Source organism: Coffea arabica, chromosome 6e, assembly GCF_036785885.1.
Source record: "Coffea arabica cultivar ET-39 chromosome 6e, Coffea Arabica ET-39 HiFi, whole genome shotgun sequence".
Lineage (NCBI taxonomy): Eukaryota > Viridiplantae > Streptophyta > Magnoliopsida > Gentianales > Rubiaceae > Coffea > Coffea arabica.
This window is the reverse complement of record NC_092321.1, coordinates 17,675,649-17,729,593: the sequence shown is the minus strand read 5'-3', so window position 1 is coordinate 17,729,593 and position 53,945 is coordinate 17,675,649. Positions and strand designations below refer to the sequence as shown.

At 34.6% G+C, this 53,945-nt stretch overlaps 3 protein-coding genes across 3 annotated transcripts; 1 reads left to right on the top strand and 2 right to left on the bottom strand.

Annotated features, from left to right (window-relative positions):
* Positions 1-4,706: 4,706 nt before the first annotated feature.
* On the bottom strand, positions 4,707-9,672 carry LOC113696498 (gamma-tocopherol methyltransferase, chloroplastic-like). Its single transcript, XM_072055522.1, has 7 exons — positions 9,402-9,672; positions 8,861-9,107; positions 6,780-6,949; positions 5,673-5,777; positions 5,305-5,505; positions 5,087-5,192; positions 4,707-4,970 (listed from the first exon to the last, which is right to left on the bottom strand). The coding sequence occupies exons 2-7, from the start codon at positions 9,081-9,083 to the stop codon at positions 4,864-4,866; spliced, it is 912 nt and encodes a 303-aa protein (XP_071911623.1). The 5' UTR covers positions 9,084-9,107; positions 9,402-9,672; the 3' UTR covers positions 4,707-4,863.
* Positions 9,673-18,416: 8,744 nt separating this feature from the next.
* Positions 18,417-19,639, bottom strand: LOC113722478 (BURP domain protein USPL1-like). The gene is made up of 2 exons (XM_072055521.1): positions 19,491-19,639; positions 18,417-19,400 (listed from the first exon to the last, which is right to left on the bottom strand). The coding sequence occupies exons 1-2, from the start codon at positions 19,545-19,547 to the stop codon at positions 18,528-18,530; spliced, it is 930 nt and encodes a 309-aa protein (XP_071911622.1). The 5' UTR covers positions 19,548-19,639; the 3' UTR covers positions 18,417-18,527.
* A 6,676-nt stretch (positions 19,640-26,315) lies between these two features.
* LOC140009564 (uncharacterized) lies at positions 26,316-27,876 on the top strand. Its single transcript, XM_072055519.1, has 2 exons — positions 26,316-26,471; positions 27,099-27,876. The coding sequence occupies exons 1-2, from the start codon at positions 26,427-26,429 to the stop codon at positions 27,651-27,653; spliced, it is 600 nt and encodes a 199-aa protein (XP_071911620.1). The 5' UTR covers positions 26,316-26,426; the 3' UTR covers positions 27,654-27,876.
* The last annotated feature ends 26,069 nt before the right edge of the window (positions 27,877-53,945 follow it).

Here is a 53,945-nt window from a genome sequence, read left to right as displayed (position 1 = left end):
TTTAAAAATTACAATCTATACCAACTCTTAGTCTCACTAAATATATAGTTGAAATTGAGAACGTAGTGATTTCATGTGACCTGGCCAAATTAAGATCCCATAAATTAATAGATACTTGTTTGGATAGTAAATTTTTGCCAAATTTTATTTACTTGTATCATCAATATATTTTTTAATTATTTTTTTATCTCACATGCATCACATCGAAAAGTATTATAGTATTTTTTTTCAAAAAATATTCCAAATAATCTACTATCCAAACGCACTTTTTGGAGCCTTATTAATGATGTGAAGCCTCAACAAGGCAGTTGTACGTGTTTTTTTTTTTTTTTTTTGCATTAAAGTATACAGTTTTTTTTTTTTTGTTGAAAGCATACATCTACTAGGTAAATTTGAATGTTTTTATTTGAATTGGTAACTTGAGGAAGTAAAATTTTGTCCTCAGTTATGATTTAGGATCTGTTTGATAACATAAAAAAGTGTTGAATCTGAATTTTTGTAGACATTCATATGTTTTGAGAGTTTGATAAATGAAAATCCATTTGCTGAACTTGTTAAGTGATGCTGAACTTATGTGTAATTTTTTCAGCACAAAAATCCTAACTGAATGCTTAATTCTGATAAGAATCAATAGAAATACTTCAATTACCTTATCTTATCTACCAAATCTACCCTTATTTGTTAATTATGTTCAAAATTCTTATCTAATTAAACAATCTAATATTCTCTATCTAATGATTTTTTATTTCTTTTTTCTCCCTTTTGAATGATTTTCACATCTTCTCCATACTCCTCATATAATATATTTCATCTTTTATATTAATTTGATTTAAAAATAAATATTGTCATTTTCATACCAAACATTTTTAGCTAATTAAATCATAGGTTCTATTTCTTTTTTGGATGAAAAGACATAAGGGCAAATTTGTCAAATTTAATTTATTAAGCATTCAGTTATAAATGTTTATCAAACAGTATAAATAGTTTAACATTAAAATTCAGACATTCATATATTTCTTTTCAGTGCTTAAAATTCAGCAAATTAATTGTTTTAGTATTTAGATTTTAGAATTCAGACTTCAGAATTTAGATTCAGTTTTATCAAATGGAACCTTACTCTTAAAAATGTCATTATTGGTTCCGTTTATTCAGCACAATGGCATCAGAAAGACAGTTATTAATCTAAGAAACAATTATTAAATTGTAAAAATTGAAAGGCACAAGAAAGACATAATCTGAAATAATCAAAACTATTGCTAGAATCATGTGATCAAGAGGTGCAACTACCACGTAAGAAACACTGAATTCTTTATCAACTCATGAATCACCCAGTTGCATTATTGATTATCTGTCGGTACGAATTATGAAGTCAATTCGATGTATCCGTCACATAAGATGCAAATCAAAGCTCAGAAGAAATGTAAGAATCGATATCCAGAAACCAGTATTGTGCATAATAAATTGTCTTATACAGCAAGTTAACTTCTATCTAGTTCAAATCAGTTTGTATAATTTTTAATACATTTGGTGTAAATTTGTATGGTTTTGATATAAACATCAAATTAATTATAAAAAATGTGCCCCTTTAGTCCCAAAACTCACTTTCGATCAATTTTTAAGCCAAATAGTCCACCATCTCTCTAGTTCCCACAATTTCAACGGCAAAATTGAAACACAATTTGTTTCTCTTAAAAAAAAAATACATGACAATCACATAACCACTCCTCTAGGAAAGGAACCTTAATTATATCCACTAGATCCATAATCGAACAAGAAAGTGTAAAGGTCACCTGTAGTTTACTCTTTCTTCGATTATGAATTTGGTGGATAATAAGTTGGATTCCCTATTCAGGTGGTGGTCATCTGATTGTCATGTGCTTTTTTTGGAAGAAAATAAATTGTGTTCACATTTTGCTATTTAAATGGTGGGTACCTAAGAAAGGCACGCACTTTTTTGCTAGAAAACCGATCAAAAAATGAGCTCGCGGACTAAAAGGATGCTTTTCTTTTTTATATTTGATGGACTAAAAAAAGTTTTACCAAAAATTTAAGAAACCAATTTGGCAACTTTCTTTTATTATAATATAATCCGCATGTGTAATATTAATAGGATCAGGGGCTGATGGGGTCTCACAAGTTTGCCTTTTAGGGTCCGTTTGGTTGGACTGAGGAAAATATTTTCGATAGAAGTCATTTTCCTGGAAAATCACTTCCTTCCCCATATTTTTCCAGTGTTTGGTTATTTAGTGAAAATATTTTCCAAATTCCCTTTTTTCATTATTTTCCGGTGTTTGGTTTGTCAGTAAAATATTTTCTGATGTGTTTGTTGATATGTTGCAAATGTTTTCTATTTTCAAAACATTCAATTTATTACAAGTTATTTTTTAGTTTCTATCCATTATAATCATATTATCATTTTTATAAAATATTTATTCATATTACACCATGAATTCTTAAATGGAATTATTAATGATACTAATTAATTGACTTTTTATCTTCCTTTTAAAAAAATCATTAAGGGGAGAAGAGTCTCTTTTATGAAAATTTGAAAGTTTAATTGATGATCACTACCGAGATCCATCAATGAAAATTTAATATAATTATTAATTGACTGCATGCATATAATCGTTAATTAAGTGAACTGTGGCAACTAAAGGTAGTAAATTAAAGGTACATGATACCAGAAGTCGCTGCCACTATGTAGTTAGTACCTCATGAAAACTAATCAAAGTTGACCGAACTCAAAGTAACACTACTCTGTTTTCTTGATATATGGAAACCAGAGTTCTTAACTCTTCAAAATATTATTCAAGTTTGGAATTGCTAGGGGCCAAGAAAAGATAATTATAAGTGTTTTGATATCCCAGAGAGAGAGAGAGAGAGGGGGGGAAGCTGGGTGGTGGAGTGGGTCTTCAATTGTCTCAATGGGAGGTGGAGTGAGGCCGCGATTTTCCATCTTTCGGTGAAAGCTGTGTGAAAGGAAAATAACTTCAGAATGATAGACAAGGAAGTTATTTTCCTTCTCTAGGTGTAAGTTCTTTTCCATTGGAAATCATTTTCCCAAATTAATTAACAACCAAACATTGGACAATGTGGAAAATGTTTTCCAGAAAACATTTTCGCCCAAACAAACAGACCCTTAATGTAATTGAGTTGGAAAATAGTGTGACAAAAGTTGAAATATGATGTGGTTGAATTAAAAAATGATGTAATAACATATGAAATTATAAATACCCAAAATCAAGAAGAAATACAACTTGTCAGGTCTCAAATCCAGATCATGGGGCCTCTCTAGAACTAAATATGTAAATCCAATCTAAGAAACAATGGTGTAATAAAATATGAAATTATTAAATACCCAAAACCGAGTAGAAATACAACTTGTCAGGCCTTGAGTCTAGATCAGGGGCCTCTCCAGAACTAAACATGTAAATCCAATCTCAAAAATAATTATTAAATTGCAAAGATTGAAAGACACAAGAAAGACACAATCTAAAATAATCAAAATCCAATTTAAGAAACAATTATTAAATTGCAAAGATTGAAGTGCACAAGAAAGACATAATCTGAAAGAATAAAAAATATTTAAATAAGATTGGAATCCAAATCAAAGAGATCGATAATCAGAATCATGTGATCAAGAGGTGCCGCCACTGCATAAGAAAAACTCTATCCTTCATCAATTAGGAAACACTCAATACGATTATATTTTTCTATAAAACTTCCCAAAAATTACAATCTAAACCGGACGAATTTCAGTATGTCTATTATACGTGGTATTGATTATTCCAAGTATTGAATAATCAATACTTTCTTTTCTAATTTACATTTTTAATAAAATTTAGAGGTGACATCCCTCCCCCATGTATGGGGTTTGCCATTATTCAAAAAAAAAAAAAAAGAGACTATTCCAAGTATTGAAAAAGAAAGACATCTTTCACTTAGATATCAAATTGTTAGAATTAAACTTTTTATTGGATGTCTCTTTTGGAAACTGCAGTGTACCATCCGTGGCCGTGGGTACGCCTCTTTTCATTTATCTTGGCATCTTAATTTTTCTACATTTTTCTTTGGTTTTCTCATCTCCAGCCGTTGGAGAGTTCAACTTAGACTAATTTGCTTTTCTTAAAAGAAAAGTAAAAAAACTTGGATTAATATGCAACTAAAAGTTCCACCTCAGCTTTGACAACTCGACTGGAACTTTTTCTTTTTATTTCAATTTTAGGTGGACCAAGTCTGCTAGTTCTCGGTATAACATGTATTACAAGTTGAGTCAAAGCGCTCAGTTGTGGTCCCAGCCCCCAAAAAAAAAAAAAAAAAAAAAGAAGAAATAGTAAATTTTTATGCTTTTGACTGCAACCAAGTATTCACCGGAAGGTCTAAGGACAGGTATACAGCGAATGGGTTTAATCAAGCATTTTTTAACATACTAGAGACTAGACCAACTATTAGTTTTTCTTTTCTTTTTTTTCATTTTAAACTTTTTGACCAATGACCAGTTTTTTATTTTTTTTTAGTTCTTTCTTTTGTCCTTAAAGTGGATGGAAAATAGGGCTCCTCTTACTCTCCTATTACCTGAGAACTTAAAAACTACTTACAAATTATGGGTGAAATGACATCAGTTTTGATATTCGAAACTCCAATGTCAAATATCAAGATCTTGTGCAACGCATTTGCACAATATAGTAGATCTTCCAAAGAAAAAAAAAAAGGAAAATTCTAATGGTAAATCTCAAAATCAGAAAGATTCTCAAGTTTTGAGGAACAATACAAGTACAAATTAGCTTTTGAGAAAGAAAAACAAGGAATTATCGACTGTGGAGTGATATTTATGCATGGACATTAAGCATCACTGGAACTGAACTACTGAGGCTTCTGGCACGTAAGAATGCAATACTTAAGCAGACCATTTTTGAATGTGTCGAACACTGACGGCATCATCAGAAACTTGATGCTCATTTGCCTCCATCCTATTAATTGAAATTGAGAAAAGATGGAGAAATGGTTAAGAATTATAGCATACAATTACAAGGTAGATAATGGTAATGAATTGGCTATATATGCCAGTGAAATACACAATGCGTACCAACATGTCTAACATACGACATGATTCCCTTCCATGACAACGTTATCTTCCTCATTTCTGCATAATGTGGAGCAACGTGTGGAGACCAGTCTGCATACTTGATCTCCTAATTAACAACAGGAGGCTTAGATAATCGGGAAAAGGAAAACTTTGTGATGAAGAAAAATAATGATTCTGGTCGAATAAATGAGCCGCAAAAAGTAAACGCAATTGAATACCTGAAAAGAGCATGACTTGAATAAATTCATATAATCAGCAGCAGAAATCCACTTAACACGACTTCCGCTCACCACTTGGGTCAGTAACTTTTTCTCATCCGGATGCAAATCTTGTTCAAGGGGCGAAAGATCCCTATGACACCAAGTAACTAAAATGATAGTAGCACCAGGGGCAGCCACCCGATTCAACTCATGAACAAACTTCATCAAGAAGAAAATAACATCAGCAGAATTTTACATTATTGACATTTATGTGATACCTACGTTCAACAAGTAGGGTAGATAATCATTTTTAAAGAATGATAAAAACAAAAAAACAAAAAAAGAGAAATAGTAATTGTAAAGGAAGCTGCGACAAGAAATATAACCTTTGTTTTGTCGCTTATGTGATCTGCACATTCAATGCACCAAATTAAATCGAATGAACCATCTTCAAATGGCTGATTCAATGCATCTTCCACTTCAAAGGAAACCTGCTATGTACGTTTTAGCAGCTGTTAGGAAAAGAAAGCAGCACTACTATATATCTGCATAATGATTTTGCATCTTTTTCTTTCTTACTTCTCTTTCTAGCATTGTGGTGGCTTTTACTTGGAATTTGGAGTAAAGTTCCGAGTCATTCTACAAAGTTTATTTGAAATGTGACTTGATCTGAATTTAAAACTTGGCATAATCAATAATATATTGTTAATCTTCTCTATACTGACATGCATAATAATTAATCTTAATTTGAATTTCATCTAAATCTAATAGTGTATAAATTATTAGTTATTGCATAGAAGATTAATTCTACATACATACATCTATATACATACACACATATATGTGTATATATATATATATATATATATATATATATATATATATATATATATATATATATATATATATATATATATATATATATATATGCATGTATATGTGCATGTGTGTGCATGTTGTGTGTGTGTATGTATGTATATGTATATGTACATATATATATATATATATATGTATGTATATATACACATACACATACACACACGCACATATATATGTATGTATATGTATATGTACACACATACGTATGTATCCAAATTCAAGAGTTAACATCATTACCTAAGCTTATTGATAATACATATTTGAATTCAATTCTATTATGAGATAATTTTATCCCCTAAAATTCAGGATTCAAAAATTTTGCATTTTTAGTGTATAAAAAGTAAAGGTGAGGATGGATAATCAAAACAAAACTATCACAAATTAGGATTCTTGAAACTTTTGAGTATCTGGTTTGCTTTCATGAACACAATTTATTACTTTTTTCAAAACCATAGTAGTAGTATGCACTCTGTCATCATTCCTTAAGAAATGGAGGAATGAAAATTTTTACTTATTGTGCACTTGCATAAAAAGAGTGAGCGGCAAGGGTGATTTAACAATTGATAACTTCTTGCAAATCGTTCAAAATTGTAAGACGGAGAGTTCATACAAACCTGGCTTTCTAATCCTTGGGCAGCAGTTAGAACACGAGCTCTTTCAGCCTCAACAGGGCTAAGGGTGATGCCTTTACATTGAGAACCATATTTACTTGCTAGGTACCTGGTGCTGCCACCAATACCGCATCCAACATCAAGTATGTTTCTTGGTTTCTTCGATGGATCCTCTGCATATTATTTCATGATAAATAATGCCCGTTGGTTGACTACTAAACAAAAAAATGAAACAAAAAACGACCAAGTTGGAGAGGAGAAAAAACTAGAAATTATGAGGAGGATGTTTCACTAGGAAAGAAAATAGACACATTGAAAAGCAATCAAACCATTTCTTTTTTCAATGTGTGCATGACCTAAACCCAGAGTATCAATTACAGAAATTGCATATGATTGCCCCAAAAAACAAATTCTATGCTTAATTTATATTCACATTGCATCAGGCTTGTCCAAATTATAGAACTAATCCTGTACTTTGACCAATTTGTAATCTAACCTTTTGAATAGCCAAATACCTAAATCCATTGCAAATGTAGTCAAAGAAAAACTAAAACCACTAAAATGAGGAAAGACCAACAGAAAAAAGAAAAACAAAATGTTGCTTCTGTTTTTATCCTTCCCCAATTGATTATCCCCATTTACATGTGCATGTACTATTGGGTGTAGAATTTGGTACTTCAATTCAAACTAAGGGATTTAAAATTCCTCTTTAGATTGTACGTCGGAAGTTTAAACCCTACATCCAGAACTTATAGTTAAAAAAATTTCAAAAAGTGTGTCAGAGCACCTCTTTGGTTTAGATGAACTTGCTTGCTCTCTAGCCCTTTATACAACGCAGTTGGATTTCTCCCCTATAGGGTAAGATAGTATAGATATTACTGATTGATAAAAAAAAGTTGAAATGGTGTTGTTTGGTCATGAACTAAAAGTTTTATTTTCTTTCTTATGTGTGAAGAAGTATTTGACTTGAAAGGAAATAATAGAATTAAAGTGAGGGCTGCGTTTAATTGCCAATATTGTATTTAAAGTGAGGGCCAGGTATTTGACAAATGTTTTGCTACTGGGGGATTCGACTGTAATCTGATCAAATCACAAGGCATACTTTTTAATTAGGTCAAATCTCAGGAAATATGATTGAAATTGACCCAATTTTGAGTGATACCAATAAAATTATGTGTTGATTTTTCGAAGGTAAGCAATATTTTGTGTTGTTAAGAACAAGATGCATGACTAGCGCAATTGGCCGAGAAATGCTATTCCATCTTAGATAATTCTTTAATATTAGGTGGCTGTTTAAGATTAGAATAAATTTTATATACATTGTAAGTATATATACTGTCAAATTCAAATTTTGCACATGTATTATATATTTAATGGTAATAGTATATACACTGACAGTATTTATAAAATTAATCCTTAAGATTACGACGAAGTATTTCATGTAGTAGAGATTCTGACAAGAGCACTTATTTAGTGTTCAATTTTATCATTTGGGTGCAAGGTTACATAAGTGCCTTTTCTATTAGAAATGTTTTATCAATTTATTTAGTTCAAAGTTCATGATAGGGAGGTTATGTATAACTTTTGAAATCATAGGGGGGTTATGTAAAAAAATGCTAAACTACAGGAGGGTAAAGTGGAATTTATCCTAAATAATTTTCAACTTTACATAAGGGTATTTTTGACATTTTAGGTGACTCCGTTGCGAATGATCATTCCCATCACTTTGACACTTTAATCCAAATCATGAGGGGGTTATATATAGTTTTTGAAACTATAAGGGGGGTCATGTAAAAAATACTAAATCCCGGGGGTAAAGTGGAATTTGCCCTTTATTAAACTATCTATACTAATTAGATTCACGTCCAAAACGGGTCGGAGACTATACAAATTGATAGCCGGGGTAGATAGATGACTCAACGAAGTCACAATCGAAATTAATGGGAATTAATCTGCACCCAAGTAAAAAGCTTAGCTCTGCAGCAAAATACAGTTTTGTTTCATAACTACAGCATTTGTACTTAGAGAAGAAAACTCGAGATAAACTGCCAATCCATAACTTAAGAGTGGTGCGTTGAATATACCTGATACAGAGGCAAAACGGAGGGCCGCCTCGATCATGCGAGTCTGAGCAGAATGGACATCAGAACCAGGGACAACGGAGCTAGAGTCATAGAAGCCAACATGAAAGTGATCGCCAACTAGATCCTCTACTATTTTAGATTGGACATCATATGCCATCGCAATTGCCTTGTTCATCTTCTCTGTCTCCACCTTTCCCTCTGTATCCATCTTCTCCCCCTCCATTATTGTTGGTTGTACCGCACAATCCTGTTAACCTTACTCAAGTTTTAGTGCCAAACTAATGAAGGACAGAAAGAAAGATGGTTTTTTTTTTTTCAGGGTCACATAATATGCAGGTACTAATTCTTTCCTGCTAGACAGCAAGTGTTCCAGATCTAAGCAAAAGAGAAATCCCATATATTAGCATGCAAACAGCTGCTGGATTTTTCCAATAACGAAGAAAAACAAACGTCTGAAATTGATACCCTAAAATTTTTACAAAAAAAAAATCAATTAATGAAGTGGACCACAGAAATTGAGAGCCAGGTATATAATAATTACCTAGCTAGCAAAGAACAAAAGCTTCAACGTGTCCTGAGAAGCAAAGCAGCACGCTAGACAACTTGTGAGAAGAACGAGAGAGAGGGAGAGGGAACAATGTGGCACTGAGTGTATTAGCTTTCATTGACTATAAAGGTACTAGCATGATAAAATCTGCTTGTAAATGTGTTCCAATGTATGGGGATATTTATGTAAAACACCTTTGAGGTTTATAACAATTTCATGTTGCTCCATTCAAGTTTTTGAAAGGTTACAATGATCTCCTTTATTTGGACGTCTAGATAATATGTGTCGTTCATATTAAATAAAATTTAATGTCAAGGTATAAGAAGGAATTTACCAAAAGGAGCTCTGTGACCAAAAGGATGCATTTTTTTTTTTATATTTAAGGGACTATTTTAGCTAATTCTAATTGCGAGGGGCTAAAAAATTATCAAAAATGGAAGGAACCAATTTGACAAATTTTCCTTTATTGTAATATTATTTGCATGTGTAATATTAATGGGAAAAAATTTAAACAATCTAAAAAGTTGACCTTACAAAATTGTCCTGTTTTGGGTATGTGAAATGAACATAGAACTCATTCCTTTAGCATTAACAGAAATATTTGACGGAATGACTGCTAGTATACTGATTTAAGAATTTAGTGATTATATTTGAATGGTCAAAAGAGTACGAGGGGAATAGTTTAGTGGTTGTTGGACTTTTTAGATTTGTATTGAGAAATTTAGTGGATATGATTACCCTTAAATTTTGACACTTGATTTGTGTTTGGTTTATTTGTAAACTAAGAGCAAAATGCCATGAAATAACCAAGGGTATATTGATTAATTAGTTGAGTGGTTAAATTGAGACGAGAAATAGTTTGGTAGCTACAAGTAGATGCCAGAAATAGTTTAGTGGTCGCCATTTTTTTTTTTTTTGCCCAATAATAAAAGAGCAAAATTTGTTATGCAACGTGCATGGTGGTTCACACATGCAAGTCCTCCGTTAGCTCCCTTGATTTTCCTTGCAGATCCCAGAAAAAATATTCCTTATGGAAACGAGCTAAACAGTGTAAATTGAGTAAAACTATAACAATAAAGGATCAAAATAGTAATACTTCCAAATGGATAATGTCCAAACTCCTAGAAAAAGTGGTCAATCTTTATTATACGGAAGTTTGTCAAAATAGTCCCTCATATTTTTAATAAACACAGTTTCAGTCACTCACATTCAAAATCAATCAAAATAGTCTCTTAGATATTAAATAAAAATGCGCCCATTTGGTCTCAGAACTCACTTTTGATTAGTTTTCATGTCAAAAAGCGCACTGTGTCTTAGGTTCCCACAATTTCAATGGCAAAATGGGAACATTCATTTCACTTGAAAAAAAGAAAAAAAAAACTGATGACAATAGCATGATCACTTCTCTAGGAATCCTAATTCTTATCCACCAAACCCATAGTCGAACAAGAAAGCATAAAGGTCACTTGCAGGTTACTCTTTCATGTTTGATTATGAGGTTGGTGGATAAAAATTAGGATTCTCTATTCAAGAGGTGGTCATATGATTGTCTTGTGCTTTGTTTTTTTTTTTTTTTTGGAAGAAAATAAATTGTGTTCCCATTTTGCCATCAAAATTGTGGGCACCTAAGAGGCGTGCACTTTTTGGCCAAAAAACTAATAAAAAATCAGCTCCGTGACCAAAAGGATGTATTTTTTATATATATTTAAGGGACTATTTTAGCTAATTCTAATTGTGAGGAACTAAAAAAGTTATTGAAAATGGAAGGGATCAATTTGACAATTTTTCCTTTATTATAATAGTATCTGCATGTGTAATATTAATGGGATCAGGGGCTTTATAAGTTTTATTTTCCACAAGTTTGCTCTTCGATGTAACTGGGTTGGAAAATGGTATAACAAAAGTTTAAATATATTGTAATTGATTTGAAATATAGTGCAATAAAATGTGAAATTACTAACTTATCCCGAAATCGAGTAAAGTACAACCCCAAATCTATGTTTTCAGAACCGGACCGGATAGCGACTCGGCCGATGTCAGGGGTCAGGGGTCAATGGGTTCGACCGGGGGTCGATAGGGGTCGAACCGGATAACGTCATAAATAAAAATTATTTAAAAATTAAAATATTATATATATAATATCTAATAATATATTGATATTAATAAAGGTATATTCATATATATTTGATGTTTCAAATATATTTAACAAGAAAATACAAAGAAATTAGAACAATCAAGTAGCAATTTATATTATTTAATAAATATTAACAAGTTTAGAATTAAAATTATGAATTTAATTGAAAAATAACATCAAATTTTAGGACAATATTTATAAAGTATCAAATATTTGAGGTATATCAATAAGTTTTAACAATTTAGGGGGTCAAAACATAATATTAAAAAGTTTAATTTTTTTTAAAAAAAATTTACTGTTAAACCGAAAAAACCGATTTTTACCCGATCAAACCCGGTTTTTGACCGGCTTTGACCTGGTTTTAAATTTTCGATTTTTTAATATGACTCGGACCGGCTACCTGGCCGGTTCCCGATTCGACCGACCGGTCCGGTCCGAGTTTCAAAACAGAGCCCCAAATCCAAATCAGGGGCCTCTCTAGAACTAAACATGTAAATCTCATTTTAAAAAAATTATTAAATTGCAAAGATTGAAATGCACAAGAAAGACGTAATCTCAAAGAATCAAAAGTATTTGAATAAGATCATAATCCAAATCAAAGTGATCAACAACCAGAATCATGTGATCAAGAGTGCCGCTATTACTTAAGAAACACTTGATTCTTTATTACTTAGAAAACCACTCAAATCTTTATCCACACGTGAATCACCAGTTATACCTTTGATTATTTTCTGCAGGTATGAACTATGAGGTCAATTGGGTGTATCCACCATGTAAGAGGCAAATCAAAACTCAGAAGAAATGTAAGAATCTATATCCAGAAACCATTATTGCGCATGACAAATTGTTTTATACGGAAACAGTACCCACCACATGCGAGCCAAGTTAGAGCTCAGAAGAAAAATGTGGCTGCTGCGGAGTCAATCTCAAGAAAACAACGTTGCACCTAAGACATTATTTTATTTTTAGCAGAAAACCTTAATTATAAAAGTAAGTAGACGGACAATCATAGAGGTCCAGTGTCGACGCATCCAACGCTAGCTCACCAAATCTTTGGATTGCATTTTTTGCCAAAAACTTTTGTGAATTTTCGTGAGAATTCTTTTATTATATATTCTAATTACATTTTTACTTTACATACATCACATTTTAAGAACAGTATTATAATATATTTTTTATATAAAAACTCTCAAATTTTGTCCTCAATTATGATTTACCCTTAAGTCTGTCATTATTGGTACCTATTTTCAGCACAATGGCATAAAAAAGACAGTTATTAATCTAAGAAACAATTATTAAATTGTAAAAATTGAAAGGCACAAGAAAGACATAATCTGAAATAGTCAAAACTATTGGAAAAATATTGGAGTCCAAATCGAAGAGATCGACAACTAGAATCATGTGATCAAGAGGTGCAACTACCACTTAAGAGCACTGAATTCTTTATCAACCCAGTTGCATTATTGATTATCTGTCGGTACGAATTATGAAGTCAATTCGATGTATCCGTCACATAAGATGCAAATCAAAGCTCAGAAGAAGTCTAAGAATCGATATCTAGAAACCATTATTATGCATACTAAATTGTCTTATACAGCAAGTTAAATTCTATCTAGTTCAAATCAGTTTGTATAATTTTTAATACATTCGGTGTAAATTTGTATGGTTTTGATATAAGCATCAAAATAATTATAAAAAATATGCTCCTTTAGTCCCAAAACTCACTTTCAATCAATTTTTAAGCCTAAAATGCACCTTCACTCTGGTTCCCACAATTTCAACGGCAAAATTGAAACGCAATTTGTTTCTCTTAAATAAAAAATACATCACAATCACATAACCACACCTCTAGCAAAGGAACCTTAATTCATATCCACCAGATCCATAATCAAACAAGAAAGTGTAAAGGTCACCTGTAGTTTACTCTTTCTTCGATTATGAATTTGATGGATAATAATTACGATTCCCTATTCAGGAGGTGATCATATGATTGTCATGTGCTTTTTTTGGAAGAAAATAAATTGTTTTCCCATTTTGCTATTTAAATTGTGGGTACCTAAGAAAGGCACACACTTTTTGGCTAGAAGACCGATCAAAAAATGAGCTCGCGGACTAAAAGGATACTTTTCTTTTGTTATATTTGATGGACTATTTTGACTAATTCTAATTTTGATGGACTAAAAAAAGCTTTTTTTCCGAAACTTTAAGGGACCAATTTGGCAATTTTCCTTTTAAAATATAATCTACATGTGTAATATTAATAGGAGCGGGGGTTGATGGGGTCTCACAAGTTTGCCTTTTAATGTAACTGAGTTGGAAAATAGTGTGACAAAAGTTAAAATATGATTTGATTGAGTTGAAAAATGGTGTAATAAAATATGAAATTACTAAATACCCGAAATCAAGTAGAAATACAACTTGTCAGACCTCGAATCGAGATCAGGGGGGCCTCTTCAGAACTAAACATGTAAATCCAATCTAAGAAACAATTATTAAATTGCAAAGATTGAAATGCACAAGAAAGACATAATCTAAAAGAATCAAAATCCAATCTAAGAAACAATGATGTAATAAAATATGAAATTACTACATACCCGAAATCGAGTACAAATGCAACTTGTCAGGCCTCGAATCGAGATCAGGGGGCCTCTCCAGAACTAAACATGTAAATCCAATCTAAGAAACAATTATTAAATTCCAAAGATTGAAATGCAAAAGAAAGACATAATCTAAAAGAATCAAAATCCAATCTTAGAAACAATGGTGTAATAAAATATGAAATTACTAAATATCCGTAATTGAGTAGAAATACAACTGGCCAGGTCTCGAATCCAGATCAGGGGGCCTCTCCAGAACTAAACATGTAAATCCAATCTAAGAAACAATTATTAAATTGCAAAGATTGAAATGCACAAGAAAGACATAGTCTAACAGAATCAAAATCCAATCTAAGAAACAATTGTTAAATTACAAAGATTGAAATGCACAAGAAAGACATAATCTGAAAGAATAAAAAATGTTTGAATAAGATTGGAATCCAAATCGAAGAGATCGATAATCACCAGAATCATGTGATCAAGAGGTGCAGCCACTACATAAGAAAAACTCTATCCTTCATCAATTAGGTAACACTCAATTCTTTTATCCACTCGTTAACAACCAAACGATTATATTTTTTCTATAAAACTTCCCAATAATTACAATCTAAACCCGCTCATAGTCTCACAAAATATGTAGTTAAAAACTCAATTTTCTTTATTCAAACCCAATTTTTGAGCAGGTCTGATCAATGTCTGTTCAACTCAATTGATTAACTCGGACCGAATACCCACCAAATCCTCGGTTCAATGTTTAGAATCGGTCGGTCCGTAAACTTTAAAAACACTCTATTATATGGTGATAGATAATTGGCAGGCATGGTGGATAGGAAAACTCGTGAAACCAATGCGTTCGGATTTTCAGCTGCATATCTTCATGGGACAAGATTCAGAGAGCCAGCGTATTTCACAGCTGCCATACATTTCTGGACCAGTCTTTCATGGGAACAGTAAGGACAGTCCCATATATAGAATAAAAGATCCAATAATGAAGGATGGCTTGACAAATATGACAGCGCTGTAACTTGGTTAATCAATGGGATGGCACTATGGCAGGTGGACCCTAATGTCAGAGCCTTACCTGGTATTCGAAAATGATGGATTTGGGGCAGGGACGGTCATCAGTATGACCGTCCCTGCACGGTTAAGGGCCAAGATTGGCCCTCAAAATTTTGTGCGGCTGAGATTACACCTGCAACCGTCCGTGCCCCGAGTCCGAAAATGATAGACACTGGCGACCGCCTGGACGAAAGGAACAGCTGAACAAGTGGTGGTGGAATGTCCAATGAGCAGACAGGGGTCTGTGGAGGTATCAAAATAGGTTATTTAAACGAATTTAAATGCTTATAATTTAATTTTTTATTTTTTTACATATTGTCTGATAAAAAATAATAATATTTTATTATTATTAGATTGATAATAAATTCAAATTTATTTGTTTAATACTTGAGTTTAAATATATAATTATTTTAAATGGGTATAAATAAGTGATTCGAGTTAATCCACTGCCTACTAATTAAATGAGTTTAATTTGATGCCCATTTAGACCTATTTAAAATTAGTGGGTGGGTTTGAACGAGTTATTGAAGCGTGAGTTTGGGTGAATCAACATAATTAAGTTTGTGATTGACACTCTAAATTAGAGGTGGCAAAATGGGCGGGATGGGCAGGATTTGCTTGGGTTCGAAATGGAACCGAATCATATGGGTTTGGACCTAACCTTACCCATATGTGTTTTGGAACTAACTTGGGCGGGATCACATTGAGATAGGTTTAGATTGATCCCGCCCAATACCCAAATCTATTTTCTATATTTTTTTCCCTTTAATTCTTTTTTATTTTTTATATAACTTTAATATTTTTATTTATTAAATTTCTTTTGATCTTATTGTGAATTTATATTTTCCTGAATTCATTTACACTCTAAAACGATCAACAGTTACTTTTAAAAGACATAACATTTTGGTAAGAATGAACATATCTTCTCCCTGGATTAAACCAAAAATTGGATTAACAAATAAAGAAAAAGATAGATATACAGACATATTCCAACCTTACCCATAATGTTGTCTGACACAAGGACTAGAAACAAGATTTTTTAACACCAAATTCATTCTTACTGACATTCTTAAAATTTCCAAATTTTGATACAAAAGAAATTCACATTAAATGCTGAATAAAGCTAGCACAGAAACGAAGAAATTGATTAAAAATTGATAACGGGGTTGCATATAGAAATCTATATAGATAACTCAACAATTAGCATAAAATCAACATAAAGGATGCTAACAGTTGTTAGTAAAGCATTAATTCTTGTAGACACCAAAATTTTACCAATTCATTTTATTTTTATTGTTATCTTTATTTTTTCAAAGTTGTTTAAATGAAATCATTTTTACTTAACTGGTTTTCTTTTGTAGGAAAGTGAAGAAAGGAAAAGAAAGAAAATGGAAGTGAAAAAAAATCAGATTTTTGCCAAAAAAAAAAAATCAAAGATGAATTTTTGGATAAATGAAATTTTTTGGGAAGATATTTAGGCCCAATGGGTACCCAAGTATTTCCCAACATTTTCCATCAAATAATGGTATAATTGGGATGCATCCCATTTTAAACCCAATATCAAATTACAATACCCATCCCGCCCAAAGTTCTTTTGGGCATGGGTAGCTCATTGGGATTTGGGACAAATTTCCACCTCTAACTCTAATTATAGGATACCCCTCCAAAAGTATTTGAATAAGATCGGAATCCAAATCAAAGAGATGGACAGCCACAATTATGCGATCAAGAAGTTCAGCTACTACATAAGAAAAACTTTTGGAATTAGCTGTTTTTTGGGGTGTTTTTAAAAAGTTTTGCTGTAACAGAGTTTTTAGATTATATTTTGGGATATTTAAGAGTAGAAGAATTTCTAAAATATATTTTTAGATATTTTTAAAATTTTAAAAAAAATTTAAACTAATTTTTAGATTACCTTTTAGAGTACTTTTTAAAAATTTTTATTGTATTTGAAAAACTAATTTTTGAAAAACACTCCCATCCAAACAGAGCTTTACTCTATTATCTGTTTGTCTTTCTTCGTACCTCTTTTTCAACAAAATGGTGTTAGAAAGACGATTATTAATCTAAGAAACAATTATTAAATTGTAAAGATTGAAAGGCACAAGAAAGACACAATCTGAACCAAACGAAGCTATTGGAAGAAGATTGGATTCTGATCAGCAACCAGAATCATGTGATGAAGAGGTGCAACTATCATTTAGAAACACTCTATCAACTCGTGAATCACCCAGTTATATCTTTGATTATCTGTGGGTACGAAATATGAAGTCAATTAAATGTGCATAAGGATTCATTATAACCGGTGATTCTAAGGATTCATTGCTCACATAGCCACACATGTGAAAGGGCATGATAATAAGGATTCATACTCACATCACTCACTTTAACCTCTTGACTCCTAACCTAAATTCGACTGAGTCGATGTCTCAACTTGAATTTCAAAACTCTGCTATGTATTAGTCCCAAAAATTGTCTACATATCGATCAATGTACACGCGGATGTTTGCCATTTTACCATAGTGAGAATAAAAAGTTTACTTTTAATAGGATACATTATTGGTGGAATCAATATATATTTAACTCAAAATAAGAGCTATGCCGATCGCAAAATTAAATTTTTACTTCTTTCGCTCTACTAAAAGTGTCATTCATTTTTGTATCCTTCACAATGTTCGTCATTTCAAAAAGGTTCACATGCTTGTTATTTTTAGTATTTGTCTATTCTTAATCGTTGTCTTTTTGTGGAGGACATGTAGTAACCATTCAGATGTTGAATTTGCAAGATAAGTTGAGAAGACAAGAATTAATATACTATTTTTAACAAGCGAGATTTTCATTAGAAAATTTTTTTTTGTGACTGATAGATTATAATGAAGAATTATCAATTGTTTCAACATCCTCCCAGGACTTGCTTAAAGTGACTAATTAGGAAGAGACAAGCACTTGTTCACCAATTAAAAGTAGCATTCTAATCCAGGCTCCTGAAAATTTGTCTTCTAAGTAAATTGTTTGAATTGATACTCTCCTAACAAACCTCCGCTCCAAGAAAAAAAAATTTCTACATTGGGGGATATATTAGCAGAAAATAGGGGGGGAAAATTGTAGGCTGCAATCTAGTAACATACGTGTTCGAGATGCTCTAAGAAATTGAAGTATATAAAACTTTGATTGTCAAAAGTAGCGCTACTACTCCACGGAGTTTTATTCGAATACAGATAATCAAACATGAGGCACACGAATTTATTGATTTCTAGTATTACACATTCAGACAAGGCGACTTAAGCTAAACAACTAAAATGCTGAAAGCACTTGAGCTCTTGGATATTACTAGATTGAAGAAGTAGATGGAACCAATACAAAGTCCTCTGCCGGGAAGAAATGGCAAACAGGGGCAGTGCCCGGTTCAATACCAAGCACTCGGAAGGAAACGTGATCATGGCTCCATTGGGAGGTATCCATGTGACATCTTGCAGTAGCTTCAACCCTATCACCATTCTCTCCAGATAGAACAGTCCTGTATAAATGATTATCACCCGGCTGATAGTGGCAACCGAAAACTATGAAAGGATATGGCATGCTGTGACAGCCAACCATCTTTAGAGTTGAAATTCGTTTAGGAGCTTCTGTGATTGTATAGTTCTGTAATCTAGCAGCATTAGATTTTACGAGGCGATGCGTTGATAAAACTTCAATATCGGTATTCAATCCCAAGATCTTTCGTGCAAAATCTACCAATGACTCGTAGGATGTGGCACAAGCCTTGGATTCTCCCTTCATAGGCTTAGTCTCGCAAGCTCGGAGTGTATGTTCCATCACTTGGGCTTTGCGAGATCCTTGAGGGAATGAAAAGTGTTGAAGAATCTGTGGGAGTTTTGCCAATGAAAAGGGGATAGCATCGGCTTGTTCTCTAGGCCAGAGATAAGGAGAGGACAAAGGACTAGGATCTCCGTCAGGGAAAAGGATACTCAATGTTTTGCCTAACTTGAGATCATCTAAAACGAAAAACACGGTTGCTCTTGGATCCATCTGATGCATCATGTGGGATGAGGAAAGAGAAGGATCGTGCATTGACTTCTTTTCATGGACGTGAGCAACATGATGTGTCTTATCATTTCGATGAGGATTATTAGCATCCATGCCCTGGAGCCTGATTGCATTAGTACCACTATCCTTGGCCTTGGGTATGATATCACAGGCTCCCTGTACAGGTTGTATAGTGTTGTAAGACAGCGAGAATTAAGTCCACAGCATATAAATCACAAAAAACAATTTACTGTCAAAGTAACTTACCAGGACAATCAACAGATGAAGGAGGAGAACACAAGAAACAAGTGCTTTGGAATCCATCAGTTGGTAGGTATTATTTCCCTTGCAAGTCCTCTTTTGAAGGTTTTCACAAGACAAGAAGCAAATAATACATATATATGGATACAATGAAGCGTGCTCGAGGAACTGATTCTTCTTTAACATATTATAATTACAATTTTACCCCTTGAAAATTACATCTTTGTTTTCTAATGTAATGTCTCATCTTGGCCTATGTTTTTAAAATGAGTTTTTTTGGAAAACTAGTTTTTATATTTGGAATCTATAGTAACAAGCTCCAAAAATAGTCTCAAAATCACTACAAATACACACGATCTCAAATACACCTAACAAAAAATATATATATATAAAAGAAGAAACTACCAGCCATTTCTTCTTCCATTCACTGCCTATCACCATCCGCTGCCTGTTGGGGAAATCGGGTAATTTCCCACTCAAAAATACAACTAGTGATTAAACCGATTCAGTAATTCCCAGGAAAGATCGTCGAAACAATTTCCTTAGACAGAATTACCATTCCAAGTAAATTCCCAGGAAAGGCTGGAGGGGTCACAAGCGGTCCCACTTAAAACCCAGTCTCCTAGACAGAACTTACGTGCACGGTGTATTATCACAATATACCCGTGTATACATAAATAATACGTACACACGAATAAGAAAAATACACCCAAATGAACCGTATAATATACTACAAATATACCCGACAAATATAGACAAATATATTGAATACTATACTACAATAGAAAAGAAACTAATAAATAAATGCGGAACAAATAAAAGAGATAAGGAAAGAACGCACCCGAAAATTGATAACGGAGTTCGGCCAATTTGCCTACTCTCCGAGCACCACTCAAGCGACCCGCTTTTATAAATTTTGGGAGAGAAGAAAGAATACAAAGAATTACAAAATCCTTTTTGGTGTAATTCTTTTGTTTTCTTTTCCTTTTGGTACAATTTAATTGGAAGGACTTGAGAGCTATTTATAGCTCTCAAGCTAAGGTTCTTCCAATAATCCCACCGATGTGGGATAGACATTAGGCCACCAAATTCAACAATTGTTGGCCTTAGAAAGGTCAACAATTAAGGCTTGAAGAATTCAAGACTTTGAATTCAACAAATCTCCACCTTGGCATAATTTCTAATCCCACCCAAAAAATACAAATCTTCTCCCTCAAACAAAAAATCAAACGGTCCTTGTGGGGCTTCCAAATTTGCGCCGTCAGGCGCCAACTCAAATGTGCAAGATATTGACCAAGTTTAAACAATGTTCAAACTTGGACCTTGTTACCACCTTGGTCAGCATATCTGCAGGATTCTCCGTAGTCCGAATCTTCTGGAGAATAATCTCCTCTTCTTCGAGAATTTCCCGCACATAGTGATAGCGAACATCAATGTGCTTCGTTCTTGCGTGCAAGACCTGGTTCTTTGCTAAGTGAATAGCACTCTGACTGTCACAAAACACGTCAATGTGTTTTTGACCAACTCCCAAGTCTTCAAGCAATCCTTGAAGCCAAATTGCCTCCTTCACAGCTTCTGTAATCGCCATGTACTCTGCCTCCGTTGTTGACAAAGCCACCGTTGACTGTAAAGTAGACTTCCAACTAACTGGCGCCTTGGCAAATGTGAACAAGTAGCCAGTCGTAGAACGTCGCTTATCCAAATCACCTGCATAGTCAGAATCACAATATCCAACTACACATTGACCAAGTGATTTATCCTGCTCAAATACTAATCCAACATCTACGGTATTTTGGATATACCGTAGAATCCATTTCACAGCTTGCCAATGACCCTTGCCTGGATCATGCATAAACCTGCTTACCACACTAACTGCCTGTGAAATGTCGGGTCTCGTACACACCATTGCATACATCAAGCTACCAACTGCATTAGCATACGGGACTTTCGCCATATATGCTCGCTCTTCATCCGTCTTTGGAGATAATAGGCTATTAAGTTTCAAATGAGGAGCAAGCGGAGTACTTACAGGTTTTGAATTTTCATTCATGCCAAAACGTTGTAGTACTTTCTTCAAATACTGCTTTTGTGTCAGACAAAGCTTGTCTCTCGTTCTATCCCTACTTATCTCCATGCCGAGAATCTTCTTGGCTTCTCCCAAATCCTTCATCTCGAACTCTTTACTCAACTGAGCCTTCAATTTATCAATTTCAACTTGGCTCTTTGATGCTATCAGCATATCATCAACGTACAAGAGTAAGTAGATGTAGGAATCATCTCGTAGCTTGCTCAAATACACACAGTGATCGTATTTGCTTCTTGTGTACTTCTGACCCATCATGAACTGGTCAAATCGTTTGTACCATTGTCTCGGTGATTGTTTCAATCCGTACAACGATTTGCTCAGCTTACAAACCCAATTTTCTTTACCAGCAACTTTGAATCCATCTGGCTGAGTCATATAGATTTCCTCCTTCAAGTCACCGTGAAGGAACGCGGTCTTCACATCAAGTTGAGCTAGCTCCAAATTCAACTGCGCTACCAAGGCCAACAAAATTCTAATAGAGGAATGTTTAACAACTGGAGAAAATACCTCATTATAATCAACTCCCTCCTTCTGAGCGTAGCCCTTAGCCACCAATCTTGCCTTGTAGCGAACATCAATCTTGTCAGGAAATCCTTCTTTCTTTGCAAATATCCATTTACATCCAATTGCCTTCTTGCCCTTCGGTAGTTGTGTCAACTTCCACGTATTGTTCTTCTGAAGAGATTGCATCTCTTCTTCCATAGCATCTTTCCATCTACCATCTTCTGTACTTCGAACTGCTTCAGAAAATGTGGATGGAACATCATCAACAACTGGAAGTGCATAGGCCACCATGTCAACAAAACGAGCAGGTTTATGAATTTCTCGTCTTGCCCTATTGACGGCAATTGACTCTTGCTGCTGTTGAGGTTCTTGGGTTGAAACCTCTTCCTCATCTGACTCTTCTTCTGTCATGGGAGAGTCACTGAAGGTGCTGTTTGTTGGGCTCACCATTATCTGCTCAAACTCCACCTGCTTCGGCGTACACTCCACCTGTTGCGGAGTACCACTGGTTCCATCTTGTGTTACCTTATTCAACATGGCAGTTTCATCAAAGGTAACATCCCTGCTGATAATGGTCTTCTTTGCTTCTAGACACCACAAACGGTATCCCTTAACTCCAGCATTAAAGCCCATAAAGAGAGCTTTCTTTGCACGTGGATCCAACTTTGATTCGTTTACATGATAATATGCAGTAGAACCAAAAATACACAAAGAATCATAATCTGTTGCAGGTTTTCCAGACCATACCTCTAATGGAGTCTTGCCACCGATTGCAGATGATGGCAAGCGATTGACGAGATGTTGAGCGTATGTCACAGCCTCAGCCCAAAACTTTCTGCCTAACCCAGCATTAGACAGCATGCAACGTACTTTCTCCACTAGTGTCTTGTTCATACGTTCTGACACCCCATTCTGCTGCGGTGTTTTTCTAACTGTGAAGTGTCGAACTATGCCACATTCTTGGCATATCTTCTGGAAGGGATCACTCTTATATTCTCCACCGTTGTCTGTTCGGAGAATCTTGATCTTTCTTCCCGTCTGGTTTTCAACCTGAACTTTCCATTTAAGGAAAATCTCTAGCACCTCATCCTTACTCTTCATAGTAAACACCCAAACTCTTCTGGAAAAATCATCAATAAAAGTGACAAAATAATACCTGCCACCAAGGGATGGAGTCTTGGCAGGTCCCCACACATCTGAGTGCACATAATCCAAAATACCCTTGGTATTATGGATACCAGTGCCAAATTTCACTTTTCTTTGTTTTCCCAGAACGCAATGCTCACAAAATTCTAATTTGCAAACTTTCGTACCTTTCAATAATCCTTGTTTGGCAAGATTTTGCAAGGATTTTTCACCAGCATGTCCCAATCGCATGTGCCACAACTTTGTTGCTTCCGCATCCTTCTTGCTACTGGAAGATGTTGTTGCTGCTGCTGTCCCAACAACTGTACTACCTTGGTAGTAATACAGATTATTCTTCCTCACACCTTTCAACATCACAAGTGCTCCCGAAGTTACTTTAAGAATTCCATCTCGCATCTTCACTTCCAGGCCTTTTGACTCCAAGAGTCCCAAGGAGATGAGATTCCTCTTCAAATTCGGCACGTACCGAACATCCTTCAGGATTCTGGTGGATCCATCATGATTACGCAGCTTGATTGAACCTATCCCAACTGTTTTACATGGATTGTCATTTCCCATGTACACAACTCCACCTTCAAATTCTTCAAATTCAAAGAACCACTCCCGCATGGGAGTCATATGGTAGGTACAAGCTGAATCCAAAATCCATTCATCTGGATGGGATGTTAAAGGTGATACAGCCAAAGAGAAATCTGATTCCGCATCACTTTTGCATTCTGCAATATTTACGTCTTGCGGAGCTTTCCCTTTTTTCTTCAACTTTGGACAGTCTTTCTTCCAGTGCCCTTTCTCACGACAGAAAGCACACTCATCTTTGGCAACTCTGCTTTTCGATTTGGACCTTCCTCTTCTCCCCTTTGATTGGCTTTGTTGACGACCTCTTGCCACTAACGCTTCATCTGCTGCAGCTACTTTCTTTTTCATTTTATCCTGCTTTCTCAATTCACGACTATACAAAGCAGAACATACAGCATCTAAAGACACATTTTCCTTCCCATGAAGTAACGTAGTTTCCAAATGTTCAAATTCATCAGGAAGGGATGATAACAACATCAAAGCCAAATCTTCATCTTCAAAATTTACATCTAAATTAAACAGGTCTGCTACTAATTGATTAAACATAGTGATGTGTTCATTCATAGTAGTACCTGGTTGGTAATCGAAACGGAACAATCTTTTCTTCATTAGGAGTTTATTCTGACCACTCTTCTTCAGAAATTTCCCCTCCAATGCCCTCCACAATTTCCATGCAGAAGTCTCGTTCTTGAAAGTATATTTTTGCTCTTTGGACAAACACGATCGAATAGTTCCGCATGCCAACCGATTTATGGTACTCCACTCCTTCTCTTCTATGTCATCTGGTTTCTTTTCTTCAATGGCAATGTCAAGACCCTGTTGGAAAAGGGAGTCCATGACTTCGCCTTGCCATATGCCGAAATGGCCAGTACCGTCAAATGTCTCCACTGCCACCTTTAAACTTGACATTGGAATTCTCGACCATGTGGACGAGGAAGCCGATGCCCCAGATACAATTCTTGACGTGGAATTGTCAGATGCCATTACAGACTCAAATGATAGTATTCAATATAACAAACTACAGACAAGCCAAAGGACGAACCTTCGGCTCTGATACCACTTGTTGGGGAAATCGGGTAATTTCCCACTCAAAAATACAACTAGTGATTAAACCGATTCAGTAATTCCCAGGAAAGATCGTCGAAACAATTTCCTTAGACAGAATTACCATTCCAAGTAAATTCCCAGGAAAGGCTGGAGGGGTCACAAGCGGTCCCACTTAAAACCCAGTCTCCTAGACAGAACTTACGTGCACGGTGTATTATCACAATATACCCGTGTATACATAAATAATACGTACACACGAATAAGAAAAATACACCCAAATGAACCGTATAATATACTACAAATATACCCGACAAATATAGACAAATATATTGAATACTATACTACAATAGAAAAGAAACTAATAAATAAATGCGGAACAAATAAAAGAGATAAGGAAAGAACGCACCCGAAAATTGATAACGGAGTTCGGCCAATTTGCCTACTCTCCGAGCACCACTCAAGCGACCCGCTTTTATAAATTTTGGGAGAGAAGAAAGAATACAAAGAATTACAAAATCCTTTTTGGTGTAATTCTTTTGTTTTCTTTTCCTTTTGGTACAATTTAATTGGAAGGACTTGAGAGCTATTTATAGCTCTCAAGCTAAGGTTCTTCCAATAATCCCACCGATGTGGGATAGACATTAGGCCACCAAATTCAACAATTGTTGGCCTTAGAAAGGTCAACAATTAAGGCTTGAAGAATTCAAGACTTTGAATTCAACACTGCCACCAGCACTTCCCTTTCTTCACTGCCACCACCATTCCTCCCCCTTCCCTCCTGACTCCCCTTCTCCCTCCCTCCTTTCCTCCCCTTCCCTCGCTCCACAAGAAAGCAAGTGGTACACCTATGAGTCATTGCATCAATTCCACGGCCTCCGTATGGATCCGCATTCAATATGGATCAATCTTTTTTTTTTTTTTAATTTTTATAGATAATATGGTGGATCAATCTGGAATTTATTCTTTTTGAGTAAAATGCACAAAACTTTCCTATGATTTGCACGTTATTGAACCCCCTTCTCATTCAAAAATATCCAAAAGACTTTATTGGTTTAAACTGATAGGTAAGGTGGATGAAAACCGTCTATATTGATATAAAGAAAAGTTTGAAATTCCCATACTACCTTTACTTTTAGGTAATAAAGGTTAATTAAGGGGCTTAATTATAAAACCATCTCTATTAGGGTTCTTTACCACCACTTCTTCTGTTAATGTGATTGAATAAAATCGGGCTATGCATTTATACCAAAATAATGACTTGTAAATTTTCAAAATAGTGACACTTTTTATTCATCATTAATTACAATGTGAATATCTCTATGAACTAAGTTGAGTCTTGAAAACACTGGCAATGTACTGTTATTTGAAATCGACGGATGATTTTAGGAAAATGCAAAATTTTTGGTAATTTGTGGATTGGTGTACGAAGGCAGCAACTTCTCAAATCGAACCAACCAGCCACGTGATCCATGCCATAGTCTTGCCAGCTTCACTTGGCTATCCTCTTGTATAAATAGCCGTAGCCCCAAGAGTTCTTACACCGTCAAAGTTTCATTTTGAGCTGTTCAAACTTCAAAGACAGGATGCGTTCATCTGTTGCTCTCGTTGCGTTCTTTTCAATTGCCCTGGTAAGATTTCTCAAACATCAGTACTCTATTTGAGTTCATAAGAGATAATTCTTTGATTGTTAGACACACTTAAATCCGTTAATTGCTCAGCATTATTATGATCCTCTCAATTAAAGCTATGTACTTGGAAAAATTCCTCCTTCTTCGCTTTCACACACTATCCTCAACTCTAACCACCCCCACTCCCGGCGCCGGAGGGATTGGAAACTCTTCTGATTAAGGAGAGCAAAGCTGACTTGGTGGCTTTCTAGTTCTATGGTCATAAAGCTTCCCTTTCAAACATTCCAATGTGGGCTGTACGAAACTTAAATGTCACTGTAACTTGACTTTTGACACTTGACTTTTGTTAGTTAGAGGAATTCATCTCCAATATTTCCATTATACAGGTAGAGGTAGGCTGAGAAGGTCTTGGTATAATGGGTAAGGTTCAGAAGCAAGAAATTAAAGGTCCTAAATTTATGTAAAAATCTTTTAAGTTATTCAAGGTTCACCTGTATAGAATGACACTTGAGCAAGACCCACAAGGCTCATAATTTGGTGTGCAGCCTACCTTCCCCGCTATATTTACTTACCTAATATATATTGATGCTGGTTTCTTCAATTTTGTCATTTGCCCCGAATGTGCAGCTTGCATGCTTCACGGAGGCAAGAAAGGACCCCAGGGGCATTTTGCGACCTGCTGCCGGTCCTGGTGCTTTTACTGAACAAAATGAGCACCTTGGGTCTAATACATTGAAAGAATTTGAGTCAAAGCCTGGATCCATTCTCCACGCAGATGAGCCTAGATCCATTCTCCCTTACCATGGTCGTGATGCTAATTCAAAGGAGGAGAAACCGCAAATGAAAGATTTTGAGTCAAAGCCTGAATCCTTTTTAATCCTTTACCGTGGTGACAAAGCTAACTTGCAGGAGGGAAAACCGCATATGAAAGATTTCGAGTCAAAGCCTGAATCCCTTTTATTCTTTTACGGTGGTGACAAAGCTAACTTGCAGGAGGGAAAACCGTATATGAAAGATTTCGAGTCAAAGCCTGAATCCCTTTTATTCTTTTACGGTGGTGACAAAGCTAACTTGCAGGAGGGAAAACCGTATATGAAAGATTTCGAGTCAAAGCCTGAATCCTTTTTGATCCTTTACAATGGTGACAAAGCTAATTCGCAGGAGGGAAAGCTACATATCTAAGATTTCGAATCAAAGCTTGGATGAATGCTCCTTTACCATAAGGGAACCCGCGATGATGCTAAGCAAAATTAGGATAAATCAAACATGAAAGAATCAAAAGTGAAGTGAAGGTCTGTATCGCTGCTTTTGTAGCATAGTCTTGATGTTGCTTCCAAACAAGAGAAATTCAATTCGCTTGAGACTGGATTTCTGCTCTGTCAAGAATAAGTGTAGTTGGTCTTAATTTCTTAGTGTTGGAGTGAAAATGTCTCGCTTGTAATGCAATTCCTCTATTAAATAAATGCTGTGTTGATTTACTATGGTGAAACTTTTAGTTGTGTTTAGTGCATCTTTGTTTCTCTCTTTTTTTCCTGTTTCTTTTTTTTTTTTCCCCAAAAAATCTGGAATAGTCTTGGTCAGTTGGGCTTCGCCATTATATTTTGTGATCAGTATCCCACTGGAAAACAAAAATACTTTTGACTTCTTAAGCTTTCGATCTATTCGGTATATGGGAGAGGCATAGCAGAAAATTACTCGATGAATTTCTCATATGCAGCATCTATGGGAAGGAAAAGCAGACAAGATCTGGAAGGGATATTCTGAAATTCCACTGCATCTTTTGAATAATGTTAAAGAACTGTGACTATAAAGGATATTGTTCTCGGTACTAGGTAGTAGGCCCATGGTTCAAACACTAGGGAGAGTCGGAGACTGACGACTCGACTGTTCCACCTAACATTGGAGATCAAAGAATCGCCGAGAACTCGGAGAAAAACTCGATCGACTCAGACCTAGTTGTCTCTAAGACGAAGTGAAACGGGCGATTCGACCAAGTCATCCCCAATTTTTTGCCAGCTTTTGTTTCTTTTTGCCCTTTCCTATTTTGCTGCTTTTTTGTAAGAATTTCAGTGTGTGTGTGTGTTGTGTGTTTGTGCATGGGGGAGAGAGGGAAAATTCCAGCCGGTCTAACGCTGGCCAGAGTTGATGATTTCCAGCTTCCGGCAACTTCGTTAGTGAAGAAGGAACCAGTGCTGCAGCGGGCAGGAGTTTCCCGTGGGGAAGATGACTCAGTTTTTGAAATTCCAGCAATAGCCCCCTTAGTTTCTTTTACTTTTAATTTCTGCCCCCGATTTTTTGTACTTTCTAATTCGACCCCAAGACTTTACCTTAATGTTTTCAATTAGGTCCTTAGCAGTTAACTAGTTGGCTGTTAGTTTAATTAGTTTGTCATTTGTCAAGTTAAGCTGTAATTAATTTTATTTTTCCTTTTTGGAAATGATGTCACCCGTATAGGGCATAGGTGCATTTAATTATTGTATTTTTATTTTTATATTTTCTTTCATTTTTTTTCTTTTAATTACTTTTGATTGTTATCGAATGTGATATAATGGGACGCCAAAGCATTGGTTGGTGGCTTTTCCAGTAGAAGCTTTGGAACTAATTATCTCATTCTTATTGGTTTTTTCTATTTATCATGCTATGTTTAGATGTTTTATTCTACTTTAATTAATTAAAATGCACGTTATGTGTTTAGCTTAAATTAATTTTTTTGCCTTAAAATTAGAAGAATAAAGTTAAACTTGCAATCGGTTTTTATCGGGTGTAGAGGAGTATTTGAGGATACAATCTTGACCTTACCCTCACAAATGTAGCTCATGAACTCATTTTTTTAACTTGTTTTTTTGTTATTTTTGTTTAGCATAGTTTTTTTTTTCCTATTTTTAATATTTTTTTTCACAATTTTTAGAATACTAGATGCTTCAAAATTTACTTTTCATCGATACTACGACCAATGAGTGTCAAACTATCCTACACAATTTAACTTGATGCTTCAAAATTTTTAACTTGACAAACTATCCCACACAAATGAGTGTCAGATCATAGGCCAAAGCATCTCAGACAAATCAAATTTTAGAGGCAGGCTCTTTAGAAAATCAAAATGTAGAGTTTGCTAAGATTGTGACCAAGTCTTCTATTGTTCAGTCTCTTCCTAGATTTTCTTTATTCAATGTAAATTCAAATAGTATACAAACTGGTATGGATGCGTCATTTGAGTTTACGAATAGCCAAAGCGTAACTTTGATACATCATCAGAAAGAGAAAGCTCTTACATTGAAAGTTCAAAGATCTTAGAAAAAACATTCAATTCAGCAAGAATGTATGAGATCACAGATTATAGGGCCTCTTCCAAATGTTTCTAAATCTATTCAGCCTATTAAACCGGATTTTGTTAGCACATTTTCACTGCCAAATGCAAATTTGAATAGCCTACACTCATGTATGTCTACTCCATCGGAGTTTTCAGTAGGTGAATCTTCCACCTATAGAAATCGGCAGAAAGAGAAAGCGCTTAAGATGACAGTGAAAAAAGCTAAACAAAATTAGTTGGTTCAAGCACAGAATATAGGATATAAGAGTTTGCAACCTCTCACAAGTACAATTGAACAGCATAATCCTGAGGTTGTTGAGATTTTAAATCAGTCTAATCAGGTTGTTTGCCAATTACAATCAAACGAGTCCCAGTTTTCCGGTATTTAATATAGCACTGCTTATTAATATAGTCCTTCCCATCAAGTGAATCATTTCATCAAATTTCAAAACTCATTTTACCTTCTTAGAACAATCTAACCAGTTTCTTCCTTTTCTTTAAAATAGAATTTTTTTTTCATTTTTTAAATATAACATTTACTTTTCCTACTATAAATTATTTGTTCTAAATGCATTGAATTTAGACCCATTTCATCAATCATATAATGCCGTTAATTTTTCTATTTTTAAAATGCATAGACCTTTCACATTAACATGAAAGGTATTGTTTCTAAAATTTGTTTAGTAATTGTTGTCAAACAATGACTATTACCACCTACTTCTCTGACAACAAACATTTCAGCTTTAAATTGAATACTCAAAAGCATTTTTTTTCATTTACTCAATTAAATGTGTTTAGTTTTATTTCTACTTTATAGTTTATCTAATTCAAGAGGTTGATATTGAACTCTACTTTACAGGAATATTTGAACAAAATCATGGGAAAACTAAGAGAAACGTGCAGGTCTTTTAACATTTACATTTTTAAATGACTTGAGTATTTTACATTCCCTTACTGTTTATTAAACAAGCAAAGTCATTTAGAATCTATCTTTTATTGATGATAGGAAGAGTTCAAAAAAAAGGTCGAGACCTGTTAGATTGCATTCCAGGTGTGGCAAGCATTCTTCCAAAACAGCCAGATTACCCACATTGTGGTGCAAAAATTTTTTTCCATGAAACAACCAACTTTTGCTGTTCTAATGGAGACATAGTGTTAGCTACCAACCCAATTCCAGCTCCTTTAAAAGAGCTATTAACTTCATCTTTAGAAGAGGCAAAATTATTTAGAATATGTATAAGAACAATTAACAACATTTTTGCTTTCACTTCTTTTGGAGTTAAATTTGACAAGAATCTAGCAAAGAGAAGTAAAGGAGTCTATACATTTAGGATTCAGAGGCAAATTTATCACTTCATCAGTGATCTAGAGGCCTCAAAAAATTTGCAGCTGTATTTTCATGATACTGAAATTGAGTTGACAAATCATTTAAATGCGTGCCCAAGGCTAATAGAAAGTATCATCCAAAAGGTTATGAATATCCTTGAATACAATCCATAAGCTCGATTTTTCCGTGGTTTAAGAGAGGTTCATAACCTTGATACTTATCATATTGTCTTGATAACACTGCCTGGTGTAGACCAAAGGGTATTTAACAAACCTACGGTCTCCCAAGTTGCTGCATTGTGGGTTGAAGGAGAAGAAAATGGGGCAACAAGCCAGAGGAATACTCAAGTCCATACTCATGGTGGTCATTGTCACAGTATAGAATATTACTATAGCTGTTATGACCCCTTGCAGTGCCCTCTTCTTTTTTCTTTCGGTGAACTTGGCTGGCATCAAGGAATCCAAAAAAAAAAAAGGAAAAAAGATCCACAAGAAAAAGACACGAAATAAGAATTCTGAAAGTTTGATTTCTCTAATGCTTGCTGCAATTGCTGAAGAACTATTATAGATGGAACAAGATGGTAAGTACAGACAATCTTATTCATCTATTTGTAGTTCAATTCAGCATAGTAACTTAACTAATTATTCTGTAATTTGTCTACCAACAATGGCGAGGATTGATAATGATCCAAATTTTGTTTCTGTTAGTGAGTATTATGCTTATAAGTTACAGATAAGGGATAATGATGAGTCTTTTTTGCTTCACTTGGGTAGATTAACTTAGCAATATATAGTGGATATGTTTGTTAAGGTTGAATCTCAAAGACTAGATTTTTTTAGATCACAATAAGAGGAAATAAGGAAAGAGTTTTTGTAAGAAATACAAGACTCTGTGGCTGCTGGTGAAACACATGCAGCAAATATTGGTCACAAAATTTTTTTACTAGTAAGCTTTATTGGAGGGCCAAGAAATATGAGAAGGAAATATATAGAAGCAATGACCTTAGTTCAAAATTTTGACAAATCAGATATCTTCTTGACCATGACTTGCAATCCTAATTGGCCAGAAATAAAAGAACACCTAATTGAAAAAGAAGAAGCACAAAATCGGCCTGATTTAATTGTAAGAGTCTTTCATGCTAAACTTGAAGAATTAAAAAATGAAATCCTCAAGAAAAATATTTTTGAAGAAGTGGCAGCGTATACATATGTTATAGAGTTTTAGAAAAGAGGCTTGCCACATGCACACTTTCTCTAATTTTGAAATCTCAGCATAAAATGTTTAGACCTGAAGAGTATGATAAAATTGTGAACGCTGATATTCCAAACAAAGTGAAATACCCATACTTATATAGAATGGCTAAAAAACACATGATGTATGGTCCATGCGGTGTTTTAAATCCATCAAGTGTGTGTATGACTAAGAATGGCAGGTGTAGGCATTCCTATCCAAAGGATTTTGTGAGGAAACAACCCAGACTATTAATTCTTATCCAGTATATAGGCGAAATAATAATGGTGTTAAAGTCAAAGTTAGACAACATCACTTTGATAATAAATGGGTTGTTCCCTATAATGCCTATTTACTTGCTAAATTTGATTGTCACATTAATGTTGAGATTTGTTCAACAATTCAGGCTGTTAAATACATCTACAAATAGATTTGTAAAAGGCATGATAGAATCAGTTTTCATATTAATTCTGATAATCCAAACAGCCATATTGATGAAATCTAGCAGTATCGGGCAGCTTGCTGGGTCTCATCACCTGAGGCTACGTCGAGACTTTTTCATTTTGCTATGGGTGAAATAAAACCTGTAGTAATTCATCTGCAGCTTCATCTAGAAAATTATCAGCCTGTAAGTTTCAAAAAGCATCAAAATCTCACCAATGTTGTGAGCAATCCAAGAAACACAAAGACAATACTTGCTAAATTCTTTTATATGAATAGAATAGATTAGAAGTTCAGACACTAAATTGTACATTTCTGAATTTCTAAACCATTTTGTTTGGCTTCCTGATGAGAGACGTTGGAAAATGAGAGATCAAAGGGACTTTGTAGGTAGAACAAATTCAATCCATTCGACTGAAGGAAAGAGGTACTACCTTAGGCTTCTTTTAACAAAAGTTTGTGCTCCTAAGTCCTTCAAAGACCTAAAGACTTATAACGGAGCACAAGTTAGAACCTTTCGTGAAGCAGCACTTTTAAGAGGGTTGCTTCACGATGATAATAGCCAAGAATTGTCTTGAAGAGTCTTCTCTCTTTCATATGCCTTATGAATTGAGAAGACTTTGGTATATTCATGTCGTAACAATCCCAGACAATTATGGTTAAACTTTGAGGCTGTAATGTCGAAGGATTGTCTAAGGTGTTCAGATTTGACTCTTAGAGAGGTCAGGAAAAAGGTACTGCAACAAATAAGTGGTTTTCTTGAATCAATGGGAAAAGGCATAGGTTTATTTGGATTGGTTCCGAATGATAGAACCAAACAAGAGAACTGTTGGCAGAAAGAAGTATAACCAATCATGAAGAAGATCTGAATGCAATTACTTTGCTTAATGAAAAACAAAGGCACGCATTTGAGGTCATATGTCGCAGCATATATGAGAACATAAGTGGTGCCTTTTTTGTAGACGACCCTGGAGGCACTGGAAAATCGTTTCTCTATAGGGCGTTGCTAGCTGATGTTAGGTCTAAAGGGTTTTAACACTTGAGATAGCCACTTCAGGAATTGCTGCTTCTATACTACCAGGAGGACTGCCCATTCGTGATTTGAAATGCCAATTGATCCTTTAGAAGGTAGAACATGTAATGTTAGCAAACAAAGTAGCCTGGCAACAATGATTAGAGAATCCAAACTGATTATCTGGGATAAGGCTCCTATGTCAAAAAGATCTGCAATTGAAGCATTGAATGATCTAATGCAAGATCTTATGAACTCACCAGAAATATTTGGTGGAACAGTTGTTGTCTTTGGCTGCGACTTTAGGCAAATATTGCCAGTTGTTCACAGAGGAAATCAATCCGAGACTATTAATGCTTGCATAATAAATTCTCCTCTATGGCCTTCTCTCAAAAAATTGCAATTAACAGAGAATATGAGGGATTGATTAGACCCCTCATTTATTGATTATTTATTGAGAGTTGGTAATGGAACTAAGAAAACCCAAGATGATAGCTACATAAAGATTCCTTATTCAATTTTGCTTGAAAATAGAGGGGATGATTCTGCACTAGATAATTTGATAAATTTAGTGTACCCCAATATCATGACTGGATTACCAGATGCTAACACTCCAGCCAATTGAGTAATTCTATCCACAAAAAATAATTTTGTTGATGAGGTCAACGACATTCTCGTTAGCATATTTCCAGGTGAAGCAATAGAATATCTTAGCTTTGATGAAACTTTAAATCCAAATCATTGGGGACAGTATGAGGATTTTTTGAATTCTCTTTCCCCAAGTGGACTTCCACTACATAGGCTCATCTTGAAGGTTAATGCACCAATAATCTTTGCTTAGAAATTTAGACCCCATTGAAGGCCTTTGTAATGGGACAAGATTAGTTTGTAGGAATTTGAGCTAAAATGTTATTCATGCTTAGATGGTTGTAGGTGATTTTGCCAGAAAAGATCTTTTCATGCATAGAATTCCATTAGAACCTCCCACTGATGAGCAAGACTGTGTCCCATACAAGAAAACTCAGTTTCCAATCCGTTTGTGCTTTGCAATGACAATTAACAAATCTCAAGAACACACGTTAGATTTTGTGGGTATTTATTTGAGAGAATCCGTGTTCTCTCATGGATAGCTTTATGTGGCATGATCGTGTGCAAGAACAGTTTCACAAGTCAAGTTACTCATTAAGCCTCCATTTTTTCACAAATCTAGAATAAATCAGACCAAAAATATTATATATAGAGAAGTTCTTGAAACTTCTCAATTAGCTGTCAAGTAAATGAACATTCTTCTACTATTTCTTCAACCTTTAATTGATCCCATCACAATTGTAGTTTATATTTAGAATTAAATTTATCTATTTCTACCATTTACAGATAAGCATAGTGAGATGCTACCTTCCAGTGAATGAGGTCATTGAAGGAGTAAAAGGATGGACAGTATTGGTTTAGGTTGTTGAGAGAGAACATGTTCAGTTGAGTTGAGGAGCAAGTCCTATGAACTACCACCGCTTCCTTCTTACAGATTCTGAGGTAACAAAAAATAAAGATATTCCTTCCATTTTTGCGTATATCTTTGACTATTTTATAGATTTTTAGCTATTCTTCTTTAGGATGCAATAGGGAACAAAGGTTTCAGCTGTCATCTATGGCAATGATATCTATTTTTTTTATGCCATTCAGGAGATACTATATCTCCAATGTAGCTCTTCGCAAAGCAGAATCAAGGTATAAGGTTAGTGACTACCCATATTCTTGGATAATCCATAACAGAACATTGGTTGAGGAGTATGTGGAGCAGGTTCCACCAGTTATTCCGTGTCACTTTGACCTTACAGAGTTTGAAAACATATTCAAATTTGTTGACACAGAAAATTGGCAAAGTAAGTTCATTTTTTATCTTAGATAATTCAAATGTATTCCTTATGTTATCTTCAGCTTATCTTTAAATTGAAATATTCTTTTGAATAATAAATATCCAGGCTATTGTCATGCATGCTTTTCCTTCAAGGAAACAAGGTCTTAATTCAACGACTAGAGACTTGGTTGTTATTAATCAAGAGTAAGCCAACTGGAACATAAGAATATATTTTCCATTCGTTAAATAAACCTATTACATTCTTTGATTTGTATCATATTTATTGCTTTTGCAAAAAAAAAAGCCAATGCTCCTTCCTCTATGGAATGAATTTGAAGCAAATGAAGGAGCACAGCTTGCAAACACTATTGCAAACAACAACGTCATCATAGTTATGAGAGTCAAAGTAACTACTTTTAACTGTAAGTCACAACTCCCATTGGTCAAAAAATTATTATTGCTTTGCCTACAACACTTCAATTTCAATGAGCTAATTATATACTACTTTCTTAGATCTGTCTCTGACAACAAGGCTTGAAAGTTGTCTCTTGGTGAATCCACCAACTCCTCAAACCATTGCATTAAGACAATGGTAAGCATATCATGTTTCATAAGTATAGATAAAGACTGGAAAATATAACATGTCTATTTATGTTCACAGGAATGATCAGAATCAAACAGGAAATTGCACAACTGATTGAAGAAGCCAGTTACAAAGACTCAACCAAATTGTTGCCTCTACCTAAAAATAATGATATCATTAGTGTTGAGAATGCTATGAGGATTCTGAAAAGTGTAAATACGATCATTTCAGTAACTCACTTATACTATTTTCTTACCTTTTACATTAGTGAAAGTGAATTACTTAACTTTGCATCTAATACAACATAAATTATAGGTCAAGACTACTTGGACATGAGGAAATACTTCTTTGGCACCTGAGCAGCGATCCTTTTGGTATGCTGCGTGTAGTAATTGTCTAAAGGCTGTATATGCTAATATGGAATGGATCATTAGATGCCCATCTTGCAGAGAAGAAAGTGTTGTTGAGGCCAGGTAAACAAGACATGCAAATTTACAATAGTATGCTCAATAATAAATCTTTTTTACTGCATTATTTAACTATTATTCACTGCCATCATATACAAGATGCCGTATTGGAATTATCATTGACAATGGAACAAGCTCAACGTATGCAGTAGTGTTTGGTATAGATGCTAAAAAACTCATACAGTTCACAGCAGTACAACTAAGTGAAGCCGATGAACACGTAAGTTTTCCTATTCTTTTCTCTCAATTCTCTCTATTTTTGGTACTTCTTTGAATTTATTTGACTTATTTTGCATATCCTATCATTGATACGTATATTTTTCAATCCAAACAGTTTAGTCTTCTTTGATCAAGATGAAAGACCTAAATTGGTCAAAAAATTGTCTAGCTAACGTGGAAGAAAATTTTTGCATCATTAGATGATCTATTAAATAGATAAGTGCCTAATTCAACCAAAATCTCATTAGATAGATAAGATTGATCCTTAGTGTCAGAGGCAAAAGAACAGTTTGGAAAATTTAGTATCAGAGGCAAAAGGACAATTTGGAAAATTCTTTACTAAATTTAACATGCTATATCACTATCTTCTTCTATCTATGGTTGCATTGATTGGCCTGCAAATTTGGTAATGCCCTTCTAGTCCTCATCTTATTTTGCTGTTCTTTCCAAGGACAAGACTCAGTCGTAGACAAGAAAAAAAAAATCCTAACTGGAACTAACTAAAAGTTTGCCAGCATTAAGATGGCTCCATGTCACTTTCAATCTATGTTACTATTAAACATCTGGCCCTGAAAACATCTGTACCTAATTATCAAATAACATATCACTCTCTTTCTATAAGAATTCTGGTGTTAGAGGATTGAATGTTCAACTACTAACCTTTGTTCACTCATCATGTGTAATGAGCTTTTTGAGCTTTCTTTTGAAATTGCATCATGTTCACATTTTCTGGTACTCCATAAAATTTTTGAAAATACAGGGTATTGAGCTCTTTTTTGTTTATTTGCAAAATACAGGGTATTCAGCTTTTTTTGAAATTGCATCTGCAATTGATAACCATCAAATCGTATGCTTTGTCTGTCATTTTGACTTGGATTATCAAGGACAAAAAGATGATAAGTATAGCATCGTCAAAGTATACACTACTGAAGAATTGGTTGAAATCATCCCAGCAATCGCTTACGAAGCTGCCTTCGATGCTATAGGAGAGCCTGTTCCAACTGCTCCAACCATAACTGAGAAGCTAGCCAGCACCATTGACCAGGTTGACTTAATGCTCAGTCCACTTCCACTGACCAACCTACCACTAAAGGGCAATTCTTCAGCCCAACAAAAAAAATGGTCCTAGATTCAATTGGCCGCAAATCTGATATTGCAGACAAGCCAACCTCTTCAAACGTTGCTGCAAAAAGAAGCTTAACTGTTGAAGCTACAATTCCCAGAACTAATGCACTTTCTATTGAGAAGACAACCATTGAAGCTGTTCCCTTGGTTGCTGCAAAAAACAGCATTAAAGACAACAAACTAGACTCTCCAAAATCTGCTCATATGAGCCTCCTCAAGAAACCACGTGAATCTGCAATGTGAAGCAGGCCATACAGCTTCATATCCTCTTTTGTTCATCCTTTTGTTCATCATATGTATTCTTGAAGTTCTCGCATGCTATCTTTTGCCATCATATTAGAATCCATTAACATTCCCTCTATGACTAGAAGTTAATGGATCCTAATATATGATAATACGTAGCTAAAATGAACTTTGAAAAATACTATTAGCGTGCCAATGTATCTCTACTTGGGACCTAATTGTACTGGAAGGTGTGTAATTGCTACTGAAATACTTGACAGCTATATATGAATGGTAATTATGATATTATTACGTTATCTTTATAGCCATTATGTACCTATTTTCCAACTAGAATTATTATATGTGTTTTTCCAATGACCAATATTTTTGGTAGGGCCAAGGTTGTGCCTTGCACAACCTAGTTCCTCTAGTTTATCACCATATAACAGTTTAAACCAAACGGGACCAATCGATTCCAACTATTGAACTGGGAATCCGATGGATATTCTGTCCGAGTTAATCAATTGAGTTGGACAAATATTGATTAAATCTGGTCAAAATTTGGATTTGGACCAAAAAAAAGTGAGTTTTTTTGTTGTTTTAGGTACTATATTACTTTTTTGCACATTTTAAAATTTATATGTGATTGGTATGCTATTTTGAGTTTCGTCATCATCATAAATTCATGACATCATTGAATTTTTTGATATTTTAGCATTTCATCTTTTTTTTGTCGACACAATAGATTCTACATCTACTTCTACTTTACACTAAAGGAAAGGGGTGGACCCAAGAGAGTCAATAAGGAACTCAAAATGGATTGAATCGCCACTAGACCACATGGGTATCTTTGCACCCGTTGGTAAATTTTTTCAGGAAATTCTGGAGAAGAATGCAGACCAAGAGATTTGATTCTTTGACCTACATTAAAGGAAAGCCTTAAGCCTCTCCCTGGTAGCCAACTACTCTAGAGGTAGTTGGTTTTTAGCATTTGATCAAGTCCATTGAACATGTCACCATGGCCCTCAACTTGATTGAATCGATGACTCATTTCAAATTTCAAAACTCTATTATATATTAGCCCAAAACATCGATACATATCAATTAAGGTATACACGGATATTTGCCATTCTATTATAGTGAAAAGAAAAGGTTTACTTTTAAGAGGATATATAATTGGATGAATCAATACATATTTTACTCAAAATAACGCCAATCCACACCGTAAAATTAATTCTAAACGGTTTGAAAGAAAAGGACCAAAATGTAGACCAACCTACAAATTGATTTTGTACCAAATGAACATGCATAGAATTTTCATTGCATACAAATTATGAAACGTGGATTTAAAATTCATGTGACAACATCTCGATTTAAAAAAAAAATGAACTTTTTAGTTTGCATTATTTTACACATATTTGATTTTTTTAAAAATAACATAGTTGCGTATGATTGAATAGGCAAGCATACATTATTGATGTATAAGTTAATGTGGACGCCTATCAATGTTTATGTTGTTGCACAACTTGAATTTGTTCTGGAAATTTATAATATTTAAAAATTTTAATAATTTCAACCTACTTCAAAACTTTTTTTATTAGTAATAAATCATTTCAAGGTGTAGTTGAATTCAATATTCTATTAGTAAAATGGCTAAACTGTGTGTTTGTCTATTTGTTTGAGTTTGCATATGGTCTGAGTCTAAATATTCTGTATAGTACGATTATATAAAGCTAGATGGTATCTAAATCTATGATTTTCTTACATGGTCTATGTTTTGATAAGGTTTGAATTTCAAAAATTATATTCGTACCCATGAAAAACTCTGTGAGACTATGTTAATTAGTTAAGATAAAATTCGACTTATTTGCATTCCCACTCTTAACATGGATCAATTAGCCGCCATGTTTTAGAATTGTGCTCTTTTTTTTTTTTTTTTGAGGGGGATGGGGGGTGGCGGAGGTTAATTTTGAAGTTAAGTCTCCAATTTAAATTGGCTTGTGAAATTCATCCTTTAAATGGAATTAATTCTTACCTCTCACTGGAGCCATGGTCACATTTCCTTCCGAGTGCTAGGAATCGAACCCGACACAGCACCAGTTTGCCATTTTTTCCCTGTAGAACACTTTGTATTGGTTCCATCTACTTCTTCAATCTAGCACTTGTTCAGCCTTGTTCACGTATGGAAGAGCTCAAGTATTTTCTGTTTTTCAATGGTTCAGCTTAAGCCACCAAATCTAAATGTGTAAAATTGGAAATCCTGTGAACTCTCGAATAAAACTCCAAGGAGCATTAATGCTACTTTTAAATATCAAAGTTTTATATGCACTGATTTCTTTGTGCATCTCGAACATTTATGTCATATTGCACCCAAAAGTTCTTTCCCGGATTTTCTAAACGTATTTCTGGTTTGTTAGGAGAGTGTCAATTCAAATAACTTATTTGGAGGATTGACTTTTAGGATCGCCATTCAATATTTCTGCTTAATTGTTGAGTGAGATTATCTCTTCTTGATGAGTTATGTTAGGTAGGTAAGTCTTCGTAGGTTTTTGAAATGATTGGTAACTCTTTGTTAGGAAACAATACCGAGTTAACCAGCCTCTATCCTGTCACAAATTTTTCGTATGATATCACATTATTCTTCTAAAGTTTTAAAATATCTATATAGCCCCCTATAATATTGTGTAAAGCGGAGAGTGTCAAAAATCCTCCAATGACGGATGCATTTGGCAAGTTTAAATAATTTTTTTTTACTAATCAAAGACCGATGTATTTGGTAAATGCGTTGGTATAATTTGCTGCATTCCCAACATGCCTAATGAAAGGTTGAACCAGAAACTAGTATTAGTACCATTGCCCACAACATCACGTCTAATGGTTGAACCAGCTCTCTGCTCTTCATTATTTTCCTCCAAACCCAAGAAGCATCAATTGGGATCTTAGCTGCCCATTGGGATTGACTCCTTAATGGGATACTATGTACCCATCTTACCCCCAGTGTATCTTTCTTACGACTGATATTCCATATCAACTTCAGTATCAGGCACTTGTTCCACATTCAATGTTGTATAAACCTAATCCACCATCTTTTTTTGGATTACAGATTTCCTTCCCGCTAACTCGAGCCCCATAAAATTGTTTCACCTCACTAGCCCATAAAAAAGAAGCTAATATGCTATTAATTTTGCGAGTAACTGATTTTGGCAAGATGAATGTTGTTCACCTGGAACAAAAAATAAAAACAAATATGCAGAAAAAAAAAAAGATTAGACAATAACAATATATTAGTACTCAAGCGTGGAGGATTGAGGTACGGATATCTCGCTCTCTTTAAGGTGATTCAATCCTCTACGGAAGAATTAACTCCCGTGTAGCAAGTTCTCTAGCTTGTCACCCCCAAGATACAATAGCCAAACCACACTTGCTAACACACTCTCTAGACTGCATAACTAGGAGAGTATAGCTCTACAAACACCTTTTGTTTCTTGCCTAACTATGAGATAAAAAATAGTAAATTTATACTAAAAAAACATAAGTTGTTGTAGTAGAACTTTTCTATCTCAACTATGCATATATATAGGTGAATAAAAGTTAGACAAACAAAACTTATGTTACTAATAAGACACCAAGTAAATGTTGAAATTATTGGTCATTCAAAACACATTCAAATTTGTAGGTTACAAAAAACTTATTGTAATTAAAAAATCATAATAATTCTTTGGTCAATACCCATTCAAATCCAAATTTGAATTGTAAGTTACAAAACTTTAATGTAATTGAAAAGCCACAACTTCATACAATAAATCTTTAGTAAAAACCATTCAAACACCTATAATTTCAGAAAATTTATTTCCCTTGTAACATGCACATGTAATTGAGAATTTAATTATTTTATTAAAATACTACAACAATGAATACACTGCACCAATGCAGATAAATTCCAGTCAGAACTGATTGTATCAATTGTAAACGTCCACCATAACTCAACTTTTTATTTGCCCAACTTTTGATTTTTTGCTCCATTTTAATAAAAATTGGGTGGCAATCCTTGTATGATAATCTGGAACTAATTAAAGGTAGTCCTAGATATTTAACAGGCAACATCCGCCTTGGCATTTGCATAATGTCACGTGAAGAATCAGCCTCCTGAGCATCTAAACCAGCTATAAAGATCTGACATTTCTGCAGATTTGGTGAAAGCCCGAACATGGAACCAAACTCAAGCATTGTCTTCTTAATTACCTCAAAAGATTTAGTAGTGGCAGCAGATATGAGGAACAAATCATCAGCAAACACAAGATGTGATAATTGTATCTCCTGACATTTAGGATGGAAATCAAAACCCAAGGTTCTGATATTCCATTGATAAAGTGCAGAAAACATCTCCATACTGATCAGAAACACTATATTTTAACTAACCAATCAAACGTTATAATTACACACTCTTTCCTCAACAAGATTTTATAGTTTTCACTATCTTCTAACAAGCTTATAAATTATGTTAAAAAGAGTACATAAATCTGAGGAGCTTGACAAAAAGATATAAGATACAGTAGGAAATTGTTGAAACTTCATATTTGTTGGTCAAATAAATAACTTTATATTTGACAATAGTTCGTGTTGTTGAAATGTCACATTAACAAAATTACACTTTATACAGAATCTATAGAAATATGAAAGCGTGATATCAATTAGGCGGTACTTGGGTTAATTGTGCCTCCATCTCATACTGGGAGTTAGGCCCACAAAATGAGTGGGACAGAGAACCTATCTAATAATTTCTTTTTTCAATTATAGTATGAAGATATGTTAATAGTACAGATGTAATGGAGTGTGAAAATGGCTTACATTTAGTCAGGTAAGAAGAAAGAATATAATGGAATCTAACCGGAGTAGTTCAGCAGCGAAACAAATTTGAACCCTTTAGTATGTGGGACAAATTCTTATGGCAGACTCTCTAGTGTGTGGGACATATTTGGACCATTTACTTTACATACCATTCAGCAAATCAATACTTATGGCAGACACTATAGTTTGTGGGACAAATTCTTATTCTTCAATTATTCACCAAAATCTTCATGAATTTCACTCTCAATTCAAAGAAGGTACATGTCAACTTTGGCGTACACGTATGACCATGACTAGCTAGGTTAATCTTGCACTCGTGACTTGCAAATTTTGTTAACTTGTAAAATTGGTTGAAAATCTCACTATCTAGCTCAATCGTGGGTGTGAGAGCTCGTAAATTTTCGTATTTTCTGGGATTTTATTTTATTTAATCGCACATTTTCTATAATTTCTGTATAGGAAAATTTTCTAGATAATTTTTATGAGTAAATATAGTTTTAGATGATTTTTTTAGTATCGGTTAGTTTTTGAGAAATTAAAAACGTATACCGGACGTGGGACCCGTTAGTGCGAAAAGTTCGGAAAAATTCAGCCAACCTGGTTAAGTTTTGTTTACAGGGTTTAATTTATCCGGTGCTAGGAGATAATTAGAGGATACCATATGGATTAGAGTGAGAGGGAACAAAAGGATATTCATGCATTTAATGGGGTGACAAGTGTCACCATATGATTCAATCTTGCCATTTTGACCACTATTCATGCCTTTACCAAATTAATATCAAAATTCACCAAAAATTCACCATTTTCTCCCTCTCTTTGGCCGGCCCTCTCCAAGCAAAAAAGAAAAGAAAACTCTCCACAATCTTGTCTTCAATCTTGCCCAATCTCTCAATTGAACCGATTAATCTTCAAATTACTCCATAAAACCTCTTAGTTTGGTGGAGTTAAGCTTGGTTGTGAAGTGGTTTGGAAGCTTAAGGTGTTAAGTTGCTTCTTCCTTGACTTGGTAAGGTGAGTGGTGGAGGAACTCCTTTTCTCTTTTCAATAATGCTTAATTAGTGATTAATGTGAGCTTAAGTGATGATTTTCGTGGTTATTTAGTGACTTTTGGTTGGAATTGGTGAAGTTGTATGTTTATACATGATTTTTCTGTTTTACTATGATTCATATTGTATGGCCATGTATGATGGTTGGGAATGGTTTAGAATGAAGTCTTGGTGTGTAAATGGTAGCCAATTGCGGAAAATTTTCGCATTGAACGGAACTTTCGGAAACTAGGGTTTCATTTCCCCTCATTCTGCCCGGCACTGTTCCTCATAGTTAGAGGCCGAATTAGCTTTAGGGGGAGGTGGGGCTGTCACAGTGGGTGCTGTTTAAATCAAAAGGAAAAGAAAGAAAAAGGAATTAGAGACACTCATGAATGACAAAAATTAGCATTCAGAAACATATCTTCTCCCATTTTACATTTGCCGCTTCCGGATTGTGGAGAGCTTAGAAATGTGGTCAAGGGTCACTTACAGATGTTGTCCGGCCATGAACAATACCATTTTCAATTCTACCTGTTAAGTGGCTAATTGTGCATATAATTGGTGAATATTTTTCCCTTTATTTTGCTAAAATATGGTGTTAATCGCTAAATTCCACTCATATTTGAATTTTGGTGTTATTTGTAGGAATTGTTGGTAAGAATGAAGTAGAAGGCGCATTAAAAGTCGAATTTTCAGAAGACGTCTTATTATAAGACGTGCCCACGCTTTGTCAAATGCAAATTGGTGCTTTTAAAGATTGATGTCCAGAAGAATCCATTCTGTTAAGCGTGACCACGTCTTATTCTACAAGGAAGTCAAGAGTTCGCAGGACATGAGATCTATCTGCCATTTGATCAAGAAGTCCGTTACGACTCATAGTTGTCCACATTAGTCACGAAATTGGAGATCCTAATTGGTTATGACTTGATGTACTTTACTTGAAAAACCAATTAATATGTTTTAATTGGGTAGTTGACTTTCGGTAGGAAGTCGGGAAGGATAAGGAATCCTTTCCTTATTAGAAGAGGAGAAAAACCTTATAAAAGGGGGGACGGAAGCCTTCAGGGGGGAGCTGGGATTCCTTTTCCTTTTCTTTCTCTCCAATAAACCCTAGTATTTTGTGGCCGCAAATCCACCAGGAGGAGTGGCTAGTTTCTTTTCTAGTTGAAGGATAATCGAAGCTTTGGTTTGACAATTCTGTGAGATCTAATTTCATTTGTTTGCTTCATTTATTTATGAGTATTTATATATTCTCTGTTCATTCATGATTATGATTATTTTCTACAGTTAAATATTTGATCAATATTTAATTGTCGAAATAGTCTATTGCAATCTAAAATATCAAATCCGTAATTGTTTGATGGTTTTAGTATCTGTGGAACGTGATATAATTTGATTGTAAAAGAGACTTTCGAATTTATGTCACAGGAGTATGTAATCTAACTTAAATGAACCGAGCTTGTGTGTTTGTTGGTTAGAATTGGTAGCTTCTCTAATTATTAATGCTGTCAATAAGTTAAATCCTAAGAGCTTGTTTAGGGTTGCTTAATTAGCAAGAGAAATAATCACAGAGCTTGTTGTGGTTATCGAAACAGTAAGGAGAGGCAGGTTGTCAGAGCGCGTTGACAACTATAACCAGTTTACTTATGAATAATTGATTTCACCTTTGCATCGATGATCAGTTAAATGAACCAAAGTGGAGATTAGACTTTCAACTAGAGTATTGCCTTTTATTGGTTTAGTTTTATTTAATTTTGTGCTATTGTCTTTATTTTTATTCAAGTGAATTATTTAGTTAATTTCTCATAATCCCCCTTTTTATTTATTGTTTTCACAAAGAAATAAATCACCCAGTCCCTGTGGATATGACCATACTCACCGCTATGATCGAATTCATATTTTTAGAGTAGGAACTTTTATTTTTGCTGGTTTGACAAGCCAACAAATTTTGGCGCCATTGTCGGGGACTGGTGCCTTGTTGATTTATTTTCTTTAAATTTTTTTTTATTTTTCCTTATTCTGGTGCTAGTTTATGGCTGACTATACTCAACAATTTGGTGATAGACAGGATTTCATTCACAAGAGGGTTAATAATGTGGGTATTTCTTCTATTGATCAACGTTTACATTTACTAATATTTCTTGTAAAAAAGTTAGTTGAAGGGCAAGTACAACAAAAAAAAACTTGTGGAATATGTTATACCTTGAATCATCCAAGTAACATGTGTCCCACATTACAAGATGGTTTGAATGCCCAAGTTTATGCTATTGGAGGATTTCCAAATCCGCCTCAAATGAGGTATGATTCATATTCCAACATGTACACTCAAGGATAGAGGGATAACCTTAGCTTCAGTTATGCAGCGAGGCCACCAAATTTTCAACAGCAATAACCACATTTTACGTCAGGTATATCTCTTGAAGAAATTGTTAAATCACTAGCTACTAATATACAACAATTGCAACAGAAGACAAGAATGAGTATTCGAAACTTGGAGAATCAATTGAGTCAACTAGCATCTACCGTGAGCCGATTGGATTCTCAAATTTTAGAAACATCGCACTCACAGACCATTGTCAACTCCAAACAAAATATGAGTACAATTACCCTGAGAAGTGATGAAGGACTGCAAGAGTTTCAAAAAGTAGGATTCAAGCATGCAGTCGAAGAGGAAGTTGAGAAAGAAGGAATGAGATCCCAATCTCAAACTTCTTCAACGAAAGATTCTAGTGAACAACCCCCAACTGTGGTGATACATATTTCATTCCCTAATCAATTTACAAGATCCAATGAAGAGGAGGAGGAGCGAGAAATTCTGAAAATGGTTGACAAGGTTGAGAAGCTGAATTGCACTAAAAAAATTTGTATGAAGGAAAATGCTTCAGCTGTACTGCAACAGAAATTACCTCCTAAGTGTGAGGATTTAAAAGTTTTTGAGGTGGATGGCTTGGATAAGATAGGAGTTGCAATGATCAAAAATCTTGAACTGAGAAACAAAGTAACTTGTTTGCTTAAGAATTACTGGCACGAGAAAGAAATAATGAAATGAGTTAAAAGATTTTATCCCCCTTAATCGAACATGATATCGTCTAGCCAAAGACGTTAAAGCGAGGCGCTACTTGGGAGGCAACCCAAGAGTTTTAATTTTTAGTCATTTTGTGTTTTTTATTTGATATTTTGTGTTAAAGTTAAGTTTATTTCGTTTCTTTTTGACAAAGGGCTTTTTGTTGCAGGCTGTGGACGTGCTCATGAAGTTTTCGCTTTGATTGGATGCAAATTTCCTGGACAGAAGACTTCCTGTTATAAGACGTGCCCACGCTCTATGTCCAGAAGGCATTGTTTGTTTTACGAATAGATGGACAGAAGACTATTTCTTATACAGCTTGCCCACGCCTTACAACAAAACCTCCAATATTGTGATCCCAAATTGAACCTCACTACGTGCTTCGTCTGCATTGATTTTTAAGCAACTTATTCCCTCCCGAATGTTCAGTTCAATAATTAGGGAAGTCCTCTTTTCTTCTTTTTGCACTTAAGTTCATCCATTGAGGACAATGTTTGATTTAGGTGTGGGGGAGGGAATATTTTAAGTGAAAAATTTGTCATAAAAAATTTTTCAAAATTAGTTTTGGAGCTTCTATTGTTTTTTTATGAAAGGCACTCAAGATACAAATATGAATAGTGTAATGCTACTAGCATGAGTATGTTATTTTCTTGCAATTGATTTGAATAATGGATGTGCTAGATTTGACATAATTTTAACCACTTTGAGCTTTTGAGCCTAATGAGCAATTCATTATAGTGTGCTCTATTTTCTTTTGTTGAGTGATATCACACATGATTTGATATTCTAGAACTTGCTTCGTTATGCATGTTGAGACCACACTTGAATTTGATACATTAAAATGATAAGGGCAATTAGGCTTAACCTTTTTTCACTTTCTAAATGCCTTTCCTAATTATGTTTATCCATAGTTAACCCTGTTTGAGCCTCAATCCTTTTCTTTGTTTAATAGCCTAATTTGTTACCTTAAACCTTTTTTGTTTGAACCATCTCATTTGAACCTTGTGTCGAAGGAATACATTAATATTCTTCCATGAAAATTTTAAGTGTGTTCCAAAAGTACGTTTATGGTTGCCAAGTGTGGTATTTATGTTGTGCATTTAAAAAAAAGAGAGAGAAATGAAAAAATGAAAAAAAATGAAAAAAAATGAAAAAAAATGAAAAAAAATGAAAAAATCAAAAGAAAAAAAGAAAAAAAAATTGTGAAGTGCACTTGTGTTGTTTTGTGGTAGTTGGGATAATGCCTAAATTGCGTTTGCACTTGCCAAGTTGAGTGAAGTTATTGACACTCCTGGAAGCCAGCTATACATGTGAATAACAAAGGAGTTTGATTTCATGTAGAGTATTATTGATATTTCCTTTGATATATGTACACCTAAATTATTCCCTTTTATCCAACCCTTAACCCAAGCCCTATTACAATCCTTATAAAGATCATTTGATTTTTGCATTGAATTCATTTTAAGTGGTGGAAATATGATATATTAGCAAGCTTATGGTAATGTCATTTTATGGTGTTGATTTGAATGTTAAATATCCCCTTGAACACTTGAGTGTAGAGTGTATACACTAGTATCCATGTGAGAACTGTTGAATCTTGTACATCCTAATTTTGATAAAATTGTTGAGAAGACATGATACTTGTTTTATTATGCACTGTGCTATGAAATATTTGTCATCTTGACTGTGATTCTTGAGTAGTGAATGCTTGAGGGCAAACATTGTTTAGGTATGGGGGAATTTGTTAAGTGGCTAATTGTGCATATAATTGGTGAATATTTTCCCCTTTATTTTGCTAAAATATGGTGTTAATCGATAAATTTCACTCATATTTAAATTTTGGTGTTGTTTGTAGGAATTGTTGGTGAGAATGAAGTAAAAGGCGCATTAAAAGTCGAATTTTCAGAAGACGTCTTATTATAAGACGTGCCCACGCTTTGTCAAATGCAAATTGGTGCTTTTAAAGATTGATGTCCAGAAGACTCCATTCTGTTAAGCGTGACCACGTCTTATTCTACAAGGAAGTCAAGAGTTCGCAGGACATGAGATCTATCTGCCATTTGATCAAGAAGTCCGTTACGACTTATAGTTGTCCACATTAGTCACGAAATTGGAGAGCCTAATTGGCTATGACTTGATGTACTTTACTTGAAAAACCAATTAATATGTTTTAATTGGGTAGTTGACTTTCGGTAGGAAGTTGGGAAGGATAAGGAATCCTTTCCTTATTAGAAGAGGAGAAAAACCTTATAAAAGGGGGGACGGAAGCCTTCAGGGGGGAGCTGGGATTCCTTTTCCTTTTCTTTTCTCTCCAATAAACCCTAGTATTTTGTGGCCGCAAATCCATCAGGAGGAGCAGCTAGTTTCTTTTCTAGTTGAAGGATAATCGAAGCTTTGGTTTGACAATTCTGTGAGATCTAATTTCATTTGTTTGCTTCATTTATTTATGAGTATTTATATATTCTCTGTTCATTCATGATTATGATTATTTTCTACAGTTAAATACTTGATCAATATTTAATTGTCGAAATAGTCTATTGCAATCTAAAATATCAAATCCGTAATTGTTTGATGGTTTTAGTATCTGTGGAGCGTGATATAATTTGATTGTAAAAGAGACTTTCGAATTTTTGTCACAGGAGTATGTAATCTAACTTAAATGAACCGAACTTGTGTGTTTGTTGGTTAGAATTGGTAGCTTCTCTAATTATTAATGCTGTCAATAGGTTAAATCCTAAGAGCTTGTTTAGGGTTGCTTAATTGGCAAGAGAAATAACCACAGAGCTTGTTGTGGTTATCGAAACAGTAAGGAGAGGCAGGTTGTCAGAGCGTGTTGATAACCATAACCAGTTTACTTAAATGAACCAAAGTGGAGATTAGACCTTCGACTAGAGTATTGCCTTTTATTGGTTTAGTTTTATTTAATTTTGTGCTATTGTCTTTATTTTTATTCAAGTGAGTTATTTAGTTAATTTCTCATAATCCCCCTTTTTATTTATTATCTTCACAAAGAAATAAATCACCCAATCCCTGTGGATACGACCCTACTCACTGCTATTCTCGAATTCATATTTTTATAGTAGGAACTTTTATTTTTGCTGGTTTGACAAGCCAACACTACCTTCAAACATCTTTGGCTGGAAAAGATTAAGGAGCCAAAAAAGGGAATTTGTTGTGATGAGATTAACTGTTGTTAACTTTAATTATCTGGCCTTTAAATTTTTCATACATGATCAATCAACATAAAATAAACACCTCCACTGCAGAATCTCTTCTTGCTTTCATAGTGCAGAACTAAGAAATCTCTGGAGCTCAAAAGAAGAAAGCATTTAGCCAATGGGAATATATGAATGTTTAGTGTAATGAATATGAAATCCTTGAAGCATATCTCACAACAGAAGGAGCCAAAAAAAAATTGACAATAACCAACTTCTAGATGTATTATGGCAAAGAATTCTTATAATTACATCTTATCCCATGTGATTCCCTATGCCCCAAAACAATTAACCAGATATGCTTAAGTTTATTAAAGTATAAGCGACGTCACCATTCCCGTCCCAGGTTCTTTGTATTAACATGTTTCGTGCTTACATATATATATGCTAGTGCTTGGGGCCTTGCCCAGATATAGTAAAATTTTGGTTTTGTTGTCTTAGCCGGAAGAATTTGTGGATTTTTGGGGGGCCATGTCTAGTGTATGTGAGAATTGTGATCAGACCTTGTATTTGCTAGTTTGAGTGAATATGGTATTGCATGGAAAGCGTGTGATTGCTGTTTCAAAAATTTACATTAGCAGAAATGTCTTCTTGCAAACTAACAAACAGATGGCAACCTTCTTTACTTCGAACAAAAGCATAAGTAAACTAATTATCTCCATCAATAACAGACTGAGAAGTGAAGACATTGTTAATTGTCTTATTGGTGCTTAGATTGGTGCTTATATTGTTGTTATAAGAGCTCCTGTTACCATCATCGCCATCAACATGTTTTGTCTGATCACATTGACTATGGACTAAAGGATTAACCGTTTCAAGTGTTATAAAAGGAACAGCAGAAATCTTACCAATCGGGCACTTCTGCTTTGCTTTCTTTGCTATAGCATAACTTTCACGACGACAATGATTTCGTTCCCTTTAAGCTTCCTCAGCCATGGCATACTTTCTTCGTTGCTGGATCTCGAATGAGCCCTTCACATCATTATCCTTGTCTGAAGAGATATTGATAGAACTAGAAGTCCCAAGCCATGGAGTAGCCTTCTCAATCGATAATGATTACAATCACTTGCAGTTTGACAGTGTACATAATTTTACATTAGTAATTATGTAAGTATATATTATATAACCAAAAGAATAATTTTACAACTACAAAGCAAAGCTAAGTTTTGAACTAGAAAAAGAGGATTACCTATTGGAACACTCTTAACATTAGCAATACTTTCTCCATCGATACTAAAAGGAATCAAAGCTTCATTGCTTTCAGCAACAGAAAAACCAAGGGAATCATGTTTATTCATAAGAGATGAAGGGGGCAACAGATTCTTGATTGTATCATCTATGCTCATATTCGCAAAATAGGTGCTGTCATTATCCTCATTGATATGGATATGTTTCACAGAAGGAGGACTCCTCTCAGCTAAACTATGCACCATTCGCAATGCTTTGACAGCAATAGTGCAAACTGTATTAAATGGACCATTCTCTTTATTTTTCTTAGCTGCAGTACATCGCTCAAGGCGACAACGATTTTTTTCACTGTAAACTTCCTCAAGTGTAGCATATTTTCTCTTTCGACCCATTATGACTGATGCTTATATACTATAGTTTAACTTATATACTATATTTTAACTAATAAGGACCAAACATGAATAACTCTTATGCCAAAAAAAATTAGTGAAAAAATCAACAGATTTCATGAAAGCCAAAAAAGCACACTGTACTTTAACGAATAACAAGCAAACAAGAATAACTTTCATGCAAAACAAAATAGCAAAGGACTGCATACAAGTGAAGAGAATGCAAATAAATGGAAACAAAAATACATAATATTAGAAGCTGTAGAACCAGCAAAAAATGTTCACGGGTCTCCAAACAAATACCTACAATTAGACGCTCACTAATTTAAGTTATGCATAGTATATGATCTCACTTATTTTAGTAAAATATATCAAACATGAATTAACAATTGTGAATAAACCAAACATGTGATATGCATGAAAAGTCAACAACGAACTACAAAGCATGAGGATAAATACACTACCAAACCAACAGAAAGACAATCATACTGAGTCTCATATGAAGCAACTACTTTGCTGCCTCCAAAACACAGGACCTTTGGAACAACTAAATCACAAAAATGGAGCTAGTAAAGCACCAATATATACACATAGAGACCAGCTTCGTAACAAGAGGCACCCAAAATGTAGTGAAAATAACAATGGACAGTGCTCAGGTGATATCAGGTGTAGCAAAAATATTTTCCAGCCAAAGGAAGCTACAATGGTTGCCCAAAAAAGTTGGGTTCGTACTCGCTGGAAAAAAGAACAACTAACAAACTCCAATTCCTAACATGAAAATAAAAATTAGTGAATTACATGTAAGAAAGGAACAAAAGAATGACACTGATAGCATAGAAGAACATGGCAATCATAGTATGATTACCTCCAATCGTGACTAACCAAAGGATCTGTGTCTCTTTAAAAGAAGCCAGAATCACAGAAGCGTCAAATTCTTGTTTGGAACAAAAAACCAGAGCAACCTGCAATTACTCATTTGAACAAAGGGAAAAGCAGCCCACTATTTTTTACAATGCAAAACAGCTAGAGGACACCTGGCCAAATGTTTTCCCGGGGAATAGATTCACACTTTGATAAATTCGATTTTCAAAGATCTAATGATCCAAATTGTGTCACACCACTTGATGAGATGGTGTGGCACAATCTAGGCCATTAGGTATTTGAATACTATGTCTACCTAAATTTTAGCCTATATAAAAAACGTTGTTGCCTATTGTGAACAGTACTCTTTGGGCAGGTTTAATTATAAATATGGGCTTTGTGAACAACAAGTATTTCGTCCGATTTCTTTGTTAATCTTGCTTGTCAGAGGGATGATTTGGGAATTTTGCTTCTTTTGAATTGGCTGATTAGGGTTGTAATCGAGTCGAGTCGAGCCCGAGTATCGCCATACTCGAGCTCGACTCGACATGCAAGAAGGGTGCTCGAGCTTGAGCGAGTACTATTATTGGAGCTCGAGCTCGAGATTGATGCTTGCTCACAGAACTCGAGCTCGACTCGCATGAGCTCGAGTCAATACGAGCCTTATCGAGCTCGAGATAGAAATTTTCATTTTCTTGACAATTTTTGAACGAAAAGACATTATTACCCTTTAAAAATTTTTATATGATTTGAAACATTTCATAAATTCAACAACTCTTTTGGGTATAAGGGTGATTTTATAATAATAATATATTAAATAATTAAAATTAAAAACTCGATAAGGCTCGACGAGCCTTCGAGCAATGCTTCTGGATGCTCGAACTCGACTCGTTTATCTTATCGAGGCGCTCGAGCTCGACTCGAACTCTGTCAACCCGAGTTCGAGTCAAGCTTTTGACCGAGTTTGGTTCGATTACATCCCTATGGCTGATAGATAAAAGTTGGTTTGCTTTGAAGCGGTTAGCGGAGATTAGTTGAATCTGTTGTGGGCCGTCAGATGAGGTTTACAAAAGCTTGGACCATCAGTTGT

Coding starts and splice junctions, on each gene's coding strand:
- LOC113696498 (XM_072055522.1), bottom strand. CDS start 9,083: ATGGAGGGGGAGAAGATGGATACAGAGGGAAAGGTGGAGACAGAGAAG. Junction 5,506..5,672: donor ACATAAGCGACAAAACAAAG/GTTATATTTCTT, acceptor TTCTTGATGAAG/TTTGTTCATGAGTTGAATCG. Junction 5,193..5,304: donor TCAAGTCATGCTCTTTTCAG/GTATTCAATTGC, acceptor GTTGTTAATTAG/GAGATCAAGTATGCAGACTG.
- LOC140009564 (XM_072055519.1), top strand. CDS start 26,427: ATGCGTTCATCTGTTGCTCTCGTTGCGTTCTTTTCAATTGCCCTG. Junction 26,472..27,098: donor CGTTCTTTTCAATTGCCCTG/GTAAGATTTCTC, acceptor CCGAATGTGCAG/CTTGCATGCTTCACGGAGGC.
- LOC113722478 (XM_072055521.1), bottom strand. CDS start 19,547: ATGGATTCCAAAGCACTTGTTTCTTGTGTTCTCCTCCTTCATCTGTTG. Junction 19,401..19,490: donor TTCATCTGTTGATTGTCCTG/GTAAGTTACTTT, acceptor CAACCTGTACAG/GGAGCCTGTGATATCATACC.